This window comes from Cavia porcellus, unplaced genomic scaffold, assembly GCF_034190915.1.
Source record: "Cavia porcellus strain 051 isolate PalLab524CR breed Dunkin Hartley unplaced genomic scaffold, mCavPor4.1 scaffold_41, whole genome shotgun sequence".
In the NCBI taxonomy this organism is placed as follows: domain Eukaryota; kingdom Metazoa; phylum Chordata; class Mammalia; order Rodentia; family Caviidae; genus Cavia; species Cavia porcellus.
In genome coordinates this window covers 4,103,000-4,175,088 of record NW_026947524.1, presented here as the reverse complement: position 1 = coordinate 4,175,088, position 72,089 = coordinate 4,103,000, and positions in this window count along the sequence as shown.

Here is a 72,089-nt window from a genome sequence, read left to right as displayed (position 1 = left end):
ACCCTAACCCTAAACCTAAGCCTAATCCCTATCCCTGACACTAACACTAAACCTAACCCTAACCTTAATCCCTATCCCTAATGATAAGCCTAAACCTAACCCTACCTCTAACACCTAAACCTAACCCTAATCCTAAACCTGACACCGTCAGTAATCCAAAACCCTAACCCTAAACTGAAAACTAACCATAACCATAGCTCTAAACGTAACCCTAACCCTAACCATAAACCTAAACAAAACCCTAACAATATCCTTAACAGCTAACCCCTAACCCTAACCCTAACCCTAACCCTAACCCTAAACCTAACTGTAACCCTAATAATAACCCTAAAACTTATACTAAACCTTATTTTAACCCGAACCCTAACCATAATACGATGCCTAACCCTATCCCTATACATATCACCTAACCCCTAAACCTAACCCTAACCTAACCCTAACTTTAATTGTAACCCTAACCCTAACTCTTACCCTAACCTTACTTCTAACCCTAAACATAACCCTAACCCTAACCCTAACCCTAAACCTAAACCTAACCATAACACTATCCCTAACCCTAAAACTAAGGCAAACTCTAACACTAACACTAACACTAACCCTTAACCTAACAATAAACCTAACTCTAATTGCTAACACTAAACCTAACACTAACCCTAATACCTAACCCTAACAATAAGCCAAACCCTAAACCTAACCCTAAACTCAAACACTAACCCTCACCCTAATGCTAACCCTAAACCTAACCCTAATCACTACCCTATCCCTAACCCTAACACTAACCCAAACACTAATTGTAACCCTAAGTGCAACAGTAATCGTACCCCTACCCCTAACCATAACCCTAACAATAACCCTAACCCTAACACTAACAACTTAACCCCTAACACTAACACTAACACTAACACTAACACTAACCTTTAACCTAAAAGTAAACCTAACTCTAAATCGCTAACACTAACCCTAACTTTAACCCTAACCCTAACCCTAACCCTATCCCTAACCCTAACCCTATCCCTAACCCTTAACCCTAACGCTAACCCTATCCCTAAAACTAAACCTAATGCTAACCCTATCCCTAAACTAACACTAACAATAAACTTAACCCTAACTCTAAAACTATCCCTAAGTCTAATCCTAATACTGAGCCTAACACTAAACCTAAGCCTAAAACTAACCCTAATCCCTAAATCTAACCCTAAGTCTAAGCCTAACACTAACACTGATCCAAAGCCATAACATGAGACTTAACCCTTACGATAACCCTAACCCTAAACATAACACTAACCCCTAACCATAAACCTAACCCTAAACCTATCCCTAATCCCTAACTGTGAACATAACACTAACCCTAACCATAACACTAAACATAACCCTTACCCTACCATAACTCTAACCATATCCCTAACCATATCCTTAACACCTAAGACCTAACCCTAACACAAACGCTAACCCTAACCCTAAACTTTACCCTAAATCTACTAACCCTAACCCTAACCCCAAACCTATCCATAATCTGAAGCCTAACCCTGAGCCTAGCCCTAACACCTAAGCCCTAAACCTAACCCTAACTTACCCCTAACCCTAAGGATAACCCTAACCCTAAAACTAACCCAAACACGAACTTCTAACACTAACCCTAACACTAAACATAATACTAACACTAACACTAACACTAACACTAACCTTAAACTCAAAAACTAACCCTAGGCCTAACCCTAACACTGACCCTAATCCTAACCCTTAAATTAAGCAAAACACTAATCCTAACCCTAACCCTAACACTAACCCTAAACCTAAACTCTAAAACTAACCCTGACCCTAACCCTAACACTAACCCTTAAATTAAGCAAAATCCTAAACCTAACCCTAACTCTAAAACTAAGCCTAAAACTAACCCTGAGCTACCCCTAACCCTAACCATAACCATAACCCTAACACTAACTTATAACCCTAACCCTAACCCTAAACATAACCATAACCCTAATCCTAACCCTAAACCTAAACCTAACCCTAACCCTAACTCTAACCCTAACAATAACCCTATCCCTAACCCAAACCCTTAAATTAATCAAAACCTTATCCTAACCCTAACACTGAATCTAAGGCTAAACCTAAAACTAAATCTAACCCTAACCCTAACCATAAACCTAAGCCTAATCCCTAACTCTGACACTACCACTAAATCTAACCCTAACCCTAATCCCTATCCCTAATGATAAGCCTAAACCTAAACCTATCCCTAACAACTAAACCTAACTCTAATCCTAACCCTGACCCTATCCCTAATCCATAACCCTAACCCTAACCAGAAAACTAACCATAACCATAGCTCTAAACGTAACCCTAACCCTAACCATAAACCTAAACATAACCCTAACAATGTCCTTAACACCTAACCCCTAAGCCTAACACAAACACTAACCCTAAACCTAACTGTAACCCTAATCATAAACCTAACAATTTTCCTAAACCTTATTTTAACCCAAACCCTAACCGTAATACGACGCCTAACCCTAACACGATCCCTATCACCTAACCCCTAAACCTAACCATAACCTAACCCTAACTTTAATTGTAACCCTAACCCTAACTCTTACTCTAACCCTACTTCTAACCCTAAACATAACCCTAACCCTAATCATAACCCTAATCCTAAACCTAACCATAACACTATTCCTAACCCTAAAACTAAGCCAAACACTAACACTAACACTAACACTTAACCAAACAGTAAACCTAACTCTAATCACTAACACTAACCCTAGCCCTAATCCCTAACACTAACGATAAGCTAAACCCGAAACCTAACCTAAACTCTAACACTACCCCTCACCCTAACCCTAACCCTAAATCTAAACCTAATCACTACACTAACCATAAAACTAACACTAACCCGAACACAAATCATAACCCTAACCGCAACCATAATTGTACCCCTACCCCTAACCGTAACCCTAACAATAACACTAAACTTAACCCTAACATTTAACCCCTAACCCTAACCATAACGCTAACCCTGACACTAACCTCTAACACAAACCCTATCCCTAATCCTAAGCCTAATTGGAACCCTAACCCTAAACCTCTAAATCTAACCCTAACACTAACCCTAACCCTAAACTCTAAAACTAACCCTAACCCTAACCCTAAACCTAACCCTTAAATTAAGCAAAACTCTAATCCTAAACCTAACCCTAAAACTAAGCCTAAACCTAAGCCTAACCTACCCCTAACCCTAACCATAACCATAACGCTAAAACTAAACCTAACACTAACTTCTAATCCTAACACTAACCCTAACCCTATTCTAACCTAACCCTTACATTAAGCAAAACCTAATCCTAACCCTAACGCTGAATCTAAGCCTAAAACCTAGCCTAAACCTAACCCTAACCACAACCCCAAACTTAACCGTAAACCTAAGCCTAATCCCTAACCCTGACACTAACACTAAAACTTACCCTAACCCTAATCCCTATCCCTAATTGTAAGCCTAAACTTAACCCTATCCCTAAGACCTAAACCTAACCCTAATCCTAAACCTGACCTATCCCTAATCCATAAACCTAACCCTAACCTGAAAATTAACCTTAAACTTAACCCTAACCATAAACCTAAACATAACCCTAACAATATCCTTAACACCTAACCCCTAACCCTAAACCAAACACTAACCCTTAAACTAACTGTAACCCTAATCATAACCCTAACACTTATCCTAAACCTTATTTTAACACGAACCCTAACCGTAATACGACGCCTAACCCTATCCCTATCCATATCACCTAACCCCTAAACCTAACCCTAACCTAACCCTAACTTTAATTGTAACCCTAACCCTAACTCTTACCCTAACCTTACTTCTAACCCTAAACATTACCCTAACCCTAACCCTAACCATAAACCTAAAACTAAACCTAACCATAACACTATCCCTAACCCTAAACCTAAGGCAAACCCTAACACTAACACTAACACTATCCCTTAACCTAACAGTAAACCAAACTCTAATCGCTAACACTAACCCTAATCCCTAACCCTAATGATAAGCCAAACCCTAAACCTAACCATAAACTCAAACCCTAACCCTCACCCTAATGCTAACCCTAAACCTAACCCTAATCACTACCCTATCCCTAACCCTAACACTAACCCAAAAACTAATCATAACCCTAAGCACAACAGTAATCGTACCCCTACCCCTAACCATAACTATAACAATAACCCTAACCCTAACCCTAACACTTAACACCTAACCCTAACCATAACGCTAACCCTCACCCTAACCTCTAACACAAACCCTATCCCTAATCCCAAGCCTAATCAGAACGCTAACCATAAACCTCTAAATCTAAACCTTACCCTAACCCTAACACTAGCAATAACCCTAAAACTAACCCTAACCTCTTACTCTAATCCTAAACCTTACCCTAACCCTAAACCTACACCTAACCCTAAGCGTAAACCTACACCTAACACTAACCATAAAGCTAAACCCTAACCCTAATCCTAAACCTAACCCTAAACCTAACCCTAACCCTAATTCTAATACTGAGCCTAACACTAACCCTAACCCTAACCATAACTGTAATCCCTAACTCTAACCCTAATTCTCACCCTAACCTGAACACTAACCCTAATCTATAACCCTAACTTTAACCCTTACAATAAACCTAACCCTAAACGTAACACTAACCCCTAACCCTAACACTAATCCTAACCTTAACACTAACCCTATCCCTAATCCCTAACCCTAACACTGACCTAACACTAACCGTAACCCTAAACATAAGCCTAACCCTAACCATAACTCTAACCATAACCCTAACCATATCCTTAATACCAAACACCTAACCCTAACACAAACACTAACCCTAAACCTAACCCTAACCCTTATCCTAAACCTAACCCTATCCATAATCCGAGGCCTAACCCTGACACTATCCTTAACACCTAAACCCTAGGCCAAACCCTAACCTACCTTTAACCCTAACCATAATCCTAACCTTAATACTAACCGTAACACTAACTTGTAACACTAACACTAACCCTAAACATAACCCTAACATAACCCTAATATTAAACTCTAAACCTAACCCTAACCCTAACCCCAACCCTAACGCAACCATATCCCTTACATTAAGCCAAACCATATTCCTATCACTAACCCTAAAACTAAGCCTAAACCTAACCATGATCTTAACAATAACCCAAAAACTAACCCTATCCCTATGTCTAATCCCAAACCTGAAACTGTCCCTAACCCTAACACTAACCCTAATGCTAACCCTAACCATAACCCAAAAACTAACCCTATCCCGATGCCTAATCCCAAATCCTGACACTATCCTTAACCCTAAAGCTAACCGTAATCCCTGACCCTAACGATAAGCCTAAGCCTAACCCTAACCCTAAAGCTAAACCCTAACCCTAACCCTAACACTAACGCTAAACTCTAACCCTAATCCTAACCCTTACCCTAACGCTAAAATTAAACCTAACCCTTAGTGTAACCCTAAAACTAACCCTAAAGCTAAACTCTAACCCTAACCCTTAACACAACCATAACCCTAACCCTAAACCTAAAACTAACCCTAACGCTAAACCTAACCAATAAATGCTAAACCTAACCCTACACTTACCCTAACTCTAACCCTAACCTTAACCCTAACACCTAAGCCCTTACCTTAACCCTAAATCTAACCCTAAAACTAACCCTAATCCCTTACCTAAACCTAACCCTAACACTCACCTAACCCTATCCCTAATCCATAAAGCTAACCCTAACCCAAACCCTAACCCCGAAAACCTAACCTTAAATTTAACCCAAACCCTAACCCTAACCCTAACCCTAACTCTAGCGCTAACCTTCTAACCCTAAACCTAAACCTAATCCTAACCCTAACCCTAACCCTAAGCCTAAACCTAACCCTAACACTTAACCCTAATCCTAACGCTAAACCTAACCCTAACATCTAACACTGACCCTATCCCTAATCATAAGCCTAATCCTAACCCTAACCGTAAAGCTCTAAATCTAACCTATACCCTAACACTAATCCTAACCATAAGCCCTAACTCTACAAATAACCCTAAAACTAACCTTAACCTCTAAACCTAATCCTAACCCTTACCCTAACCCTAATCATAAACGTAAACCTAACCGTAACCCTAACCCTAACCCTAACCCTCACACTAACCCTAACCCTAAGCTGAAACCTAACCCTAATCATTACCCTAAACCTGACACTAATCCTAACATGAACACTAATCGTTACCCTAACCATAACCGGAACCCCAACAAAAACACCAACCCTAACCCTAACACTTAACACCTAACTCTAACCCTAACCATAACCATAACCCTAACCTCTAACTCTAAACCCTAACCCTAAGCCTAACCCTATCCCCAACCTTAAATCTGATCTTAAACCTAACTCTAACCCTATACCCAAAGCTAACACTAACTCTAAACCTAAACCTAACCCTAACCCAAATACTAAAACTAACCCAAAACCTAACCCTAACCCTAACCCTAAACGTAAGACTAACCCGAAACCATATCCACAAGCCTAAAACTCAACCTAACCCTAACCCTATCCCTAACCCTAACCATAAACCTAACCCTAAGCCTAATTCCTAACCCTAACACTAACCCTAAACCTAACGCTAACCCTAATCCCTAACCCTAATGATAAGCCTAACCCTATCCCTATTCCTAACACCTAAACCTAACCCTTACCCTAAACCTATCCCTAATCCATAACCTTAACACTAACACTAAACATAAACCTAAACATAACCCTAAACATAACCATAACCCTAAACATAACCCTAACCATATCCTTAACACCTGAACCATAACCTTAACCCAAAACCTAACCCTAACCTAATCGTAACTGTAACCATAACCCTAACCCTAAGCCTAACCTTATTCTAATACAAACCCAAACCGTAATCCAAAGCCTAAACCTATCCCTAACACCTAACCCCTAAACCTAACACTAACGTAACACTAACCATAACTCTAACCCTAACCCTAATATTAACCTTAACCCTAACTTCTAACCCGAACCATAAACCTAACAACTAACTGTAAATACAAAATCTAACCCTAAACCTAACCCTAAACCTAATCCTAAACCTAACCCTAACCCGAACCCTAAACCGAAATCTAACCCTAACCCTAACCCTAACACTAACCCTAACCCTAACAGGAACCCTAACCCTAATCCAACTCCTAAACTTAGCACTAAACCTAATCTAAGCCTAACCCTAACACTAACCGTATCCCTAACACTAACCCGAACCTTAAGCCTAACCCTATCCCTAACTCTAAAACTAAACCTAACCCTAACCCTAACACTAACCCTAAACCTAACCCTAACCCTAATCCTAATTCCTAAACCTAACCCTAACACTAACGCTAACACTAACACTAACCCTAATCCCTAACATTAACGTTACACCTAACCAAAAACCTAACACTAACCCCTAAGCCTCACCCTAACCCTATCCCGAAACCTAACCTTAATAGCTACCCTAACCTTAAGCCTAACCCTAACCCTAACCCGAACACTAATTGTAACCCTAACTGTAACCCTATCCCTAATCATAACCCTAACAGTAACACCAACCCTAAGCATAACACTTAACCCCTAACCCTAACACTAACGCTAACCGTAACCCTAATCACTAACACTAACCCTATCCCTAATCCTAAACTTAATCCTAACCCTAATCCTAAATCTCTAAATCTAACCCATACCCTAATACTTAGCCTAACCCTAAAGCTAAACTCTAACCCTAACCCTAACCTAACACTAACTCTAAACCTACCCCTAAACCTAACTCTAACCATAACCCAAATCCCTAACCCTAACACTAACACTAACACTAACACTAACACTCACCCTAACCTTATCCATAATCCCTAACCCTAATGCTTAACCATAACCCTAACCCTATCCCGAACCCAAAACCTAATGCTAACCCTATCCCTAAACCTAACACTAACAATAAACTTAACCCTAACCCTAAAACTATCCCTAAGCCTAATTGTAATATATAGCCTAACACTGACCCTACCCTAACACTAACACTTATCCCTAACTCTAACCCTAAGTCTAACCATATCCTGAACACTGAACCTAATCCGTAACCCTAACCATAACACTTACAATAACACTGACCCAAAACGTAACACTAACCCCTAACCCTAACCCTAGCCCTAAACCAAACTATATCCCTAATCTCTAATCCTAAACCTGACCCTAACACTGACACTGTCCATAAACCTAAACATAACCCTAAACCTAACCATAACTCTAACCATAACCCTAACCATATCCTTTACGTAACACGTAATGCTAACACAAACGCAAACCATAACCTTAATCCTAAAACTTACACTATACCTAGTAGTAACACTAACCCTATCTGTAATCCCAAGCCTAAACCTGGCACTATCCCTAACACTTAAACCCTAAACCTAACCCTAACCTACCCCTAACCCTAACACTAACTTCTAAACCTAACCATAATCCTAACCCTTACCCTAAACTTACCCCTAACTCTAACCTTAAACCTAACTCTAACCCTAACACTAACCCTAACCCTAACCCTAACCCTTACATTAAGCAAAACCCTAATCCTAACCCTAAACCTGTATCTAAGCCTAAACCTAAGCCTAAACCTAACCCTATCCCTAACCTTAACCCTAATCCTAAACCTAACCCTAAGGCTAAAACCTAACGTTAATACTAATACTAAACCTAAACATAACCCTAATCCCTATCCCTAATGATAAGCCTAGCCCTAAGCCTATCCCTAACACCTAAACCTAACCCTAATCCTAAACCTTACCCTAACCTGAAAACTAACCCTAACCATAAACCTAAACGTTACCCTAACCCTAACCATAAACCTAAACATAACAATATCAATATCCTTAACACATAACCCCTAACCCCAACCCAAAAACTAACCCTAAACCTAACTGTAACCGTAATCATAACACTAACCCTAATCCTAAACCTTATTTTAACCCGAACCCTAACCGTAATCTGATGCCTAATCCTATCCCTATCTCTAACACCTAACCACTAAACGTAACCCTAACCTAACCCTAACCTTAAATGTAAACCTAACAGTAACCCAAACCCTAACACGAACTTCTAACCCTAAACCTAACCCTAACCCTAAACCTAACCCTAACCATAACACTATACCTAATCCTAAAACTAAGCCGAACCCTAAGACTAACAGTAACCTTAACCTAACAGTAACCCTAACCCTAATGGCTAACCCTAACCATAACACTAACCCTAATGCAAAAACTAACACTAACCCTAATCCCTACCCTAACGATAAGCCTAACCCTAACCCTAATCCCCAACCCTAACCCTCACCGTAACATTAACCCTAAACCTAACCCTAATCACTACCCTAACCCTGACACTAACACTAACCTGAACACTAATCGTAACCCTAACCGTAATCTTAACCGTAACCCTAACCCTAACCGTAACCCTAACAATAACCGTAACCTTAACCCAAGACTTAACTTCTAACCCTAACCGTAATGCTAACACTAACCCTAACCTCTAACACTAACCCTACCACTAATCCTAAACCTAATCCGAACCCTAACCCTAAACCTCTAAATCTAACCTATACACTAACACTAACCGTAAAACTAACCCTAACAATAGCCATAACACTAAATCCAACACTTAACTCTAACCCTAACCCTAACCATAACCCTAACCCTAACACAACCCTAAACCTTACATTAAGCCAAAGCATAATCCTATCCCTAACCGTAAAACTAAGCCTAAACCTAACCCTAACCCTATCCCTAACCCTAAACATAAACCTAACCCTAACGCTAAGAATAATCCCGAAACCTGACACTAAGGCTAAACGTAACCCTAAACCTAACCCTAATCCCTGACCCTAAAGATAAGCCTAACAATAACCCTATCCCTAACAACTAACCTATCCCTAACCCTAACCCTATCCCTAATCCATAACGCTAACCCTAACGTTAACATTAAACCCAAACCATAAACCTAAATGTAACCCTAACCCTAACTATAAACCTAAACATAACAGTTACTATATGCTTAACACGTAACCCCTAACCCTAACCCAAACCCTAACCCTAAACCTAACCGTATCTGTAACCATAACCCTAACACTAAGCCTAAACCTTATTGTAACCAAACCCTAACCATAATCCGAACCCTAACCCTATCCCTAACACCTAACCTTTAAACTTATCCCTAACATAACCCTAACCTTAACTGTAACTGTAACCCTCACCTTAACCCTAAAAAAACGTAATTTCTAACACTAACCCTAACACTAATCCTAACCCTAACCCTAATGCTAACTTCTAACCCTAATCCTAACCCTTACCCTAACGATAAAACTAAACCTAACCCTTATCGTAACCCTAACACTAACCCTAAAGCTAAACTCTAACCCTAACCCTTACCCTAACCCTAACGATAACTCTAACGTTAACCTTCCAACCCTAACCCTAAACCTAATCTTAACCCTAACCATAACCCTAACTTAAACCTAACAACTAATCTTAACCCTAATGCTAAAACTAACCCTAACATCTAACATTAACCCTATCACTAATCCTAAACCTAATCCTAACAGGAACCATAAAGGTCTAAATCTAACCCATACCCTAACACTAAACCTACCCGAACCCTAACCCCAATAATAAACTTAACACTAACCTTAGCCTCTAAATCTAATCCTAAGCCTTACCCTAACCCTAATCCTAAACCTAAACTTAACTGTAACGCTAACCTTAACACTAACCCTAAAACTAAACTCTAAAACTAACCCTACCATTAACCCTAACCTTAACCATAACCCTAACGCTAACCCTAAATCTAACCCTAACACTACCCTAACCCTAACCCTAACCCTAACCCCTAACACCTAACCCTAACCCTAAACCTAACCCTAACCTTATCCCTAACACCTAAAACCTAACCCTAATCCCTAACCCCAACCTAACCCTAACCCTATCCCTAATCCTTAACCCCAATACTGACCCTAACACTAACCCTAACCGTAAGCCTCAACACAACCATAACTCCAATCATAACCCTAACCATATCCTTAACACCTAACACCTAACCCTAACCCAAACGATAACCCTAAAACTAACCCTAAACCTTACCCTAAACCTAATAGTAACCTTAACCCTATCTGTAATCCGAAGCCTAACACTGACCCTATCCCTAACACCTAAACCCTAAACCTAACACTAACCTACTCCTAACCCAAACCCTAACCCTAAACCTAACCCTAACACCTAACCTTAATCCTAACGCTAAACCTAACCACTAACACTCAACTTATCCCTAATCCTAAGACTAATCCTAACTGGAAACCTAAAGCTCTAAATCTAACCCATACCCTAACACTAATCCAAACCCTAACCCTTACCCTAATAATAACCCTAACATTAACCCTAACCTCTAACTCTATTCCTAAGCATTACCCTAAACCTAATCCTAAACCTAAACCAAACCGTAACCCTAACCCTAAAGCTAACTCTAACCCTAACCCTAAACATAACCCTAACCATAAACCTAACCCTAACCCTAAATCAAACCATAACCCTATCCCTAACCCTAACACCTAACTCTATCCCTAATCCTAACCCAAACCCTAACCCTAAATATAACAATAACCATGCCCTTAACACCTAACCACGAACCTAACACAAAACTAACCCTAAACCTAAAAATAACCCTAAACCTAATTGTAAACCGAACCATAACTGTAATCCGAAACCTAACCTTATCCCTATCCCTAACACCTAAACCCTAAAATTAACCCTAACCTAACCCTAACCTTAACAGTAACCCTAAACATAACCCTAAATTCTAACCCTAACCCTAAACCTATCCCTAACCCAAACACTAAGCCTAACCCTAAGCCTAACACTAACCCTAAATCTAACTGTAACCCTAACCCTGATCTCTAACCCTAACCCTAAAACTAACCCTAATGATAAACCTAACACTAACCCTAACCTGAATCCCTAACCCTAACAATAACCCGAACCCTAAACCTAAGTCAAACCCTAACCCGAAAACTAACCCTTACCCGTAACCCTAACCTTAACCCTTACAATAAACCTAACCCAAACCGTGACACTTTTCCCTAACCCTAACCCTAACCCTAAACCTAACTCTAACCTTTTCACTGATCCCTAACCCTAACACTGACCCTAACACCAACCCTAACCATAACCCTAAAAATAACCCTAACCCTAACTGTAACTCTAACCATAACCCTAACCATATCCTTAACAGCTAACACCTAACCATAAACCAAACCCAAACACTAACCCCATCCCTAAACCTAAAAGAAACCCTAACCCTATCGGTAATCCGAAGCCTAACACTGACCTTATCGCTAACACTTAACCCCTAAAAGTAACCCTATCCTACCGCAAACCCTAACCATAACCCTTTTCCTAAACCTAACCCTTACATTAAGCTAAACAATAACCTTATCCCTAACCCTAAAACTAAGCCTAACCCTAAAACTAAAGCTAACCCTAACACTAACACTAACACTAACATTTTCCTCTAGCCCTAACCCTAATCCTAAACGTAAACCTAAACCTAACACTAAACCTAACCCTAATCCTAAACCCTAAACCCAACCCTAACCCTAATACTAAAACAAACCCTAACGCTAACCCTAACCCAAGGTAAGCCTAACCCTAACCCTAACACTAACCCTAAACCTAACACAAACACTCAACTTGACCCTAACCTTTACCATAACCCTAAACCTAACCCTGACCCCAAGGTTAACCTTGTCTAACCCTAACCCTAAACCTAACCCAATCCCGAACACTTACCCTAAAACTAACACTAATTCCTAAACCTAACGCTAACACTAACCCAAAACCTAACACTAAACCTACACTAACCCTAACACTAACCCTAAACTTTAACCCTAACCCTAACCATAACCCTAACACTAAGCGTAACCCTAAACTCCAATCCTAAACCTAACCATAACACTAACCCTAACAACTAACTCTAAACCCTAACACTAACCCTAACCCTAACCCAACCTTAACTCGAACCCTAAACCTAACCCTAACCCAACGCTAAATCGAAATCTATCCCTAAACCTAATCCTAACCCTAACCCTAATCCTAATGCTAAAACTCACCCTAAACATAACCCTAACCCTAGCTGTAACCCTAAACTTAACACTAACGATATCATTAACACCTAACCCCTAACCCTAAACCTAACCCTAACAGTAAATCTAACCCTACTTCTAGCCCTAAACCTAACCATAAACCTAACCCTAACCCTAACCCTGTTCCTATCCCTAACACCTAACCCATAAACATAATCCTAACCTAACCCTAACAGTAACCATAACCTTAACCCTAACACTACCTCTAACCCTAACATCTAGCATTAACCTTAACCATAACCATAACTTTAACACTAAACCTAAACCTAAACTCTAACCCTAATCTAACCCTAACCCTAACACTAACCCTAACCCTAAACTTTAACTCTAACCCCTAACCCTAACAATAAACCTAACCCGAAACCTAAACCTAAACCTAGCCCAAACACTAAAACTAACGCTAAACGTAACCCTAACAATAACCCTAATCCTAACCCCAAACCTAATCCTAACCCTAACCCTAACCCTAACCCTAACACTTACCCTTATCAGAACCGTAATATTAGGCCTAAACCTAACACTATCCCTAAACCTAAAACTAAGCCTAACCCTAAACCTAACTGTAACCATAACCATAAACCTAACACTAATTCTAACACTAATCCCTAAACCTAACACTAACCCTAACACTAACACTAACCCTAACGATAAGCCTAACTTTAACCTGAACACTTAACAATAACCCTAAACCTCGCCCTAACTCTAACCCTAAACCTATCCCTAATCCATAACCCTAAGCCTAACACTAACCAGAACACTGACCGTAACCCTAACCATAACCTTAACCATAAGCTAACACTAACGGTAACCCTAACCCTAACCCTAAAACTTAGCCCCTAACCCTAACACTAACGCTAACACTAACTGTAACCTCTAACAGTAACCCTAACCCTAACCCTAACCCTAAGGCTAAGCCTAAGCCTAACCCTAACCCTAACCATCTAAAACTAACAAATACCCTAACACTAACCCTAACCCTATCTGTAACTCTAAAAATAATCCTAACCCTAATGTTAATTTTAACCATAACCCTAACCCTAACTCTAAACCTAACTCTAACCATAACCCTAACCCTAAACCTAAACATAACCCTAACCCTAAGCCTAACCCCTAACCCCTAACACTAACTCTAACCCTAACCCTAACCTTAACCCTATCCCTAACCCCAACTTTGTCCCTAACACCTAACCCCTAAACCTAACCCTAAATGTAACCCTAACACTAATCTCTAACCCTAACCCTAACCATAACATTAACACTCACCTAACCATATCCCTAATCCCTAACCATAAAGCAAACCCTAACACAAACCCTAAGCCCGAAACCCTAACACTAAACCTAAACCAAACACTAACCCTAACACTAACCCGAATCCTAACCCTAACTCTAACACTAACTTTCTAAACCTAACACCTAACCCTAACACTAACCCTATCTTTAATCCATAACCCTAACCCTAATACTAACCCTAACCGTAACGCTTAACATAACCCTAACCATAACCGTAACTCTAACCATAACACTATCCATATCCTTAACACCTACCCCTAACCCTAACCCAAACCCTAACCCTAACCCTAACCCTAAACCTAACCCTAACCCTAACCCGGAACCTAACAATAAACCTAATAGTGACCCTAACCCTATCCGTAATCCGAAGCCTTACCCTGAACCTATCACTAACACCTAACTCCTAACCCTAACACTAACCTAACCCTAACCCTAACACTAAACCTAACACTAATTTCTAACCATAAGCCAAACCATAACCATAACCAGAACACTAACCCTAACCCTAAACTCTAACCTTAACCCCTACTCTAACCATTACCCTAAACTCTAACTCTAACCCCTAACCCTAACTATAACCCAAACCTTAACCCTAACCCTAATCCTAACCCTAACCCTCACCCAAACACTAACCATAAAACGAAGATTAACCCTAAATCTGAACCTAACAGTAACACTAGCACTAACCCTAACCCTAACCCTAAACCTGACTGTAATACCTAACCCTAACCCTAAACCTAACCCTAAACTAAACCCTAAAATTAAGCCTAATCCTAACCCTTAAACCTAACCCTAACTCAAACCCTAACAATTAGCATAAACCTAAACCTATCCCTAACCCTAAAACTAAGCCTAAACCTAAACCTAACCTTAACGCTAACCCTAACCGTAACACTAACCCTAACCATGACCCTAACCCTTTCACTAACCCTAACTTTACACTAACCTGTAACTCTAACCCGTAAACCTAACCCTAACCCTAACCCTAACCTTAAGCCTCACCATAATCCTATCCCTATCGCTAAAACTAAGCCTAACCCTAAAACTAACGCTAACCTAACCTGTTTAACCTAACCTCTAACTCTAACACCTAACATTAACCCTAACCCTAACCATAAGCCTAATATTAAGCCTCACCATAATCCTAACTTTATCCCTAAAACTAAGCCTAACCCTAACCACAAACCGAACCCTAACCCTAACCCTAACCTTAACATGAACACTAACCCTAATCCATACACATAACCTTAAGCCTTACCAAAACCCTAATCCTAACCGAAAAACTAGCCCCTAAACCTAACCCTAATCCTAACACTAACCCTACCCCTAATTCTAACCCTAACCTTAACACTAACACTAACCCGAACTGTAAACCTTAATGTAACCCTAAACCTAACCGTAACCCTAGCCATAACCCTAAACATATCCTTAACACCTTAACCCTAGCCCGAAACCAAATGGTAATACTAACTCTAACCGTAATCCTAACCCTAACACTAACCCTACTCCTAAACCTAACCCTAATGTTAACCTTAAACGTAATTGTAACCTGAACCCTAACAGAAATCCGAAGCCTAACCATGACCCTATCCCTAACACCTAACCCCTAAATCTAACACTAACCTAACCCTAACCGAAACCATAATCCTAACCCTAACACTAAACCTAACACTAACACTAACCCTAACTCTAACCTCTAAATCTAACCCCTAACACTAACACTAACCCTAACGCTAACACTAACATTAAACCTAAACCTAACTCTAAACCTAATGCTAGCCCTAACCCTACCCATAAATCTAACCCTAACCGAAATGCTAAACCTAGCTGTCAACCAACACTAACCTTAACCATAACCCTAACCTTAACTTTAAGCCTAACACTAACACTATCCCTATCCCTATAACTAAGCCTAACCCTAATCCAAACACTGACCCTAAGCCTAAGCCTAACCATAACAGTAACCCTAAACCTAACACTAACCCTGACCCTAACACTAACCTCTATCTCTAACGCCTAAACCTATCCCAAACACTAAAACTAACCCTAACAATAAGCCTAACCATAACCCTTTCCCTATCCCTAAAAATAAGCCTAACCCTCACACTAAACCCAACCCTAAACCTAACCCTAAGCTTAATCTCTAACCCTAACACTAACCCTAAACCTAACCCTAAACCTAAAACTTATCCTAACCCTAATACCTAACCCAACCATAACCCTAATCCTAACCCTAACTCTAAACCTAACCGTGAACTAAACTTAAACCTAAACCTAACTCTAACCCTAACACTAACCCTAATCACTAACGTAACCATAACACTATACCTAAACCTAACCCTAACCCTAACCCAAACCCTAACCCTAACCCCTAACCCTAAACCCAAACTGAACCCAAACCCTAACCCAAACCCTAACCCCTAACCCTAAACCCAAACCTAACACAAACCCTAACCCTAACCCTCACCTGCACACTAACCCTAACATTCTAACGCTAAACCTAACCCTAAGCCTAACTCTAACACTAAACCTAACCCTGGCCCCTAGCTCTAAAACTAACAGTAAGCCTAACCCCTAACCCTAAACATAACCCTATCCCTAACCGTAAAACTAACCCTAACCCTAAACCTATCCCTAACCCTAAACCTAATACTGAGCCTAACACTAACCCGAACCCTAAACTGAACCCTAAACCTAACCCTTAACCTAACCCTAACCCTAAACCTAAACCTAATTCCTAACCCTAACCCTAACCTTAACACTAACACTAACGATAACCCTAAACGTAACCCTAACCCTAAAAGTAAATCCAAACTATAAACCTAACTATATCGTTAACACTAACACCTAAGCCAAACCTAAACCTAACCCTAACACTAACCGTAACTCTAACCCTAAATTTAACCCTAACACTAACCTTCACCCTAATCCTAAGCCTAACCCCTAACACTAACCATAACACTATCCCTAACCCTAAACCTAAACCTAACCCTATTCCTAAAGGTAACCCTAACAATAAACCTAACCCTAACCCTAAACCTATCCCTAACCCTAATCCTAATTCTGAGCCTAACACTAACACTAACCCTAAACCTAAACCTAAACCCAACTCTAAACCTAACACTAACCCTAAAACTAAATCAAATTCCTAACCCTGACCCTAACCCTAACACTAACCCTAACTGTAAACCTAAACGTAACCCTAACCCTAAAAGTAAACCATAACTATAATCCTAACCATATTGTTAACACTAACACCTAAACCTAACCCAAAACCTAACAGTAACCCTAACCGTAACCCTAACCATAACCCTAAATCTAACCTTAAGCCTAAACCTAACCCAATCCCTAATTCTAAAATTAAGCCTAACACTAACCGTAACCCTAACACTAAATCAACACTAACCCTAACCCTAACCCTAAACCTAATCATAACCGGAAACCTAAACATACTTTGAAGCCTAACCCTGAGCCTATCCCTAACACATAACCCCTAAATGTAACACAAAACTAACCCTAAAACTAAAAATAACACTAACACTAACACTAACCCTAAACCTAACCTCTAACTCTAACCCCTAAACACAATTCTAACCCTAACTCTAACACTAACACTAACACTAATCCTGACCCTAACCCTAACCCTAACAGTAAACCTAAAACAAACCGTAACCCTAAACGTAATTGTAACACTATCCCTAGACAAAACCCTAACATTAAACATAACGTTAACACTATCACTATCCCTAAAACTACGCCAAATACTAACCCTAAAAATAACCCTAACACTAACAAAAACCGTAACACACTAACCATAACCCTAACTCTAATCCTAAAAATAACCCTAACCCTAACCCTAAGCCTAACCCTAAACCTAAACCTAAACCTAAACCTAAACCTGACCCTAACCCTAAAACTAACACTGAAACTAACAACATCCCTAACACCTAACACTAAACCTAACACTAACCCTAACCATAAACCTGAACCTAACACTAAACCTAACCCAAACCCTAAACTTAATGATAACCCTAACCCTAACCATAACCAATAGCCTAAACTTATCCCTATCACTAACATCTAAGCCCTAACCATAACCCTAAACCTAACACTAACCATAAGCCTAATCCTAACCCTAACTCTAAATTCTAACCCGAACCCTGACTATACAACCCTAACCGTAACCCAAACCCTAACCCGAACTCTAACCCTAACCCTAACCCTAACCTAACACTAAACCTAACCCTAACCCTAATCCTAAACCTAAACCTAAACCTAAACCTAACCCTAAACATAACCCTAACCCTAACCCTAAACCCTATCACTAACCCTAACACTAACGAAAAACCTAAATCTAACCGTAACCCTAACCTTAACCCTAACCCTAACCCTAACGTATCACTAATACCTAGCCCCTTGCTCTAACCCTAAACCTAACAGTAACCTCAACACTAACCCTAAACCTAATGCTCACCCTAACCCTAAACCTATTCATCACCCAAACCATAACCGTAAGCTGAAGCGTGCATTAAATCTATCCCTAACACATACCCCTAACCCTAATCCTAAACCTAACAGTAACCCTAACCCTAAACCAAACCCTAACGCTAACCCTAACCCTGATCATAAACATAACGCTAACTCTAACCCTAATCATAACCCTAAGAATAACCTAACCTAACCTTAGTCTTAATAACAACAGTAACTCTAACCCTAACTCTAACCACTAACACCAAACCATAAATCTTACACTAACCCTAACCCTAACCCTAATCCTAACCCTAACCATAACCCTAACACTAACCCTACCACTAATACTAACCCTAACCACAACCCTAACCTTGTCTAACCCTAAACCTAACCCTTACCTGATCTCGAAACCTTAGTGTAACCCAACCCTAATTCATAGTCCTAACATTATACTAACCCAAACCATAAGCTTATCCGTAAACCTAAATATAACCTTAACCCTAAACTTAAACCTAACCCTAACCGTATCGCTAACACCAAACACCTAACACTAACTCTAAACCTAACCCTAATACCCAACTCTAACCCTAGCACTAACCCTAACACTATCCCGAACCCTATACCTACCATTCATCATAACACTAACTCTAAACCTAACCATAACCCTAACCATAACCCTAACCCTAACCCTAACCCTAACCCTAACCCTAACCCTAACCCTAACATTGACCCTAACCCTAAACACTAAGCCCTAACCCTGAGCCTTAATCTAACCCAAACCCTAACCCTAACCCTAACCTTAACCCTCAATCTAACACTAACCTTCTAAACCACACACTAATCCTAAACCTAAACCTAACACTAACACTAACACTAACCCTAAACTCTAAACATAACACTAACCCTAAACCTAATGCTAACCCTAACCCTAACCCTAAAACTAACCCTAACATTAATCCTAACCCTATCCCTAATCCCTAACCCTAACCCTAACCCTAAACCCTAAACCCTAACCCTAACCCTTAATCTAACCCAAACCCTAACCCTAACACTAACCTTAACCCTCAATCTAACCCTAACCTTCTAAACCTCACACTAATCCTAATCCTAACCCTAAACCTAACACTAACAATAAACCTAACCCTAACCCCTAAACATAACCCTAACCCTAATCGTAAACCTATCCCTAAACCTAAACCTAACCCTAACCCTATCACTAACACTAACAATAAACCTAACCCTAACCGTAAACCTATGGCTAAACCTCATCCTAATACTGAGCCTAACCCTCACCCTAACCCGAAACCTAACCCTAACCCTAACCCTAACTCCTAGACCCTAACCCTAACCCTAAACTAACACTAACCCTAAGCCTAACCCTAACCCTAATCCTAACCCTAACCTAACCCTAAACTTAAATGAAACCCTAACCCTAACACTAATGCTAAACCTAAATTCTAACCCTAAATCTAACCCTAACATTAACCCTAACACTAACCCTAACAATAACCCAAACCCAAAGCCTAACCCTAACGTAACACTAACCCCTAATACTAACCCTAACCCTTAACCCTAACCTTAACCATAATGCTAACCCTAACCCTAAGCACGAACACTAACCCTAATGCTCAACTCTAACCCTAACCCTAACCCTAACCTTAACCCTAACCTTAACCCTAACCCTAACCCTAATGCTAAACTCTAACCATCACACTAACCCTAACGCTAACCCTAAACATAAGCCTAAACTGTAACCATAACACTAGCCCTACACCTAAACCTAACCCTAACCCTAACCCTAACCCTAACATCTAAACCTAACCCTGATCCTAATCCTAATCCTAAACTGAACCATAATCCTAACACTAAACCTGAACCCTAATCATAATACTAAACCTGAAACTAACCCTAACATTAACCTTAACACTAAAACTAACCCTAAAACTATCCCTAACACCTAACCACTAGCCCTAACCCTAAAGCTAACAATAAACCTAACACTAAGCCTAAACTTAATGCTAAACGTAACACTAAACTTAAACCTAATCATAACCCAAATCCTAACCTTAACTTGAAGCCTAACTCTAACCCATAACCATAAACTAACCCTAATCCTAACCCTATCCCTAACCAGAAACCTAACCCTAAACCTATTCCTGACACTAACCCTAACAATAAAACTAACCCTAACCATAAACCAATGCCTAAACCTCATCCTAATACTGAGCCTAACACTAAACCTAACCCTAACGCTAACACTAGCCCTAATACCTAACTCAAAACCTAATAATAAAACTAACCCAAACACTAACCCTAACCCATCACCCAAAACCGAATCCTTTATCCCTAATCCTAACCGTAACACTAACACCTAAACTGAACCCTAACCTAACCCTAACCTTCAACGGAACCCTAACCCTAACACTAAAGCTAACACTAAATAATAACCCTAACCCTAACACTAAGCCTAACCCTAAACTCTAACCCTAATCCTAACTCTAACCCTAACAATAACCTAAACCCAAATCCTAACACGAACCCTAACCCTAACGTAACACTAACCCCTAACACTAACCCTAACACTTAGCCCTAAAGTTAACCATAACACTAACCCTATCCCTAAGCCCAAACACTAACCTTAATGTTAACCCTAACACTAACCTCTAACCCTAACCCTAAATCAACACTAACCCCAATGCTAACCCTAACTCTAACCATAAAAATAACCCTAAACCTGACATCTAACCCTAATCCATAACCCTAACCCTAAAACTAACCCTAAACTTAACCCTAACCCTAATCCTACACCTTAACTTAACCCTAAACATAACACTATCCCTAACCATATTCCTAGCCCTAACCCTAAACCTAAACTTAACCATAACCCTAACAGTAACACAAACCCGAATCCAAACCCTTAACCTAACCCTAACCATAACCCTAACCCTAACACCTAAACCTAACCCTAACACTAACCCCTAATCCTAACCCTAAACGTACCCTTAACCCTAAATTTAACCCTAAATCTATCCGTAAACTTAACACTTTACATAAACCTAACCATAACCCTAAACCTATCCCTAACCCTAATCCTAATACTGAGCCTAACACACTATAAGTAACCATAACCCAAATCACTAACCATAAATGTAACCCTAACATAACACAAACACTAACCCTAATCTTTACCCCTAACCTTAAGCCTTACAGTAACCCAAACACTAACCAAAAAATTAGTCCCAAAGCCTAACCCTAACCCTAACATGAACCATATCCGTAATCCCTAATCCTAACCCTAACACTAACCCTAACCCTAACTGTAACTCTTAATGTAACCCTAACACTAAACATAACCCTAACCATAACCCTAAACATATCCTTAACAACTAACCACTAACCCTAACTCAAATGCTAACACTAACCCTACCCGTATTCCTAACCCTAACCCTTTCACTAGCCCTAACACTAACCCTAACCCGAACCCTAAACCAAATCTTAAACTAACCCTAAACCTAACATTAACCCTAACCCTAAAAATAACCTTAAGCCTAAACCTATTTCTATCCCTAATTCTAAAACTAAGTCTAACCCTAACCGTAACTCTAACCCTATCGTTAACCTGAAAAACAACATCTAAATCTAACCAGTAACCCTAACCCTAAAACTAACCATACCACTAACACTAACCCTAATCCGTAACCCTAACAATAAGCCTAAACCAAACCCTCACCCTACGCCTATACATAACCCTCAACCTAAACCTAACTGTAACAATAACACTATACCTAAACGTATTCCTAGCCCTAACACTAACCCTAAACATAAACCTAACCATAAACCTAGAGTTAAACCCTAACCCTAATCCAAACCCTTAACCTAACCCTAACCATAATCATAACACTATCACCTAAACCTAACCCTAACCCTAACCCTAACCCTACATCTAACCCTAACACAAATCCTAAATTTGACCCTAAACATATCCCTAACCTAACCCTAACCCTAAACCTAAACTTAAGCCTAAACCTAACACTATTCCTATCCTTAAAACTAAGCCTAACCCTAAACCTTTCCCTAACCCTAACACAAACCAAACGGCAACTATAACCCTAACACTAACCCTAACCCTAACCCTAATCCTAACCTCTAACTCTAACCCCTAAACCTAAGCCTAGCCCTAACACTAACCCTAACCCTAAACTTAAGCCTAACCATAACCCTATCCTGATCCCTAAAACTAAGCATAACCCTAACCCTAAACCTAAACCTAACTCTAAGTGTCATCCCTAACCCTAACACTAACCATAAACCTAACCCTAAACCTAAACTTAATCCTAACCGATCCCTAACCATAACAATAAGCCTAACACTAAACCTATCCCTAACCCCTAACCCTCACCCTAACCTAACCCTAGCCCTACCCCTAACCCTAATCCCTATCCTAACCCTAACCTTAACCCTAACACTAACCCTAATGCTAACCCTAACACTAAGCCTAAACCTAAATAACCCTTGCCCTATACCTAACCCTAACACTAAACCTAAAGCTAACCTCTAACACTAATCCTAACACTAAGTCTAACCCTACACCTAAACATAACCCTAAACCTAAACCTAACCCTAAACCTAAACCTAAACAAAATCCCTAATCCTAACCCTAACCTTTAACCTAACCCTAAGCCTAACACTAAACATAACCCTATCCCTAATCCCTAACCTTAACCCAAACCCTACCCCTAAACCTAACACTAAACTAACCCAAACCATAACCCTAACACTATCCCTAACCCTAACTCTAACCCTAACTTTCTAAAACATAACCCTAACACTAATCCTAAACTTAACACTAACCCTAACCCTAACCCTAACCCCTAACGCTAAAAGTAACACTATTCCTAACTCTAACCCTAACCCTAACCCTAACCCTATCCGTAATGCATACCCTAACAATAAACCTAACCCTAACCCTAAACCTATCCCTAAATCCAATCCTAATACTGAGCCTAACACTAAACCTAACCCTAACCCTAACCCTAATCCCTAATCCCAAACCCTAATCCTAACCCTAATCCTAACTCTAACCCTAATCCAAACACTAACCCTAATCCGTAACTTTACACTTAACCCTTACACTAACACTAACACAAACCGTAAAACTAGCCCCTAACTGTAATCCTAACCCTAACACTAACCTTATACCTAATTGCGAACCCTAAACCTAATCCTAAAACTAACCCTAACTGTAGCCCTAAACATAACTCTATCCCAAACCGTAACCATAACCAAAACACTAACCATATACTTAACGTGTACCACCTAACCCTCACCCAAACACTAACCCTAACCCTAACACTAACCGTGACCTTAAACCTAACCCTAACACTAACCCTAATCCTAACTGGAAACCTAACCTTAATCCAAAGCCTAAACCTGAGCCTATCCCTAACACCTAACCCCTTAATCTAAAACTAACCTAACCATAAGACTTACCGTAACCCAAACCCTAACACTAACCCTAACCCTAATTTCAAACCCTAACCCTAACCATAACACTAACAATAACAGTAACCCTAAACTCTAACCCTAACCCTAGCATCAATTTCTAACCTCTAACCCTAACTCTATCCCTAAACTTACACCAACCAAAACCCTAACCCTAACCATAAGGTAACCCTAACCCAACACTAACCCTAACCCTAATCCGAATCCTAAATGTAACCCTAAATCTAAACCTAATTCTAAACCTAAACCTAATATTAAACACAATCTAACCCAATACCTAATCCTAAAACTAAGCCTAACAATAACCCTAACCCTAACCATAAACCATAACCATAAGCCTAACCCTAAACCAAACCTAACCCTAACCCTGACCCTAACCCTATTCCTAACACTAACCCAAACCCTAAACCATAACCTAACCCAAACCCCAACCCTAAATCTAACCCAAACCCAATCCGTAACCCTCAAACTAACCTTCTAACCCTAACCTGAATCCTAAACCTAACACTAAACCTAACCCTAACCCTAACCATAACACTTAACCCTAACCCTAAACCTATCCCAAACCCTAAACCTAACCTTAACCCTAACCCTATCCATAATGCTAACTCTAACAATAAACCTAAAGCTAACCCTAAATCTATCCTTAACTCTAATCCTAATACTGAACCTAACACTAAACCTAAGTGTAATTCTAACCCTAATCCCTAACCCTAACCCTAATTCTAACCCTAACCCAAACATTAACCCTAATCCATAACCTTATATTTAACCCTTAAAATAACCCTAACACTAACGGTGAAACTAGCCCCTAAACCTTATCCTAACCCTAACACTAACATTATCCCTAATTCCTAACCCTAATCGTAACCCTAACACTAACCCTAACCGTAACACTAAAGGTAACCCTAACTCTAAGCTTGACTCTAACAAAAACCCTAACCATATACTTAACACATAACACCTAACCCTCACCCAAACCCTACCAATAACCCTAACCATAACCCTAACCCTAACCCTAATTGTAACTGGATCCCTAACCTTAATCCGAGGCTAACACTGAGCCTATACCTTACACCAAACCCCTAAACCTAACCATAACCTAAACATAAGCCTAAATGTAACCCAAACACTAACACTAACACTAACCCTAACATCTAACCCTAACTCTCACCGTAATCCTAACAATAACCTTAACCCTAAACTCTAATCCTAACCCTAACACTAACCTTGACATATATACCTAACATCTAACCTTAACTCTAACCCTAACCCTAACCCTAAACCTAAACCTAGCCCTAACCCTAATTCTAACCCAAACCCTAACACTAAACCTAACCCTAACCCTAACCCTGTCCTTAACCCTAAACCTAACCCAAACCCTATCAATAACCTTAACCCTAACAATAAACATAAGCCTAAACCTAAACCTATTCCTAACCCTTAACCTAATACTGAGCCTAACACTAACGCTATCCATAAACCTAACCCAAATCCCTAACACTAAACATACACCTAGACCTAACCCGAACACTAACCCTAATCCGTACCCCTAACCTTAAGCCTTACCATAACCCTAACACTAAGCCTATCCCTAATTCCTAAACCTAACCCTAACACTAACACTAACCCTAACTGTAACCCTTAATTTAACCCTAAACATAACCATAACCCTAACCGTAACCCTAAACATATCCTTAACACCGAACACCTAAACTTAATCCACATGCCAACACTAACCATAACAGTAATCCTAACTCTCAGCCTAAACATAACCCTAACCCTAAACCTAATCATAAACCGAACCCTAAACGTAATCCGAAGCATAACCCTGATGCTATCCCTAACACCTAACCCCTAAATCTGACCCTAACCTAACACTAACTGTGACCGTAAACCTAACCCTAACACTAACCCTAACACAGACACTAACCTCTAACTCTAACACATAACCCTAAGCCTCACCTGAACCCGAACCCGAACCCTAACCTTAAGCCTAACCATAAACCTATCCCTATCCCTAAAACTAAGCCTAACCCTAAACCTAACATTAAACATAAACCTAACCCTAACTCTAAGCCTAATCCCTGAACCTAACCCTAACAATAACCTTAACCCTCGAAAACTAACCCATAAGCTAACAACCCAAACGCTAACCCTAACACTAATGCTTGCCATATTCCTAAAACTAACTCTAAACGTAACCCTAACCCCAACACTAAACCTATAGCTAAACCCAAACCCTAACCCTAACCCTAACACAAAACCTAATGCTAACCCTAACTCTAAACCTAAACCTAACCCTAACACTCTCCCTAACCGTAATCTTAACCTTAAGCCTAACCCTAACACTATCCCTATCCCTAAAACTAAGCTTAACACTAACCCTAAACCTAACCCTAACCATAACCATAACACTAAAAGCTAACCCTAACACTAAGCTTAATCCCTATCCCTAACCCTAACCCATACACCTAACCTTAAGCCTTACCATAACCCTAACCCTAACCATAAAACTAGCCCCTAACACTAAACCTAACAGTAACACTAACCCTATCCCTAATTGCTAACCCTAACCCTAACACTAACACTAAGCATAACTGTAACACTTAATGTAATCCTAAACGTTACCGTAACACTAACCATAACCCTAAACATATCCTTAACACCTAACCCCAAACCCTAACCCAAATGCAAACACTAAACCTAACCTTAAACCTAACACAACCCTAACCCTAACCCTAAACCTAATTGTAACAAGAAACCTAACCGAACTTCGAAGCCTAACCCTGACCCTATCCTTAACACCTAACCCCTAAATGTAACACAAACCTAACCCTAACCCTAATCATAAAACTAATGTTAACACTAACCCTAAACATAACCTCTAACTCTAACACCATACCACAAATCTAACCTTAACCCTAACTCTAACCCTAACACTAACACAAACCCTAACCCTAACTTTAACCCTAAAGCTAACACTAAACCTAAAACTAACCATAACCCTAAACCTAATAATAACACTATCCCTAAACCTAACCCTAACCTTAAGCCTATCGCTAACACTATCACTGTCCCTAAAACTACGCCTAACTCTAACCCTAAAAAAACCATAACATTAACCCTAACACTAACCCTAACCCTAAACAAAACCCTAACCCTAACCCTATACCTCAACTTAACCGTGACCCTAACCCTAAAACTAACACGGACACTAACCACATCCCTAACACCTAACCCTAAATCTAACACTAACCCTAACCATAAACCTGAACCTAGCACTAAACCTAACCCTAACCCTAAACTTAATCATTACCCTAACTCTAACCAAAACCCGTAGGCTAACCTTAACCCTATCCCTAACATCTAGGCCTTAAACATAATGCTAAACCTAACTCTAATGCTAAGCATAATCCTAACCCTAACTCTAAATTCTAACCCGAACCCTAACCATACAACCCTAACCATAACTTAAACCATAACCCTAACTCTAACCCTAACCCTAACCCTAACCCTAACCTAACACTAAACCTAACCCTACACCTAACTCAAATCCTAAACCTAAACATAAACCTAAACCTAACCCTAAACCTAACCCTAACCCTAACCCTAACCCTAAACCTAAACCTAAACCTAAACCTAACACTAAACATAACACTAACCCTAACCCTAACCCCTAAGCCTAACCCTAACACTAACCATAACCCTAATTCTAACCATAACCATACCCTAAACCTAACCCTAACACTAACACTAACGTATCCCTAATACCTAGGCCCGAGCCCTAACCCTAAACATAACACTAACCCCAACACTAACCCTAAACCTAACACTAACCCTAACCCTAACCCTAAACCTATTCATCACCCTAACCATAACCATAAGTTGAAGCTTACATTAAACCTATCCCTAACACCTACCCCTAACCCTAACCCTAAACCTAACAGTAATCATAACCCTAACCCAAACCCTAACACAAACCATAACCCTGATCATAAACCTAACGCTAACCCTAACCCTAATCCTAACACTAAGAATAACATAACCATTACGTTAATCCTAATAACAACACTAACCCTAAACCTAACTCTAACCCGGAACACCAAACCCTAAAATTAACCCTAACCGTAACCCTAACCCTAACCATAACTGCAACCCTAACCTTGTCTAACCCTAAATCTAACCCTTACCTAATCTCGAACCCTTAGTCTAAACCAACCCTAATCTATAACCCTAAGCTTAAAACTAACCCTAACCCTAACCCTATCCATAAACCTAAATATAACACTAACCCTAAACTTACCCCTAATCCTAACCATATCCCAAACACCTAACCCCTAACACTAACCCTAACCCTAACCCTAATACCCAACTCTAACCCTAACACTATCCAGAACCCTATACCTAGAATTCACACTAACACTAACCCTAACCCTAACTCTAAACCCTAACCACTAAACCTAACACTTAATCAAACCCTAACCCTAACCCTAACTCTAACCTTAACCCTAACTCTAACCCTAACCTTCTAAACCTCATGCTAACCCTAATCCTAAACCTAAACCTAACACTAACCCTAACCCTAAACCCTAAACAATACCCTAACCCTAATCCTAACGTTATCCCTAAACTTAAACCTAACCCTAAACTTAAACTTAACACTAATCCAAAAAATAAACCTAACCCTATCCATAAAGTTATGCCTAAACCTCATCCTAATACTGAGCCTAAAACTAAACCTAACCCTAACACTAACACTAGCCCTAATCACTAACACTAACTTTAATCCTAACCCTTACCCAAACCCTAATCTGTCACCCTAACCATAACTTTATCACTAACCCTAACCGTAACACTAACACATAAACTGAACCCTAACCTAACCTGAACCTTAAACGGAACCCTAACTCTAACACTAATGCTAACCCTAAATTCTAACCCTAACCCAAACCGTAACCATAACACTAAGACTAACCCTAACCCTAAACTCTAACCCTAATCCTAACTCATACACTAACACTAACCCTAACAATAACTCAAACCCTAATCCTAACCCTAACCCTAACCGTAACGTAACACTAACCCCTAACAGTAAACTAAAACTTAGCCCTAACCTTAACCTTAACACTAACCCTAACTCAAAGCCTGAACACTAACCCTAACACTAACCCTAACGCTAAACTCTAACCCTAACCCTAATCCTAACCTTAACCCTCACTGTAACCCTAATGCTAAACTCTAACCACAACCCTAACCTTAACCCTAAACATAAGCCTAAACTGTAACCATAACACAAACCCTACATCTAAACCTAAACCTAACCCTAACCCTAACCCTAACATGTAACCCTAACCTTGATCCTAATCTTAATCCTAAACCTAAACTTAATCCTAACCTAACCCTAAACCCGAACCTTAACCATAACCCTAACCCTGAAACTAACCCGAACACTAACCTTAGCACTAAACCTAAGCCTAAAACTATCCCTAACACCTAACCCCTAGCCCTAACCCTAACCCTAACCCTAAACCTAACACTAACCTTAACACTAAGCCTAAACTTAACGCTAATCCTAAACTTAAACGTAATCATAACCCAAATCCTAACCCTAACCTGAAGCCAAACCCTAACCCTATCCCTAACACCTAACCCGTAACCCTAATGCTAAGCCTAACACTAACCCTAAGCCTACCCCTAACAGTAACACTAAAACTAACCCTAACACTAACCATATCCCTAACACTTAACACCTAACCTTAACCCTAAACCTAATACCAACCCTAAACATAAACCTGAACCTAACACTAACCCTAACCCTAACCCTCAATCCAATCATAAACCTAAACCTAACCGTAACCCAAAGCCTAACATTAACCCTAATATCTAAGCCTAAACAATAACGCAAATCCTAACTCTGACCCTAAGCCGAATCCTATTCCTAAGTCTAAACATCAAACCTAACCGAACCATTAAACCCTAACCCTAAACCTAACCCTAACCCTGATCTTAATAGTAACCCCAAACCTAAGCGTAATCCAAAGCCTAACATTGACCCTATCCCTAACAACTAACCCCTAAACCTAACCCTAACCTAGACTTAACACTAAACATAACCCTAACCCTAACCATAACCATAACCCTAACTCTAACACTAACGCTAATCTCTAACCATAACCCTAACCCTAAACCTAAACATAAGCATAACCCTAAACTGTAACCATAACTCTAAACCTATACCTAAACCTAACCCTAACCCAAATCCTAAACCAAACCCTAAACTTAACCTTAACCCTAACGTATCCCTAATACCTAGACCCTAGCCCTAACCCTAAACCTAACACTAACACCAACTCTAACCCTAAACTTAACGCTGACCCTAACCCTAACACTAAACCTATTCATCACCCTAACCATAACTGTAAGCTGAAGCCTGCATTAAACCTATCCCTAACACCTACGCCTAACCCTAATCCTAAACCTAACAGTAACTGTGAACCTAACACAAACCCTAACGCTAACCCTAAACCTGATCATAAACCTAACTATAACCCTAACCCTAATCCTAACCCTAAGAATAACCTAACCCTAACCTTAATACTAATAACAACCCTAACACTAACGCTGACACTAAACCAAAACCTAATGCTAACGCTAACTCTAACCCCTAATACCAAATGCTAAATCTAACCCTAACTGTAACCCCAAACCTAAACCTAGCCGTAACCCTAACACTAACCGCAATCCTAACCGTGTCTAACCCTAAACCTAACCCTTAACTGATCTTGAACCCTTAGTCTACAACAACCCTAATCCATAACCCTAACCCTAACCCTAACCCTCACTCTAACCCTAAATATATCCCTAACCCTAAACTTAACCCTAACCCTAACCATATCCCAAACACCTAACCCCTAACACTAACCCTAACCCTAACCCTAATACCCAACTCTAACCCTAACACTATGCAGAACCCTATAATTAGCGTTCACCCAAAGACTAACCCTGAAACTAACCCTAACACTAACCCTAACAATAATCACTAACCCTAAAACTAACCCTAAACCTAACATCAATCCTAACCCTATCCCTAATCCCTAACCATAACACAAACACTAAACCCTAACCCCTGACCCTTAATCTAACCCAAATCCTAGCCTTAACACTAACCCTAACCCTAACTCTAACCTTAACCTGCTAAAACTCATGCTAAGCCTAATCCTAAACCTAAACCTAACACTAACCTTAATCCTAACCCTAACCCCTAGCCTTAACCCTAACCCAAATCCTAAACCTATTTCTAACCAGAAACCTAACCTGAACACTATCCCTAACACTAACCCTAAAAATAAATCTAACCCTAATCATAAACCTATGCCTAAACCTCATCCTAATACTGAGCCTAACACTAAACCTAACCCTAACCCTAACACTAGCCCTAATCACTAACCCTGACCCAAACACTAACCCTAATTTGTCACCTTAACCGTAACCTTTATCACTAAACCTAACCGTAACACTAACCCCTAAACTGAACCCTAACTTAACCCTAACCTTAAACAGAACCCTAATCCTAACACTAATGTTAACCCTAAACTCTAACCCTAAGCCTAACCCTAATCATAACCCTAACACTAACCCTAACCCTAAATAAACTCTAACCCTAATCCTAACTCTAACCCTAACACTAAAACTAACAATAAACCAAACCCAAATCCTAACCCTGACCCTAACATAACACTAACCCCTAACACTAACCGTAACCCTTAGCCCTAACCTTAACCACAATGCTAACCCTAACCCTAAGCCCGAACACTAACCCTAATGCTAAACTCTAACCAAAACTCTAATCCTAAACTTAGCCCTAATTCTAACACTAACGCTAAACTTCAACCATTACCCTAACCATAACTCTAACACTAACCCTAACACTAAACCTAACCCTATACCTAGCATTCACCCTAACACTAACCCTAAACCTAACCATAACCCTAACCCTAACCCTAACCATAATCCTTAACCCTAACACTAACCCTAACCCTAATATTAATCCTAACTCTATCCCTAATTCCTAACCCTAACTCTAACCCTAAATCCTAACCTCTAACCCTAACACTTAATCTAACCCAAACCCTAACCCTAACACTAACCCTAACCCTAACTCTAACCTTAACCTTCTAAACCTCACGCCAACCCTAATCCTAAACCTATACCTAACACTAACCCTAAGCCTAAACTAACCCCTAAACATAACCCTAACCCTAATCTTAACCCTATCCGTAACCCTAAACCTAACCTTAAACATATCCCTAACACTAACCATAACAATAAAGCTAAAATTAACCGTAAACCTATGCCTAAGCCTCATTCTAATACTGAGCCTAACACCAAACCTAACACTAAACCTAACACTAGCCCTAATCCAAACACTAACCCTAATCCTAACCATAACCCAAACACTAACCCTATTCCATCACCCTAACCGTAACCATAACTCTAAACATAACCCTAACCCTAACCATAATCCTTAACCCTAACACTATCCCTAACCATAATATTAATCATAACCCTATCCCTAAATCCTAATCCTAACCCTAACCCTAAATCCTAACCTCAAACCCTAACCCATAATCTAACACAAACCCTAACCCGAACACTAAACCTAACTCTAAACCTAACTTTCTAAACCTCACGCTAAACCTAATCCTAAACCTAAACCTAACACTAACCATAAGCCTAAAGCTAACCCCTAACCATAACCCTAACCATAATCCTAACCCTATGTGTAACCCTAAACCTAATCCTAAAACTCTCCCTAACACTAACTCTAACAATAAAGCTAAAATTAACTGTAAATCTATGCATAAAAATCACACTAATACTGAGCCTATCACTAACACTAGCCCTAACCCTAACACTAATCCTAATCCCTAGCACTAACCCTAACCCTAACCCAACCCTAACCAAAACACTAACCCTAATCCGTCACCCTAACTGTAACCTTTATCATAACGCTAACCCTAACCGTAACACTAACCCATAAACCAAACACTAACCTTACCCTAACCTTAAATGGAACCCTAAACCTAACATTAATGCCAACACTAAATTCTAACCCCAACCCTAATCATTACCTAGAGCCTAACACTAACCCTAACCCAAACTCTAACCCTTATCCTAATACTAACCCTAACACTAATCCTAACCCAAATCCTAACACTACCCTAACCCTAACACTAACCCTAACATAACACTAACCCCTAACACTAACCCTAACCCTTAGCCCTAACCTTAACCTTAACGCTAATCCTAAACCTAAGCCCGAAAACTAACCCTAACACTAACCCTATCGCTAACATCTAACCCTAACCCTAACCTTAACCCTAACACTAACCCTAACGCTAAACTCTAACAATAACCCTAACCCTAACCATAAACATAACCATAAACATAAGCCTAAACTGTAACCATAACAAAAACCCTATCCCTAAACCTAAACCTAACCCTAACCCTAACATCTAACCATAACCCTGAACCTAATCCTAATCCTAAACCTAACCATAATCCTAACCCTAACCCTAAACCCGAAACCTAACCATAACCCTAACCCTGAAACTAACACTAACACTAACCTTAAACCTAAACCTAGCCCTAACACTGTCCCTAACACCTAACACCTAGCCCTAACCCTAATCCTAAACCTAAACCTAACACTAACCTTAACACTAAGCCTAAACTTAACGCTAACCAAAACCCTAAACTTAAACCTAATCATAACTAAAATCCTAACTGTAACCCGAAGCCTAACCCTAACCCTATCCCTAACACCTAACCCCTAACACTAACGCTAAGCCTAACACTAACCCTAAGCCTAACCCTAACCCTAACACTAAAACTAACCCTAACACTAACCATATCCCTAACACCAAACCTCTAACCCTAACCCTAAACCTAATATCAACCCTAAACATAAACGTGAACCTAACACTAACCCTAACCCTAACGCTGAATCCAATCATAACCCTAACCCTAAACCTAACCCGAACCCTAACCTTAACCTTATCCCTAACATCAAAGCCCTAACAATAACACAAATCCTAACTGTAACCCTAAGCCTAATCCTATCCCTAAGTCTAAACACTAACCCTAACCATTAAACCTTAACTCTAAACCTAACCCTAACCCTAAACCTAATAGTAACCCTAAACCTAAGCATAATCTGAAGCCCAAACCTGACCCTATCCCTAACACCTAACCCCTAAACCTAACCCTAACCTAGACTTAACAGTAAACATAACCCTAACCCTAACTCTAAACCTAACCCTAACCCTAACACTAACTCTAAACTCTAACCATAACCCTAACCCCAACCCTAACCCTAACAATAACCCTAAACTGTAACCATAACACTAAACCTATCCCTAAACCTAACCCTAACCCTAACACTAACCCTAACCCAAATTATGAACCAAACCCTAAACCTAACCCTAAACCTAATGTATACCTAATACCTAGCCTCTAGGCTTAACCCTAAACCTAATATTAACCCCAACACTAACCCTAAAACTAATGCTCACCCTAAACCTAACACTAAACATATTCATGACCCTAACTGTAACCGTAAGCTGAACTGTGCATTAAACCTATCACTAACACCTACCCCTAACCCTAATCCTAAACCTAACAGTAACCCTAACGCTAAACCTAACCCAGATCATAAACCTAAAGCTAACCCTAACCCTAATCCTAACCCTAACCTTAATCCTAATAACAACCCTAAACCTAACCCTAACACTAAACCAAAACCTAACCCCAACACTATCTCTAACATCTAAGACCAAACCCTAAATCTAACACTAACCGTAACCCTAACCCTAACCATAAACCTAACACTAACCCTAACCCTAACCGCAACTCTAACCTTGTCTAACCCTAAACCTAACACTTTCCGGATCTCCAAACCTTAGTCTAACCCAACCCTAATCCATAACCATAACCCTAACACTAACCCAAACCCTAACCCTATCCGTAAACCTAAATATAACCCTAACCCTAACCTTAACCCTAACCCTAACCGTATCCCAAACACCTAACCCCTAACACTAACCATAACACTAACCATAATACCCAACTCTAACCCTAACACTATCCCGAAACCTATACCTAGCATTCACCCTAACACTAACCCTAACCCTAACTCTAAACCCTAAACACTAAACCTAACACTTAATCAAACCCTAACCCTAAACTAACTCTAACCCTAAACTTCTAAACCTCACACTAACCCTAATCATAATCCTAAACCTAAACCTAACAGTAACCCTAATCCTAACCCTAACCCCTAGCCAAAACCCTAACCCTAAACCTAAACCTATCCATAACCAGAAACCTAACCCTAAACCTATCCCTAACATTAACCCTAACAATAAACCTAACCCTAACCGTAAACCTATGCCTAAACCTCATCCTAATACTGAGCCTAACACTAAACCTAAGACTAACCCTAACACGAGCCCTAATCCTTAACACTAACCCTATTCCTAACCCTAACCCAAACACTAACCCTATTCTGTCACCCTAACCGTAACCTTTATCACTAAACCTAACCGTAACACTAACCCCTAAACTGAACCCTAACATAAACCTAACCTTAAACGGAATGCTAACCCTGACACTAATGCTAACTCTAAATTCTAACCCTAACCCTAACCCTAACCCTAACCCTAACCCTAAATACTAATCCTAATCCTAAATCGTACCCTAACACTAACCCTAACAAAAACCCAAACCCAAATCCTAACCCAAACCCTAACCCTAACCCTAACGTAACACTAACCCCTAACACTAACCCTAAACCTTAGCCCTAACTTTAACCATAACGCTAACCTAATCCTAAGCCCGAACACTAACCCTAACACTAACCCTAACACTAACCTCTAATGCTAACCCTAACCTTAACCCTAACTCTAACACTAACGCTAAACTCTAACCATAACCCTAAACATAAGCCTAAACTCTAACCATAACACTAACCCTATCCCTAAACCTAACCCTAACATCTGACCCTATCCCTGATTCTAAACCTAAACCTAAACCTAACTGTAATCCTAAACCTAACCCTAAACAAGAACCCTAACAATAACCCTAACCCTGAAACTAACGGTACCACTAATCTTAGCACTAAACCTAACCCTAACCCTATCGCTAACACCTAACTCCTAGCCCTAACCCTAACCCTAAACCTAAACCTGACACTAACCCTAACACTAAGCCTAAAATTAACGCTAAACCTAAACCTAAACTTAAACCTAATCATAACCCAAATCCTAACTGTAACCCGAAGCCTAACCCTAACCCTATCCCTAACACCTAACCCCTAACACTAACGCTAAGCCTAACACTAACCCTAAGCCTACCCGTAACACTAACACTAAAACTAACCCAACACTAAGCATATCCCTAACACATAACCCCTAACTATAACCCTAAACCTAATACAAACCCTAAACATAAACCTGAACCTAACACTAACCCTAAACCTAACCCTGAATCCAATCATAACCCTACTACTAACCGTAACCCCAAGCCTAACCTTAACCATATCTCTAACATCTAAGCCCTAACAATAATGCAATTCCTAACTCTAACCCTAAGCCTAATCCTATCCGTATGTATAAACACTAACCCTAACCATAACCATTAAACCCTAACCCTAAATCTAACCCTAATTCAAAACCTAATAGTAACCCTAAACCTAAGCGTAATCTGAAGCCTAACCCTGACCCTATCCCTAACACCTAACCCCTAAACCTAACCCTAACCTAGACTTAACATGAAACATAATCCTAACCCTAACCCCAACCCTAACTCTAACCCTAAAGCTAACCTCTAACCTTAACCCTAAACCTAACCCTAACCATAACCATAACCATAACCATAACCCAAAACTGTAAACATAACATTAACCCTATCCATAAACCTAACCCTAACCCAAATCCTAAACCTAACCCTAAACCTAACCCTAATCCTAAACGTATCCCTAATACCTAGACCCTAGCCCTAACCATAAACCTAACACAAACCCCAAACCTAACCCTAAACCCAACACTGACCCTAACCCTAACCCTAAACCTATTCATAATCCTAACCATAACCATAAGCTGAAGCCTACACTAAACCTATCACTAACACATAACCCCTAACCCAAATCCTAAACCTAACAAACCCTAACCCTAACCCAAACCCTAAACCTTAATCCTAATAACAACCCTAATCCTAACCCTGACCCAAAACCAAACCCTAACCCTAATGCTAACCATAACCCTTAATCCTAATAACAACCCTAATTCTAATCCTAACCCTAAACCAAACCCTTACCCTAAGTCTAACTCTAAACCCTAAAACCAAACCCCAAATCTTACCATAACCGCAATCCTAACCTAACCCTAATCCCAACCCTAACCTTGTCTAACCCTATCCCTAAACCTTAACCGACCACGAACCCTAAGCCTAACCCAACCCTAATCCATAACCCTAAACCTAACAGTAACCCTAACCCTATCCGTAAACCTAAATGTAACCCTAAACCTAACCTTAACCCTAACCAAAACTGTATCCCAAACACCTAACCCCTAACACTAACACTAACCCTAACCCTAACCCTAAACCTATCCCTAACATTAACTCTAACAATAAACCTAACCCTAACCATAAACCTATGCATAAACCTCATCCTAATACTGAGCCTAACACGAACCCTAGCCCTAACCCTAACACTAACCCTAATGCCTAGCAATAACCCTAACCCTTACCCTAACCCTAACCCAAACACTAACCCTAATCCGTCACCCTAACCGTAACCTTTATCATAACGCTAACCCTAACCATAACACTAACCCCTAAACCAAACCCTAACCTAACCTTAACCTTAAACGGAACACTAACACTAACACTAATGCTAAACCGAAATTCTACACCAACCCTAATCATTACCATAACCCTAACACTAATGCTAACCCAAACTCTAACTCTAATCCTATCCCTAACCCTAACACTAACCCTAACCCAAATCCTAACCCTAACCCTAACCCAAACCCTAATGTAACACTAAACCCTAAAACTAACGCTAACCCTTAACGTAACCCTAACCATATATCTATCCCTAACCCTATGCCCAACATTAACCCTAACAATAACGCAAACACTAACCACTAATCCTAACCCTAACCCTAACCCTAACCTTAAACCTAACTCTAACCCTAACGCTAACATCTAACAATAACCCTAACCTTAACCCTAACCCTAACCCTAAACCTAAACATAACCCTAAACTGTAACCGTTACACTAACCCTGTCACTAAACCTAACCCTAACCCTAACCCTAACTTTTAACCCTAAGCCAAATCCTAATCCTAAACCTAAAGCTAACTTTAATCCTAACCCTAAAAGTTAACCCTAACCCTAACCATAACCCTAACCCGAAACTAACCCTAACACTAACCTTAACCCTAAACCTATGCCTAAAACCTAACCTCTAACTCTAACCCTAACCCTAAACTTATCACTAACCCTAACAGTAAGCCTAAAATTAATGTTAACCCTAAACCTAAAATTAAACAAATCATAACCAAAATCCTAACCGCAACCCGAAGCCTAATCCTAATAATATCCCTAACACCTAACACCTAACCCTAATGCTAAGCCTAACACTAACCCTAAGCATAACCCTAACACTAACACTAAAGCTAACCCTAACATTAACCGTATCCCTAAAACCTAACCCCTAACCCTAAACCTAATACTAACCCTAACTCTAAACCTGAACCTAACACTAACCCTTACCCTAACCCTGATTCTAATCATAACCCTAACCCTAAACATAAGCCTAAGAATAACCTCAAACCTATCCCTAACATCTAAGCCCTAACAATAACACAAAACCTAATTTTAACCCTAAGCCTAATCCTATCCCTAAGTCTAAACACCAACCATAACCATAACCATTAAACCCTAACCCTAAACCTAACCCTAACTCTAACCTTATACCTAACCCTAACCCTGAACCTAAGAGTAAACCTAAACCTAAGCCTAATCCGAAGCCTAACCCTGACCCTATCCCTAACACCAAACCCATAAACCTGACCCTAACCTAGACTTAACACTAACCGTAACCCTAACGCTAACCCTAACCCTACCAAAACCCTAACTCGAACTCTAACGCTAAGCTCTAAACATAACCCTAACACTAACCCTAACCATAACCATAACCCTAAACTGTAACCATAACACTAACCCTATCGCTAAACCTAACCCTAACCCTAACCTTAACCCTAATACCTAACTCTAACCCAAATCCTAAACCTAACCCTAAAACTAAAACTAAGCCTAAGGCTAAACCTAACCCTAACCCTAACACTATTCCTAACCTCGAACTCTAACCATAACACTAAACATTACCCTAACACTAACACTAAACCAAACCCTAAAGCCTAAAACTAACCCTAACCCTAATCCTAACCCTAAACTTAATCATAACCCTAAACCTAACCATAACGCGAAGCCTAACCTGAACCCTATCCCTAACAACTAAGCTCTAACCATAACCCTAAAACTAACTCTATCCCTAAGCCTTTTCCTAACCCTAACTCTAAACTCTAACCCGAATCCTAAACCTAACCCTAACCCTAACCCTATGCTTAAACCTAACCCTAAACCTAAAGATAAGCCTAACACGAAACCTAATCCTAACCCCTAACCCAAACACTCAACCTAACCCTAACCCTAAACCTAACCCTAATCCGTGCACTACCCCTAATCCTAACACTAACTTTAAACCTAACCGTAAATTTAACCGTATCCCTAACGCTAACCGTAACCCTAACACTAACCATAACCCTAACTTCTAACCCTAATCCTAACCCTTCTGCTATCCTTAACTCTAAACCTAAATGTAATCCTAACACCAAACCTAACCCTAAAGCTAAGCTCTAACCTAACCCTAACCCTAATCCTAACCCTAACACTATCTCTAACTATATTCCTAGCCCTAACCATAACCCTAATCTGAAACCTAACCATATCCCTAACCCTAACACTAAAAATAATCCTAACCCTAAAACTAACCCTAACAGTAACCCTAACTTCAACCCCTAACCCTAACCCTAACCGTAAACCTAACCCCCTCACCCTAACCCTAAGCCTATCCTCAACCCTAAACCTAACCCTAACCCTATCAGTAACACTAACCCTAACAATAAACCTAACCCTAACCCTAAACCTATCCCTAACCCTAATCCTAATACTGAGCCTAACACTAACGCTATCCATAAACCTAACCCAAATACCTAACACCAAACATAACCCTAACCCTAACCTGAACACAAACCCTAATCCATATCCCTAACCTTAAGCCTTACCATACCCCTAATCCTAACCATAAAACTAGCCCCTAACCCTAACACTAACTCTAACACTAAACTTATCCCTAAGGCCTAACCCTAACCCTAACACTGACACTAACCATAACTGTAACCCTTAATGTAACCCTAACCCTAACCGTAACCCAAACCCTAACCCAAAACATTTCCTTAACACCTAACCACTAACCGTAATCCAAATGCAAACACTAACTCTAACTGTAATCATAACTCTAAGAGGAACCCTAATGCTAACACTAAACCGAATTGTAACCCGAACCCTAATCGTAATCCGAAGCCTAACCCTGATGCTATCCCAGCACCTATCCCCTAAATAAAACCCTAACCTAATCCTACCCCTAACATTAACACTGACACTAACACTAATGCTAACTCTCACCCTAACATCTAACACTAACCCCTAACCCTAACCATAACCATAACCCTAAACTTCACCTTTACCCTAACCCTAACCTTAACCCTAACCCTAACCATAACCCTAACACTAACCCTAACACTAATCCTAACCCTGACCCTAACCTCTAACACTAACACCTAACCCTAAACCTAACCATAACCCTAACCCTAACTCTAACCCTAACCTTAACCCTAACCGTAACCCTAAAATTAAGACGCATCCTAACACTAACCCTAACCCTAATCCTAAAGGTAACACTAACCCTAAACCTAAACCTAACACTAAACCTAATGCTAGCCCTAACCCCAATCCTAAATCTAACCCTAACCCAAATCCTAAACATAAGCCTAAACCTAAACCTAACCCTAACCATAACCATAACCCTAACCCCTAAACTTAACCCTCACCCTCACCCTAACACTAACCCTAAACATAATGCCTAACCTAACCATAACCCTAACCTAACCCTAACCCTAGCACTAACCATAAACCTAACCATAGCCATAACCATAACACCAATCTTAACCCTAACCCTAACCCTAACCCTTGACATATCCCTAAACCTAACCATAACTGTAACGCTAACCCTAGCACTAAACCTTAAGCTAACCTCTAAACCTAATCCTAACACTAAGCCTAACCCTAAACCTAAACCTGAGCCTACCCATAACCCTAACTATAACGCTAACAATAACCCCTAACCCCTAACCCTAATTCTAACACTAACCTAACACTAACACTAACCATAAACTTATCACTAACATCCAACCGCTAACCTAACCCTAACACTAACCATAAACTTACCACTAACACCTAACCCCTAAACCTAAACATAACCCTAGCACTAACCCTAACGCTAATCCCTAAATCAGCCCTAACCCTAAAACTAACACTATCCCTAATCATATACCTAGCCCTAACCGTAACCCTAACCCTAATCCTAACCCTAAACCTAACCTTAACCATAACCCTAACCCTAATCACTAACACTAAAACTAACTCTAACCCTAACCCTAACCCTATCCTTAACCCTAAACCTAACTGTAACCCTATCTGTAACCCTAATCCTAACAATAAACCTAACCCTAACCCTAAACCTATCCCTAACCCTAATCCTAATACTGAGCCTAACACTAACGCTATCCATAACTCTAAACCAAATCCCTAACCCTCACCAGAACACTAACCCTAATCCGTATCCCTAACATTAAGCCTCACCATAACCCTAACCATAACCATAAAACTAGCCCCTAAACCTAACCCTAACCCTAAACCTAAACCTATCCCTAACACTAACACTAACTGTAACACTTAATGTAACCCTCACCTTAAACGTAACCCTAACCATAAACCTAAACATATCCTTAACACATAACCCCTACGCCTAACCCAAATGCTAACACTAATCCTAACCGTAATCCTAACCATAACCATAACCATAACACTAACCATATCCAGAATTCCTAACACTAAAACTAACCCTTACACTAACCCTAACCGTAACCCTAAACATAACCCTAAACCTAACCGTAACCCTCAACATAACTCTAACCATATCCTTAACACTTAACACCTAACCCTAACCCAAACCCTAACCCTAACCCTAACCCTAACTCCAAAAATAATCGTAACTGGAAATCTAACAGTAATCTGAAGCCTCAACCTGAGCCTAGCCCTAACACCTAAACCCTAAGCCTAACCCTAACCTAACCATAACACTAACCGTAATCCAAACCCTAAAACTACCACTAACCCAAACCTCTAAACCTAACCCTAACCATAACCCTAACAATAACCTTACCCCTAAACTCTACCCCTACCCCTAACCCTAACCCTAACTCTAACCCCTAACCCTAATCATAACCCTAACCCGAAAGCTAAGCGTAAACGTAATCCTAATGCTAATCTTAACCCTAACCCTAACACTAAACCAACCCTAAGCCTAACACTAACCGTAAACTAACCCTAAAACTAACACTAACCCTAATCCCTAACCCTTATGATAAGCGTAACCGGAACCCTAACCCTAATAGCTAACCCTAACCCTAACCCTAAAACTAACACTAATCCCTACCCTAAACCTAACCCTAACCCTAAACCTAACACTAACCGTAACCTTAACCGTAACATTAACCCTAACTGTAACCCTAACCCTATTCGTCACCCTAACCTCTAACCATTATCCTAAACCTTCCCCTATCCCTAAACCTACCCTAAAAGTAACCCTACCTCCAACTCTAATACTAAAGCTAACTTCTAACACTAACCCTAACACTAACACTAACCCTAACCCTAACACTATCCCTAACTGTAATCCTAGCCCTAACCATAACCCTAACCCTAAAACTAACCATAAGCCTAACCCTAATCCTAACCCTAAATGTAACCCTAAACATAACCTTAACTCTAACCCCTAATCCAAACCTTAACCTTAACACTTACCCATAACCCTAAACCTAACACTATCCTTAACCGTAAACCTAAACCTAACCCTATCCGTAAGCCTAACAATAAAAATAAACCAACCCTAACACTAAACCTATCCCTAACCCTAATCCTAATGCTGAGCCTAACACTAACACTATCCGTAAACCTAACCCAAATCCCTCACACTAAACCTAACCCTAACCATAACCAAAACACTAACCCTAATCCAAAACTTAAGCCTTACCATAACCGTAACCCTAACGGTAAACCCAGCCTCTAACACTAACCCTAACACTAACACTAACCCTATCCCTAATCCCTAACCCTAACCCTAACACTAACACTAAGCCTAACTGTAAGCCTTAATGTAACCATAACCCTAACCGTAACACTAAACATAAACCTAAACATATCCTTAACACCTAACCCTTAACCCTAACCCAAATGCTAACACTAACACTAACCTTAATCCTAACCTTAACCCTAACCCAAACTCTAAACCTAATCGTAAGCCGAACCCTTATCATAATATGAAGCCTAACAATGAACCTATCCCTAACCCCTACACCTAAATTTAACCCTAAACCTAACGGTAACACTAACCCTAACCCTAACCCGAACCTCTAAAAGTTAACCCTAACCCTAAACCTAACCCTATCCCTAAACCTAACCATAAACTTAAGCCTAACTCTAACACTATCACTATCCCTAAAACTAAGTCTAACCCTAACCCTAAACCTAACCAAAACTGTAACACTAGCCGTAAATCTAACCCTAACCCTAAACATAAGCCAAACCCTAACCCTCACCCTAAGCCTAAACCTAACACTAACCCTAACCATAAACCTGAACCGAATACTAAACCTAAATCTAACCCTTAACTAAATCATAACCATAACTCTAACCATAACCCGTAGCCTAACCTTAACCCTATCCCTATTATATAAGCCCTAAACAGAACAATAAACCTAACTCTAACCCTAAGCCTAGTCCTAAACCTAACTCTAAATTTAACCCTAACCCTAACCATAAAAGCCTAACCCTAACCCAAACCCTACCCTAACCCTAGCCCTAACCCTAACAGTAACCTAACCCTAACCCTAATTCTAACCCTAACACTAAATAAACCATAACGCTAAGCCTAAACTTAAACCTAACCATAACGCTAAACCTAACCCAAACCCCTAACCCCTAACCCTAAAACTAACCCTAAACTTATCCCTAACACCTAACCCATAACCCTAAACCTAAACCTAACCCAAACCCTAACCCTAATCACTAACCCTAACCCTATCACTCACTCTAACACTATCCCTAATCCCTAACCCTAAACCTAACCCTAACCCGAACCTAAATCCTGAAACCCTAAGCCTAAACCTAAACCAAACCCTAACCCAAAGACTTACCCTACCTCTAAACCTAACCCTAACCATAAAACTAACCGTAACTCTAACACTATCCTTCTAACACTAACCCTAACACTAATTCTCACCCTAACCATAATCCTAAACCTAACATTAACCCTAACCCTAACCTTAACTGTAACCCTAATCCTAACCCCTACACTAACACTAACCCTATCCCTAACCCCTAAACCTAACCCTAACCCTAACCCTAACACTAAACCTAATTGTAACCCAAACCCTAATCATCATCCGAAGCTTAACCCAGTCCATATCCCTAACACCTAACCCATAATCCAAACCTTAACCTACCCCTACCCCTATCCCTAACCATAACCCCAAACCTAACAACAACCCTAACACTAAGATCTAACCCTAACCCTAAGCCTAACATTAAAACTAACCCTAACCCTTTAACCCAAAACCTAACACTAACCCTAACAGTTATCCCTAAACTGAAACCTAACCTTAAGCCTAACCATAAACCTAACAATAAACACTAACCCTAACCCCTACACTAATAACTAATCCTAACCCTAAACCTAAACATAAACTTAACTCTAACCCTAAACTTAACCTATAAAGCTAACCGTAAACCTAACCTTAAATATAAACCTAAACCTTACCATAACCCTAACACAAAACATAACCCTAAACACTAACCATAACACTAAACCTAAACCCAACACTAAACTTAACCCTAGCCATAACCCTAACCCTATGAGTAACGCCAAACCCCTAACCCTAACCCTATAACTATCACTAACCCTAATCCTAACCCTAACCCTAACTCTAACCCTAACCCTAAACGTAATCCTAACCCTATTCCTAACCTTAAACGTAATGCTAAACCTAAACGTGACCCTAATCCTAACACTAAAACTAGCCCTAACACTATTCCTAAACCCATCCCTAGCCCTAAAACTAACCCTAAACCTAACCCTAACCCTAACCCTAAAACTAACCATAATCCCTAACCCTAACCATAAACCTAAACCTAACACTAACAGCAACACTATCCCTAATTCCTAACCCTAACACTAACACTAACACTAAACCATAAACACCAAGCCTAACCCAAACCCTAATTCTAACCCTAGACCTAAACCTTAGCCAAATTTACCATAAACATAAAATTCCTTAATCCCTAAACCTAAACCTAACCCTAACACTGACCTTAAGCGTAATCCTAAACATAACCCTAACCCTAACAATAACCCTAACAAAAACTTCTAACCCTAACACTAACCCTAACCCTAACTCTAACACTAAAACTAAAGTTAACCCTAACCCTAACCCTATCCCAATCCCTAACACCAAACCTCTAACCCTAAACCTATACCTAACACTAAACTTAATCCTAACCGTAGACCTAACCGTAACCCCAAATGTAACCCTAACACTAAACCTAACCCTAACCCTATCAATAACCCTAAACATAACCCTAGACCTAATCATAACATTAACCTAACCATAACCCTAACCCTAACACTATCCCTAAGCTAATCCCTAGCCCTAAACCTAACACTAACCCTGAAACTAACACTAACCTAACCCTAACCCTAATCATTAACCTAAACCTAACACTAACCCTATCCCTAATCCCTAACACTAAATCTAACCCTAACACTAAACATAACCCCTAACCCTAACCCAAAGCCTAAACCAAACCATAAACCTAACCCTAACTGTAACCCTAACCCTCTATCACTAACCCTAACCCTAACCCAAACCCTAATCCTAACCCTAACCCTAAACATAACCCTAAGCCTAACCATTACAAGTACCCTAACCCTATCCCGAATTCCTAACCCTAAACATAACCCTAAGACTGACCCTAACCGTAATCCTAAATGTAACCCTAACCTTAACCGTAACACTAACACTAACACTAACCCTATAATTAACACCAAATCTCTAACCCTAACCCTAACCCTAACCCTAACCCTAAACGTAACCCTAAATGTAATAGTAACCCTAAACCTATCCACAATCTGAAGCCTAACCCTGGAACAATCCCTAACATGTAACCCCTAAACCTAACCCTAACCTACCCCTAACCCTAACAGTAACCCTAACCCTAACACTAACACTAACTTCTAACCCTAACCCTAACCCTAACCCTAATCCTAACCCTAACCCTAACCCTAACCCTAACAGTATCGTTAACACCTAACCTCTAAACCTAACCCTAACCTAAACATAACCTAACTCTAACACTGTCTGTAACCCTAACCCTAATCCTAACATTAACACTAACACTAACATCTAACCCTAACCATAAAAATAAACATAAATTTAACACTAACCCTAACCCTAAACTCTAAACCTAACCTTAACCCTAAAACTAATCTCTAACTCTAACTTTTAACCCTATCCCAAACACTCACCCTTACACTAACTGTAACCCTATCCTCTAAACCTAATATTAAAATAAACCCTAATATTAACCCTAAACTCTAACCCTAACTCTAACCCTAACCCATAACCCTAACACTAAAAATAACACTAAACCTAACCCTAACCCCTAACCCTAATGATAACCCTAACCGTAACCCTAACATTAAACCTAACATTCACCCTAACCCTAACACCTACCCTCTAAACCTAAAACTAACCCTAAACCTAACTCTAAACCTAACCTTATCCTTAACACCTAAAACCTAAACCTAAACTAACACTAACCCTAACCCTAAGCCTAAACCTAAACCTAAAGCTATTCTACATCTAACCCTAACCTTCTAGCCTAAACCTAACCATAATCCGAACCTTAACACCAACTCTAAAGTTAACCCTAACCCTAAAACCTAACGCTAACGATAAACCTAACCCTGAAATCTAACCCTAACCCTAAACCAATCCCTAAACCTAAACCTAACACTAATCCTATCCCTAACCCTAACCCTAACAATGAACCTAACCCAAACCCTAAATCTATCCCTAACCCTAATCCTAATACTGAGCCTAACATTAACCCTATCACTAACCCTAAACCTAACCCCTAACCTTAACCCTAACCCTAACTCTAACCCTAAACCTAACCCTAACCCTAATGCTAACACAAACCCTAACCCTAAACCTAACCCTAACCCAATGCTTAAACCTAACCCTAAACCTAACCCTAAACCAAACCCTATACTAGTGCCTAAACCTAACCCTAAAACAAACCCTATCACTAACCCTAAACTTAAGCCTAAACGTAACCCTATAACTAACCGTAGAACTCAGCCTAACCATAACCGTAACCCTAACCTTAAAGAGAAGCCTAACCCTAAGCCTAAAACCTAACCCTAATATTAACCCTAACCCTAACACTGATCATAGTGGCAAGGATAACCCTAACCCTAACCCTGTCCCTAACACCAAAACCTAACACAAAACCTAACCCTAACCCTAACCCATTCCTTAATCCATAATATTAAAACTAACCCTAACACTAACCCTAATTGTAAACTGAAGTCTAACCCTAACCCTATCCTTAACGTAACCCAAAACCTAACCCTAAAACTAAAAATAACCTCTAACCCTAACCCTAACACTTAACCTAAGCCTAAACCTAATCCTAACCCTAAACACTGATAATAACCATAAAACATAACCCTAACCAAAACCCTAACACTAAACCTAACCCTCACCACTAATGACAACATCTAACCCTAACCCTAACCCTAACCCTAACGAAAAAACTAAACCTAACCTTAACCCCAACCAAAACACTAATGCTATCCCTAACACCTAACACTTAACCCTAAACCTAACTCTAACCCTAACCGGAAACCGAAGTATAACCCTAACCCTATACCTAAACCTAACCCTAACACTAACCCTAAAATGAACCTCTAATCCTAACCCTAACCCCTACCCTAAGCCTAAAACTAACCCTAACCCTAAACACTGAATCTAACCATAAAAGCCTAACCCTAAACAAAACCCTAAACCTAACCCTAACCCCTAACCCCAACGTCTAACCATAACCCTAAACCTAATGATAACAATAACACTAACCCTAACCCAAACCCTAACCTTGTCTTACCCTAACCCTAAACCTAACACGATCCTGAACCCTAAACCTAACTCTAACTCTAACTCTAATCCCTAAACCTAACTCTAACTCTAACCCTAACCCTAATCGTTATTCGTAACTCTAAACATAACGCTTACCCTAACGCTAAACCTAAGCCTAAACTAACACCAAAATTAACCCTAACCCAAAACTAACTAAAACTAACCCTAAATTTAACCCTAACTCTAACCCTAACCTCTAACCCTGACCTAACATTAACCCTAACCCTAAATTTAACCCTAATACTCACCTCTAACCCTAACCATAACCCTAACACTAAAACTAACACTAACCCTATAATCCTAAGCCTAAGACTGTCTAAACCTAACCGTAACCTCTAACCCTAAACCTAACCCTAACCCTAAACAGAACCATAACCTCTAACCCTAAACCTATACCTAACCCTAACCATAACCCTAACACTAACACTTACACTAACCTCTAACTCTAACCTAAACCTAACCTCACGATAAACCTAATACAAACCTATACTTAACTCTAAACCTAACCCTAACACTAACCCAAACACTAACCTCTAACCCTAACCCTAAACATAACCTTAACCATAAACTTAAATTTTAACACTAACCCTAACAAATAACCATAACAGTAAACCTAACATTAACCTAAACATAACACTAACTCTAACCCTAACCATAACCCCAACACTAACCTTAACACTAACCCTAACCCTAACACTAAACTCTAAAGGTAAACCTAACCCTAACAATAACCCTAGCCCTAACACTAAACTTACCCTGTAACACTAATCCTAAATTTTAACATATACCTAACTCTATCACTAACCCTAACAATAAACCTAACCCTAACACTAAACCTATGCTCTAACCCTAATCCTAACTCTTACCCTATCCCTAACCCTAACGCTAAACCTAAACATAAACATAAACCTAACCCTAACCCTAACACTAATCATAAACACTAACCCTAACCTTAACCCTAACACTAACCCTAACTCTAAACTTAACCCTAACACTAAAACTCTAACACTAACACTAACCTCAACCCTAATCCTAAACCTAAACCTAACTCTAATCCTAACACTAAGACTAAAAGTAACCCTAACACTAACACTAAACTGTAACCCCAACGCTAACCCTAAACCTAAACTTAAACCTAAACATAACCCTAACCTGAACTTCTAACACCAACCATAACACTAAACCTGAGCATTAACCTTAACCCTAACAGTAACCCTAACCTCTAAGCCTAACCCTAACCCTAACCCTAAACCTAACCTAAACACTAAACCTAACCTAACACTAGCATCTAACCAGAAGTCTAACCCTAACCCTACCCTAACACTAACACTAAACATAAACTCAAATGTAACTCTAATACGAACACTAACCTAACCCTAAACCTAACCCTAACACTAACACTAACCCCTAAGCATTACCCTAACCCTAACCATAGCCCTAAACCTTACCTCTAATCCTAACCTTAACGCTAAGCCCTCAACCCAACCATAACCCTAACCCTAAGCATTAATCCTAACACTAAAACGAACACTAACCCTAAAGTCTAACCCTAACCCTAACCCTAAGCCTAACCCTAATCCTATAAACCTAAGCCTAAGTCTAATCCTAACCCTAACCATAACCCTAACCCTAACCCTAAGCCCTAACCCTAACCCTAACACTAAAACTAACCCTAACCCTAAACTCTAACCCTAACCCTAACCCTAAGCCTAACCCTAATCCTATAAACCTAAGCCTAAGCCTAACCCTAACCCTAAACGTAACCCTAACCATATCCATAACCTCTAATCCAAACCCTAACATTAACCCTAACCCTAACACTAAACTCGAACTCAAACACTAAACCTAATCCTAAGCCTAAACCAAACCCAAACCTAAACCAAACCCTACACCTAACCCTAACCCTAGTGGTAACCCTATAATCTTAAGCATAAATCTAAACATAAACCTAAAACTAACCCTAACCCTAAACCTAACGCTAACTCTTACCTTAGCCATAAGTCTAACATCTAACCCTAACACTAATCCAAACCCGAACACTAACCATACCGCTAACCCTAAACCTAAACCTAACCTCTTACCTTAAACCTATCCCTAACCAAAAAAGTAACACTAACACTAACACTAAACCCTAACCATTACCCTAACCATAACCCTCACCATAACCCTAACTCTAATCCTAAACTCTAACCCTCACCGAACACTAACCCTAACTGTAAACAAAACATTAACCTCTAACCCTAACTCTAACCCTAACAGTAAACCTAAGCCTAACCCTATATTCCTAAGCCTAAGACCAAGCCTAAGCCTAACACTAAACCTAACCCTAACCCAAACCCTAACCCTAACCATAACCATAACCACTAACCCTAAACCTAACCCTAACCTAACCCTAATCCTAACCCTTACACTAACCTCCAACTCTAATCCTATACCTAACCCTAACTCTAAACCTAACCCAAACCTAAGCCTAACTCAAAACCTAACCCTAACCCTAAACCTAACACTAAACCTAACCCAAAATTTAACTCTGTATCCTAACCCTAACCTTAAATCTAACTCTAACCCTATTCGTAATCCATAACCTTAGCCCTAACCATAAGCCTAACCTTTAACCCTAAGACTAATCCGAACCCAAACACTAAACATCACCATAACCATAACCCTAACCCTATCTTCTAACGCAAAAACTAACCCTAACCCTAACACTGTAACCCTAACACTAACCCTTACAATAACCCTAAACCCTAACGCCAAAACCTAATCTTAACCCTAACATTAACCCTAAAACTAACCCTAACCCAAATCCTAACACTAATCCTAACCCTAACCCTAACTCTAACCCTAACCCTAAAACTATCCCTAACCCTAAAACTATCCCTAACCCTAACCTAACCCTAAACTCACCCTAACACTAACCCTAAAACAAGCCAAACTTCTAACCCTCAGCGTAACCCTAACCCTAAACCTCAAACTAAACCTAACCCTTAACATAACCCTAAAGCTAACTTCTAAACTTAACCCTAACCCTAAACCTAAGCTTCAACCCTAAACCTAACATTAACACTAACACTAAACACTAACCCTATCCCTAACACTCTCCCTAATGCTAACCCTAACCTTACCAGTAGCCATAACACTAAACCTAACCCTAAACCTAAAAATAAACCTAACTCTAACCGTAACACTAACCCCAACACTAATCTTAACACTAAGCCTAACCCTAAACTCTAACCCTAACCGTAACTCTAACATTAAACTCTTACCGTAACCCTAACCCTAACCCTAAACCTAACCCTAACCCACAATTCTAATCCTAACCTTAACCCTAAACCTGAGCATTAACCTTAGCCCTAACCCTAACTCTAACCTCTAAGCCTAACCCTAACCCTAACCCTAATGCTAAGCTTAACCCTAAGCCTAACTCTAACATTGAACCATAACCCTAACTATAAAACTACCCTAACACTAACACTAACCCTAAACACAAATTTAACTTTAACGTTAACCCTAACCCTAACCATAAGACTAACACTAACCCCAACCATTACCCTAACCCTAAATGTAACCCTAACCTTAACCCCTAAACCTAACCCTAACGCTAAGCCCTAAACCAAACCCCAACCCTAAAATAACCCTAAACCTAAGCCTAACCCTAATACTATAATCCTAAGCCTAAGCCTAATCTAACCCTAACCATAACCCTAAACGTAACCCTAAACATAAGCTCTAACCCTAACACTAACCTTAACCGTAACCCTAACTTTATAACATAACCCTAACCTTAATGCTGTAATCCTATCCTCACCCTAACCCTAAGCCTAAACATAACCCAAACCCTGAACTAGAACCGTAACCCTAACCCAAACCCTAACACTAACAAGAATTTCAAACCCTAACACTAGACCTAACCTTAAACCTAAACTTAACTTTTAACAACAACACTAACTTTAAACCTAACCCTAACCAGTAAGTATAACACTAACCCTAACCATAAACCTAACAATAACCCTAACTCTAGCCCTAACCTAACCACAACACTAAAGTTAACTCTAACCCTAACCCTAACACTAAACTCTAACCCTAACAATAAACCTAACCCTAACACTAAACATACCCTGTAACCCTAATCCCAAATCTTACCCTATCCCTAACTCTAACCCTAACCCTACAAATAACCCTAACCCTAACCCTAAACCTAAATCTACCCTATCCCTAACCCTAACCCAAACCCTAACCCTAAAGCCTAACCCTAACCCTAAAGCCTAACCCTAACCCAAACACTAACCCTAACCCTAAGCCTAATCCATAACCCTAACCCTAACCATAAGCCTAACAACTAATCCTAACACTAATCAGAACCCGAACACTAACCATAACGCGAACCCTAAACCTAATCCTAACCTCTTACCCTAAACCTATCCCTAACACTAAACCTAATACTAGCACTAACCTGTAACCATTACCTTAAACCTAACCCTAAACATAACCTTAACACTAACCCTACCCTCTAACCCTAACACTAACTGTAACCCAAAATTAACCTCTAACCCAAACCCTAACCTTAACCCTAAACTTAACACTAACCCTATAATCCTAAACCTAAGCGTAACCCTAACACTAACCGAACCCTAACCCTAACACTAACCATAACCCAAACTTAACCTCTCACCCAAACCCTAACATTAACCCTAAACTTAACCCTAACCCTATAATCCTAAGCCTAAACCTAAGCTTAAGCCTAAACCTAACCTTAACCTAACCCTAACGCTAACCATAACCTGTAACCCCAAACCTAACCCTAACCCAAACCCCAATCCAAAACTTACACTAACCTCTAACACTAACCCTATACCTAACCCTAACCCTAAACCTAACCCAAACCTAAGCCTAACTTAAAACCTAATACTAATGCTAAACCTAACCCTAAACCTACCACTAACACAAAACCTAACCCTATATCCTAACCCTAAAACTAACCCTAACCCTAATCTATAATCGTAACCCTAACCATAAGCCTAACCTCTAACCCTAACACTAATCCGAACCCAAACACTAACCATAATGATAACGCTAACCCTAACCCTAACCTCTAACCCTAAACTTAATCCTAACACTCTAATCCTAAGCCTAAACCTAACCCTAATAATAACCCTAACCCTAACTCCTAATGCCAAACCCTAATATTAACCTTAACAGTAGTCCTAAAACTAAACCAAACCCTAAGCCAAACCTAAACCTAATCCTAAAACTAACCCTAACTCTAAACCTAACCCTAACACTAACAACTAACCCTAAACTTAATTAGAACCCTAACCCTAAACCTAACCTTAACCCTATTCTTAAGCATAACCCTGATCCTAACCCTAACACTAACCTATAACCCTAACCCTAACACTAACAATACCACTAAACTTAACTTCTAACCGTATCCCTAAACCTAACCCTAAACCTCAATCTAACCCTAACCCTAACCCTAACGACAAACCCTAATCATAACTCTAACCCTAACCCTAAGCCCTAACCCTAACAGTAACACTACCCCTAAGCCTAACCTCTAAGCCTAACCCTAAATCTAACCCTAAATCTAAGCCTAACACTAATCCTATAAACCTAAACCTAACCCTAATCCTAACCCTCACCATAACCCTAACCCTAACGAAAATGCTAATCCCAACCTCTAAACCTTACCCTAACCCTACGCTTAATCCTAAACCTAAACCTAACCCTAAACCTAACCCTAACCATAGCCCTAGGCCTAACCATAAACCCTAAACCTAACCATAACTCTAAACCTAACACTAACCCTACACCTAACCCTAACACATACCTCTAACCGTAAACCTAAGGCTAACCCTAACGCTAACACTAACCCTAACCTTTACTGTAACACTAACACTAACACTAACCCTAAACTCTAACCCTAACCCTAACCATAATCCTAACCCTAACCATAAGCCTAAACTCTAAACCTAACCCTAATCCGAACCCGAAGAATAACCATAAACCTAACCCTAAACCTAACCATAAACTCTAACACTAACACTAACCCTATCCCTATCACTAACACTCTAACCCTAATCATAGCCTTAACACTTACCCTATTCTGAACATCTAATGCCAAACCCTAATCCTAATCTTAACCCTAAACCTAACACTAACCCTAACCCTAACCCCGATACGAACCCTAACCCGAAACCTAACGCTAACTCTAACCCTAACCCTAACCCTAAAACTAATCTTGACACTAACCTCTAACCCTAACCTTAATCCTAAACTTAACCCTAAACCTAAACCTAACCCAACTCTAACACTAACCCTAACACTAACACTAACATCTAACCGAAACCCTAACCCTAACTCTAAACCTAACGTAACCCTAACACCAACCATAACCCTAACACTCACACTACCATCTAACCCTAACCCTCACCCTTCCCCTAATCCTCACCTTAACACTAAACCTTACTTGTAACCCTAAACCCGACCCTTACCTTAAACCTTAACCTAACCCTAACACTAACCCTAATGCCAAAACCTAATCCTAAACCTAACCGTAAGCGTATCCCTAACACTAACTCTAACCCTAACCCTCACTTCAAACCCTAACGCTAACCCTAACCCTAAACCTTAACTTTACCTTATAGCTAACTTCTAACCCTAAACCTAACCCTAAACCTAAGCTTCAACCCAAAGGCTAACCCTAATGTAAGCCTCTAAGCCTAACCCTATCTCTAACCCTAACCATAACCCTAACTCCAAATCTAACGCTAACTTCTAACCATAATCCTAACCCTAAACCTAAAGCTAACACTAACCCTAACGCTAACCCACACTATACATCGAACAGTAAACCTAACCCTAACCCAAATCTAAACCAAACCCTAACCTCAAACCCTAATGTTAACACTAACCTTAACCCTAACACTTAAACCTAAGTCTAATCCAAACACTCTCCCTAACCCTAACCCTATCCCTAAACCTAACCCTAACCCTAATACCTAACTCTAATCATAAGCCTAAACCTATCCCTAACCAGAACACTAACCCTAACCCTTACCCTAACCCTAAACATTAAACCTACCCCGAAACATAAACATAACCATAAGCCTAACCTCCAACCCTAAACTTAATCCGAACCCAAACCTAACCAAAACCCTAACCCTAAACCTAAACATAACCTCTAAACCTAACCCTAACCCTTACCCTAACCCTCTAACCCTAACCCTAACCCTAATCCTAAACCCTATGGCCAAACCATAATCCTAAACCTAACCCTAATCCATACCACTAAACCTAACCCTAAACCTAAAACTAACCCTCTACCTAACCCCAATCCTAACCCTAAACCAAATCCTAAACCTGTCTAACCATAACCCTTAAACCTAAACCTAACCTTAACCATAAAACATCCCTATAAAAATAAGCTTTATCCTAAACCTAACCCTAACCCTATCCATAACCATAACACTAACCCTAACTATAAACCCTACAACTAAACCTAACACTAAACAAAAAACTAACCCTACCCCTAACCCTAATCCATACCACTAACCCTAACCCTAAAACTGAAACTAACTCTAACACTAACACCTATCCTAACCCTAACACTAAATATAACCCTAACACCTAAACCTTACCCCAACCCCAACCCTAACACTAACACTAATCCCAACCCTCACCCTCATTCTAAACCCATCTTCTAACCCTAATCCTAACCCTTATCCGATCCCTAAACCTAAAACTAAATCTAAAACTAACCCTAAACCTAACTCTAAACCTAAACCTAAAACTAACAATAACGGTAAACCTAAACCCTAACACTAACCGTAACACTATCCATAACACTAACCTTAACTCTAAACCTAACACTAACACGAATCCTAACACTAAACTCGAACCGTAATCCTAATCCTAACCCAAAACTTAAACCTATCCCAAACCCGAACTTCTAACCCTAATACTAACCTAAACCCTAACCCTAACCATAACCCTAAGCCTAACCTGTAACCGTAACATTAATCCAAACGCGAACCATAACCATAACCCTAACCCTAACCCTAACCCTAACCCTAACCCTAACCTCTAACCCTAACCCAAAACCTAATCCTAACACTCTGATCCTAAACCTAAGCCTAAGCCTAAGCTTAACCCTAACCCAAACCCTAACACTAACCCCAGTCATAAACCTAACCCTAACCTTAACCCTGTCAAACCCTAACGCTAAACCTAACACTAACCCTAAGCCTAACACTAACCTCTAACCCTAAAATTAATTATAACCGTAACCTAACACTAACCCTAACCCTGAACCTAAACCTAACGCCAAACCTAACTTCTAACACTAACCATAAACCTAAACCTAAAACTAACCCTAACCCTAACACTAACACTAACCTCTAATCCTAACCTTAATTATAACCCTAAACCTAACCCTAACCCTGACCCTAAACCAAAGCCTAACCCTAACCCTCACACTAACTAACCCCTATTCGAACCCTAACCCTGTCTAACACTAACCGTAATCCTACCGCTTACACTAACATCTAACCCTAAACTTAATTATAACGCCAAACCTAAAGCAAACCCTAATCCTATCCCTAACACTAACACTAACATCTAAACATAATCCTAACGCAAACCCTAACCCTAACATTAAATTTAACTTCTAACCCTAACCCTAAGTCTAACCCTAAACCTCAACCTAACCCTAACACTAACCCTAATGACAAACTGTAATCCTAACCCTAACCCTAACCCTAGCACTAACCCTAACATAACCTAACTCTAACCGTAACCCTCACACTAACCATATCCCTATATCCTAACACTGAACACTAATCCTAACACTAACCCTAACCGTAACATAATCGTAACCCTAACCCTAACCGTAATCTGAATACTAACCATAACCCTATCTCTAACATCTAACCTCTAAACATAGCCTAACCCTAACTCTAACCCTGACCCTAATCATAACACTAAAACTAAACCTAACCCAAAACTAACCCTAACCCTAACCCAAACCCTAATCCTAACACTCTAACCCTAAACCTTACCCTCAGCCTAAGCCTAAACCTAACCCTAACAGTAAACCTAAGCCTAACCCCAATCGTAAACCTAACCCTAACCTTAACCCTGTCAAACCCTAACACTAACCCTAACACTAACCCTAAGCCTAACACTAAACTCTAACCCTAAACTTAATTAGGGCCGTAAACCTAACACTAACACTAACCCTAACCCTAAACCTAAACCTAACACCAAACCTAACTTCTAACACTAACCATAAACCTAAACCTAAACCTAACCCTAACCCTAACACTAACACTAACACTAACCTCTAACCCTAACCTTGATTATAACCTTAAACTTAACCGAAACACTGACACTAAACCAAAGCCTAACCCTTACCCTCACACTAACTAACCCCTATTCTAACTCTAACCCTGTCTAACCCTAACCCTAATCCTACCGCTTACACTAACATCTAAACCTAACCTTAATAATAACCCCAAACCTAAAGCAAACCCTAACCCTAACACTAACATCTAAACCTAATCCTAACCCAAAGCCTAATCCTAAAATTAAATTTAACTTCTAACCCTAACCCTAAGCCTAACCATAAACCTCAACCTAACCCTAAACCTAACCCTAACAAGAAAACCTAATCCTAACCCTAACCCTACCCCTAACCTAACCTAACACTAATCGTAACCCTCACTAACCATATCCCTATAACCTAACAACGAACCCTAATCCTAACACTAATCCTAACCCTAACCTAATCGTAACCCTAACCATAATCCAGAGCCTAACTATAACCCTAACCCTAACCCCAATCCTAACATAACACTAATCCTAACCTTAACACCTAAACTTTACCCTAACACTAACCCTACCCTAACCCTAACACTAACCCTAAATCTAAGCCTAACCCGAACCCAAAACCTAACCCTAACCCTTACCCTAAAACTAACCCTAAACCAAACCTGAAGAATAACAGTAACCCTCACCCTAAACCTATCTTCTAACCCTAATCCTAACACTTATCCTATCCCTAAACCTTAGCTTAACCCTAAAACTAATCCTAAACCTAACCCTACACCTAAACCTAAACTTAACCATAACCATAACACTAAACTCTAAACCTAACCCTAACACTATCCGTAACCCTAAAGTTAACCATAAACCTAACTCTAACACTAAACGTAATACTAACCCTAACACTAAACTCAGATCGTAACCCTAATCCTAATCCTAACCCGAACTTCTAACCATAAACCTAAACCTAACCATAACCATAACCAAAAGCCTAACCTGTAACCCTAATATTAATCTGAACACAAAGCCAAACCCTAACCATAACACTAACCCTAACCCTAACTTCTAACCCTAACCCAAACCATAACCCTAACACTCAAAGCCTAAACCTAACCCTAACCCTAAATCTAACCCTAACCCTAATGCTAACACTAACCTCTAACCTTAACCTTAATTATAACCCTAAACCTAAACCTAACACTAATCCTAAGCTTACCCCTAACCCTAACCCCAAACTTAACTTTGAACCCTAACACTAACGCTAAACCTAACAATAACACTAACACTAACCCCTAACCATTACCCCAACCCAGTCCATAACCCTAACCATAACCCCTAACACTAACCCGAATGCTAAGCCCTAAAATTAACCATAAACCTAATGCTAACCCTAAGCCCTACCCTAACACTAACCCTAATCCTACCCTAAACTCTATGTTAACCCTAGCCCTAACCCTAAGTCTAAGCCTAACCTTAATCCTATAATCCAAAGCCTAACCCTAACCCTAAACCTAACCACAACCCTAACCCTAACCCTAAAACTTACCACAACCCTAACCCTAATCCAGCCATAACCTCTAAACATAAACCTACCACTAACACTAACCATGACCCTAACCTCTAACCCTAACTGTAACCTTAACTCTAACCCTAAACCTAACTGTAACCCTAACCTCTAACCCTAAACCTAACCCTAAACCTAACCCTAACCCTAACCCAAAGCCTAACCCTATCCCTAGCCCTAACTCTCTAACCCTAATTCAAACCCTAACCCTAACACTAACCATAACCATAACCATAAGCCTAACCCCTAACACTAACACTAAGGCCTAAAACTAACACTAACCCTAACCCTAAGCCCTAACACTAACACTAACACTAACACTAACACTAACCTCTAACCCCATCCCTAAACCTAACACTAACCCTAACCCTAACCCTAAGCCCTAACACTAACACTAACACTAACACTAACACTAACCTCTAACCCCATCCCTAAACCTAACACTAACCCTAACCCTAATCCTAACCTAATCATAACGTTGACCCGAACCATAATCCGAAGCCTAAATGTAACTCTATCTCTAACACCTAACCTTTAAACCTAAACCTAAACCTAACCCTAAGACTAACCCTAACCCTAACCCTAAGCTTGACACTAACGCTAAACCTAAACCTAAACATAATTCTAACCCTAACCCTAACTTTACCACTAACCTTAATTCTATCCCCTACCCTATACATACCCCTACCCATAACCGTAATGCTAAACATAACCCTAAAGCTAAACATAACCCTAAACCCTAACCCTAATACTAACACTATCCCTAACCCTAACCCTAACCCTAACCCTAACCCTAACACTAACCCTAACCCTAAAGCTAACACTAACCCTAACACAAACATAACTTCTAACCCTCACACTAAATCTAACCCTAAATCTCAACTTAACCCTAAACCTAACCATAACCCTATAGCTAATTTCTAAAACTAACCTTAACCCTAAACCTAAGCTTTAACCCAAACGCTAAAACTAATGCTAAACTCTATGCCTAACCCTAACCCTAACAATAACCATAACCCTAACTCTAAATCTAACGCTAACTTCTAAAAATAACCATAACCCTAACACTAACACTAATTCTAACGGTAACTCTGACTCTAAAATCAAACCGAAACCCTAACCCAAACCCTAACCCTAACCTAACCCTAATTTCTAACCCTAATGCTAACCCTAGCCCTAACCCTAACACTTAACCCTAACTCAAAACCTAAAATTATCTCTAACCCTAACCCTATCCCTAATTGCAACCATAACCCTAAACTTAACCCTAATCCTAATCCTAATACCTAACCTTAATCCTAACACTAACCTTAAACCTAACCCTAACACATAGCTCTATTACTAAACCTAACCCTAACCCTAAACCTAAACCTAACAATAATCCTATAATCATAAGCTTAACCACAACACTAACCATAACCATAACCCTAAACCTAACCATAACCATAACCTGTAAAACTAAACATAAACCTAACCCTAACCGTAAACTCTAAGCCTAACTCAAACACTAACCCTAAAGCTAACCCAACCCTAACACTAAATCTAACGCTAACCTCTAACCATCACCCTATCGTTAGCCCTAACCCTAAGCCTAACAGTAACCCTAACCCTAAACCTAACCATAACCCTAACACTAACCCTAACACTAACCCCTAACCGTAACACTAACCTAACTCTAACCCTAAACCTAAATAAAACCCTAAGCCCTAAACCTAACCCTAACCCTAACACTAATCCTAACCCTAACCCTAACTCTAACCATAACATCTAACCATAAACTTAAACCTACCACTAACCCTAACACTAACCCTCTAAGCCTAACCCTAACTCTAGCCCTAAACCTAACCCTAACCTAACCTTAATCCTAAAACCTAACACCAAACCCTAAGCCTGAACTTAAGCCTAAACCTAACATTAACTCTAACCCTAACACCAATCCTAACCTTAACCCTAATCCAAAACTTGTCTAACCCGAACCCTAACCTTAACCCTAACCCTAAAACTAACCTCTAAGCATACACTTAATCCAAAACTTAACCCTAAACCTAACCCTCACCCTAACACCAACCCTAACCTGACCCTAACCATAACACTAAACCTAACCTTAACCCTAAAAGTAACTCTAACCCTAACCCTAACCCTAACACAAACCTTAATCCTAACCCTTACCATATACCTAACCCTAACCCTAAACCTAACCCTAAACCTAACCGTAAACATAAAACCTAACCCTAAATCTAACACTATCCCTAATCCTAAACCTAACCCTAACACAAACATAACTTCTAATCCTCACACTAAATTTAACCCTAAATCTCAACTTAACGCTAAACCTAACCATAACCCTATAGCTAACTTCTAACAATAATGCTAACACTAATCCTAAGTTTCAACCCAAACGCTAACCCTAATGCTAACTTCTAATCCTAACCCTAAACATAAGCCTAACTCTAAAACAAACGATAACTTCTAACAATAATCCTAACCCTAACCCTAAGCCTAACACTAACACTAACGCTAATCCTAACCCTAACCCACCGTAAACTCAATCTCTAACCCAAACCTAACACTAACCTCTAACCATAACCTTAACCCTAACCCTAAACCTAACAATAAACTCTAATGGTAACAATAACCATAACCCTAAACCTAACCCTAAAATCTAAGCCTAACCCTAACTCTAACCCTAACCTTAACCCTAACATGAAACCAACTTCTAACCCTAACACTAAACCTAACACTAAATCTAAATCAAACAGTAACCCTAAACCTAACCATAAAACTAACCCTACACCCTAACCCTAACCCTAAACCCTAACCATAAACCTAACCCTAAACCTAACCGTAAACCTAACCCTAAACCTAACTGTAAAGCTAAACCTAACCCTATCCCTAACACCTAACACCTAACACTAACACTAATCCTAACCCTAAAATTAACACTCAACCTAAACCTAACACTACCCTAACCCTAAGCCTAGCACTAAAGCTAATCATAACCCTAACCATAACTGTAATCCGAAGCCTAACCTTAAAACTCTCCCTAACACCTAACCCCTAAACCTAACCCTAACACTAAACCTAACCCTAACCCTAACCGTAACCAGAACCCTAACCCTACCACTAACCCTGACTTCTAATCCTAACCGTAACCCTAACCATAACAATAACCCTCACCCTAAACCTCACATTAATCCCTTACCCTAACCCTAACCCTACACCTTAAATTAAACCTAAGCCTGACTGTAATACCTAACCCTAACACTGACACTACCCCTAACACTGTCGCAAACACCTAAATCCTAACTCTAACCCTAACTCTTAAACTAAAGCTAATCCTAAACCTAACCCTAAACCTAACCGTAACTCTAAGCCTAAACCTAACTGTAACCGTAAACCTAACCTTAACCAGAAGCCTAACCCTAACCCTCTCCCTAACACATAACCCCTAAGGCTAACCCTAAACCCATCCCTAACCCTAACCCTAACCCTAACACTAACACTAAATTCTAATCATAAAACTAACCCTAAATCTAACTGTAAACCTAAACCTAACCCTAACCTTAAACATTAACCCAAATCCTAACCCTAACCCTAACCTTAACACTATCCCTTAACCCTAACCCTAACCCTAAACTTAACACTATCCCTAACCATAAACAAAACCCTAAACGTAACCCTAACACTAACCCTAACCCTAACACTAACCCTAACCCTAATGCTAACCCTATCTCTGACAACAAACACCTAAACTTAACCCTAACCCTAACCCTAAAACAAACACTAACCAGAACCCTAAACCTAATCGTAACCCTAAATGTAACCGTAAACCGAACCCTAACCATAACCCACTTTCTAACACATAACACCTAACCCTAAACCTAAACCTAACCCTAAACCTAACCCTAACCGTAACCATAACCCTACCCTAAACCTCAACCTAACCCTAAATTCTAATCCTTACCCTAACCCCACCCCTAACACTAAACATAACACTAACCATAAACTTTAACACTAAACCTAACCCTAACACTAACATTAACCCTAAACCTAATTCTAACGCTAAACTCTAACCCTAACCCTAAAACTAACCCTAACCCTAACCGTAACTCTAACTCTTAAATTAATATTAATGCCTAAACTTAACCTTAACCCTAACCCTTAAACTAACTCTAAAACTGACCATAATACCTAACCCAAATGCTAACGGGAAAGCTACCATAACCCTATCACTAATGCTAACCCTACACCTAAACCTAACCCTAACCCTTACCTCTAACCATAAGCATAACACTAACCCTAACCTTAAACCTATCCCTAACACTAACCCTAAACCTAACACTAAACCTATCTTCTAACTCTAAAACTAACCCAAACCCTAACCCTAACCCTAACCCTAAAGCTCATCCTAACCCTAACACTAATCATAACCCTAACCCTAACCCTAACACTAAACCGGACCCTAAACGCTAACCCTAACATCTAACCCTAAACCTAACCCTGACACTAACCCTAACACTAAACCTAACCGTAAACATAACACTAACCCTAAACATTGCCCTAACCCTAGCACTAACCCAAACCCTAACACTAACCCTAACCCCAACCCTACCACTAACTCTAACTTCTAATCCTAATCCGAACCCTAACACAAACACTAACCCTAACCTCTAAGCCTAACCAAAAATCTAAACCTAACGCTAAACTCAAAACATAACCCTAAGACTAATCCTAACCCTAACCCTACCCCTAACCCTTACATCTAATCCTAACACTAACCCTAACACTAACCCTAACCTCTAAACTTAACCATAACAAGAAACCTAACACTTAACACTAAACATAAACCTAAGCCTAACCCTAACCCTAAACCTAACCCTAACCCTAATCCTAACCCTGAACCTAAACATATCACTAACCCCTAAACCTAACCCTAAACCTAACACTAAAACTAACACTAAACCTAACCGTAACACCAAACATAACACTAACCCTAACCATAAACCTAACACTAAACCAAAACCCTAACCCTAACCATAACACTAACCCTAACCTTATTCCTTATCCTAACCCTAAACCTAATCATAACACCAATACTAACTGTATCCCGAGGCCTAACCCTAACCCTCTCCGTAACACCTAACCCCTAACTCAAAAGCTAAAAGTTACCCTAACACTAACCTTAACCGTAACCATAACCCTAACGCTTAACCTAACCCTAATGCTAATTTCTACTCCTAACCCTAACCCTACCACTAACAGTAAACTTAACACTAACCCTAAACTTTGACCCTAAACTTAACCCTAACACCAACACTAACCCTAACCTAACTCTAACCCTAAACTCTAACCCTAACCCTAAAATTAACACAGACCCTAACTCTAACCAGAACCCTAATGCTTAAACTAACATTAATCTCTAAGTCTAACCCTAACCCTACATCTTAAAATAACCCTAACACTGACCGTAATACGTAACCCTAACCCTAAACCTAAACCTAACACTTACCTCTAACCATAATCCTAACACTAACCCTAACCCTAAACCTATCCCTAACAATAACCCTAAACCTAACACTAAACCTAAATTCTAACATTAACCCTAACTCTAACACTAACCCTAACAAAACCCTAAACCTAACCAGAAACTTCAACCTAACCCTAACCCTAACCATAACGCTAACCCTAACTTTAACCCTAACCATAAATTCTAATCCTAAACCTAACTTTAAACCTAACCCTAACCCTAAACTTAACCCTAACCCTAAATTCTAACACTAACCCTAACACTAACCATAACTCTAACCATAACCATAAACCTAAGCCTAAATGTAACATTAACACCTAACCCTAACCCTAATGCTACCCGTTAAACTAACCCTAACACTAACTGTAATACAAAACCCAAACCCTAACCCTAAACCTACCATAGCATTAAACCTAACACTAAGCCTACCCCTAAACCTAATCTTAACCCATACCACTAAACCTAACCCTAGACCTAATGCTAACCCTAAATCTAAATCTAACCTTATCCCTAACACTAACCATAACACAAACCTAACACTAACCCTAACCCATACCTCTAACCCTAACCCTAAACATAACACTAACACTAAACCAAACTTCTAAACCTAAACCTAACGCTAAACCTAAACCTGAACCTAACACTAAAGCTTAACCTAAACCTAACCCTAACAGTAACCTTAACCCTAACTCTAACACTAAACCTAAGCCTAAACCTCAACCTAATCCTAAAACTAATCAATAACCTAACCCTAATCTAACACTAACCCTGAACCTAACCCTATAACTAACACCTAACCCCTAATCCTAACGCTAAAGCTAACCCTAAAACTAACACTAAACCTAACCGTAACACTAACCCTAACACTAACCCAAACCCTAAACACTAACCATAACCATAACACTATCCCTAACACTAACCCTAAACCTAATTGTAACACCAACACTAACTGTATCCCGAAGCTTAACCCTAACCCTCTCCCTAACACCTAAACCCTAACCCAAAACCTAAAACTTACCCTAACCCTAACCTTAACCGTAACCATAACCCTAAACCTTAAACTAACCCTAACGCTAAATTCTACTCCTAACTCTAACCCTTCCACTAACAGTAAACTTAACACTAACCCTAAAATGACCCTAACCCTAACCCTAACCCTAACCCTAACCCTAACCCTAACCCAACCTAACTCTCACCATAACCCTAAAATTAACACTGACCCTAACTCTAACCGGAAACCTAAAGCTTAAACTAACATTAATCTCTAACCCTAACCCTAACCCTACCCCTTAAAATAACACTAATACTGACCATAATACCTAACCCTAACCCCAAACCTAAACATACCATAACCCTATCCCTAACCCTAACCCTATCCCTAAACCTAACCCTAACCCTTATCTGTAACCATAACCCTAACACTAACACTAACCCTAACCCTAAACCTATCCCTAACACTAACTCTAAACCTAACACTAAACCTAAATTCTAACATTAACCCTAACTCTAACACTAACCCTAACAAAACCCTAAACCTAACCAGAAACTTCAACCTAACCCTAATCCTAACCATAACGCTAACCCTAACTTTAACCCTAACCATAAATTCTAATCCTAAACCTAACTTTAAACCTAACCCTAACCCTAAACTTAACCCTAACCCTAAATTCTAACACTAACCCTAACACTAACCATAACTCTAACCATAACCATAAACCTAAGCCTAAATGTAACATTAACACCTAACCCTAACCCTAATGCTATCCGTTAAACTAACCCTAACACTAACTGTAATACAAAACCCAAACCCTAACCCTAAACCTACCATAGCATTAAACCTAACACTAAGCCTACCCCTAAACCTAATCTTAACCCATACCACTAAACCTAACCCTAGACCTAATGCTAACCCTAAATCTAAATCTAACCTTATCCCTAACACTAACCATAACACAAACCTAACACTAACCCTAACCCATACCTCTAACCCTAACCCTAAACATAACACTAACACTAAACCAAACTTCTAAACCTAAACCTAACGCTAAACCTAAACCTGAACCTAACACTAAAGCTTAACCTAAACCTAACCCTAACAGTAACCTTAACCCTAACTCTAACACTAAACCTAAGCCTAAACCTCAACCTAATCCTAAAACTAATCAATAATCTAACCCTAATCTAACACTAACCCTGAACCTAACCCTATAACTAACACCTAACCCCTAATCCTAACGCTAAAGCTAACCCTAAAACTAACACTAAACCTAACCGTAACACTAACCCTAACACTAACCCAAACCCTAAACCCTAACCCTAACCATAACACTATCCCTAACACTAACCCTAAACCTAATTGTAACACCAACACTAACTGTATCCCGAAGCTTAACCCTAACCCTCTCCCTAACACCTAAACCCTAACCCAAAACCTAAAACTTACCCTAACCCTAACCTTAACCGTAACCATAACCCTAAACCTTAAACTAACCCTAACGCTAAATTCTACTCCTAACTCTAACCCTTCCACTAACAGTAAACTTAACACTAACCCTAAACTTTGACCCTAACCCTAACCCTAACCCTAACCCTAACCCTAACCCAACCTAACTCTCACCATAACCCTAAAATTAACACTGACCCTAACTCTAACCGGAACCCTAAAGCTTAAACTAACATTAATCTCTAACCCTAACCCTAACCCTACCCCTTAAAATAACACTAATACTGACCATAATACCTAACCCTAACCCCAAACCTAAACATACCATAACCCTATCCCTAACCCTAACCCTATCCCTAAACCTAACCCTAACCCTTATCTGTAACCATAACCCTAACACTAACACTAACCCTAACCCTAAACCTATCCCTAACACTAACTCTATACCTAACACTAAACCTAACTTCTAACATTAACCCTAACTCTAACATTAACCCTAACCAAATCCTAAACCTAAAACAAAACTTCAACCTAACCGTAACCTTAATCATAACCCTAACCCTAACCCTAACACAAACCTGGAGACTAAACCCTAACCCTAACCCTAACCCTAAAAATAACAGTAAACTTAACACTAAACCTAAAACTTACACTAAACTCTATCCCTAAACCTGACACTAACCCTGTCAACCTAAACCTAACACTAACCGTATCCGTAACCCTAAGACTAAACCTAATCGAAAACCTAAACCTAACCATAACACGAAGCATAACACTAACCTCTTCCTAACACCTAACCCCTAACGCTAACTCTAAACCTAGCCCTAACACTAACCCTAACCATAACCCTACCCTTAACTTTAACCCTAACCGTAAATTCTAATCCTATACTTAATCTTAAACCTAACCCTAAACTTAACCCTAACCCTAAATTCTAACACTAACACGAACACTAACCATAACTCTAACCCTAACCATAAACCTCAGCCTAAATGTAACATTAATCCCTAACCCTAACCCTAATGCTACCCGTTAAACTAACCCAAACACTAACCATAATACAAAAACCTAACCATAACCCTAAAACTACCATAACACTAAACCTAACACTAAGCCTACCCCTAAAACTATCCCTAACCCATACCACTAAACCTAACCCTAGCCCTAAGGCTAACCCTAAACCTAAATCTAACCTTATCCCTAACCCTAAACATAACACAAACCTAACACTAAACCTAAACCATACCTCTAACCCTAATCCTAACCATAACACTAACCCTAAACCAAACTTCTAAACCTAAAACTAACCCTAAACCTAAACCTGAACCTAACCCTAAAGCTTAACCTAAACCTAAACCTAACGGTAACCTTAACCCTAACACTAACCCTAAACCTAAGCCTAAACCTCAACATAACCCTAAAACTAATCATAACACTAACACTAACCCTGAACCTAACCCTATAACTAACACCTAAGCCCTAATCCTAACAATCAAGCTAAACCTAAAACTAACACTAAACCTAACTGTAACACTAACCCTAACCCTAACACTAACACAAACCCTAAACCCTAACCCTAACCCTAATCCTAACCCTAACACTAACACTAACCCTAACCTTATCCCTAACCCTAACCCTAAACCTAATCGTAACCCTAACACTAACTGTAACCTGAAGCCTAACCTTAACCATCTCCCTAACACATAACACCAAACCCTAACCCTAACACTAACCCTAACCCTAACCGTAACCATAATCCTAAACCTAAACCTAACCCTAAACCTAACACTAAACCTAACCCTAAAACTACCCCTAACCCTAACTTCTAATCCTAAACCTAACCCTAAACCTAACACTAACCCTAACCCTAACCCTAACCCTAACACTACCATAAGCCTAAACCTAACTGTAACCCTAACCCTAACCCTAACCCTAACCCTAACACTAACCCTAACCCTAAACCTAACCCTAACCCTATCCATAACCCTAAACCTAACCATAACCATAACCTCTAAGCCTAACCCTGACGCTAAACGTAACCCCAACTCTAACACTAAACCTAACTCTAACCTCTATCCATAACCCTAACCCAAACCCTAACCCTAACCCTAAAACTAACACTCATACTAACCCTAACCTAAACCCTAACACTAACAATAGCACTATCCCTAAACCTAAACCTAATCCTAACCACAAACACTAACACTAAACCTAACAGTAACCTCTAACCATAACCCTAAACCTAACCCTAGCCATAACCATAACCCTAACGCTAAACTCCAACCGTAACCAAAACCTAACACTAACACTAAACCTAATTCTAAACTCTAACCCTATGCCTAACCCTAACCCTAACCCTAATCGTAACCTTAAAGCAAACTGTAACCTGAAGGCTAACCATAACACTCACCCTAACACCTAACCACTAACCCTAACCTTAACACTAACCCTAACCCTAACCCTTAACTCTAACAGTAACACTAACCCTAACCCTAACATCTAAACCTAACCATAACTCTAACCCAAAATAACACTAACACTAAACCAACTTGTAACCCTAGCAATACCCCTAACCCTAAACCTAAAAGATACCCTAAGCCTAACCAACACCCTAAACCCTAACGCTAACCCTAACACTATCCCTAACCCTAACCCTAATGGTAAACCTAACCATAACCCTAACCCTATCTTTAACACCTAACTCCTAACCCTAATCCTCAACTTAATCCTAAAATTAACACTAAACCTAACCCTAAATCTAAGCCTAACCCTAAACCTAATCGTAATGCTAACACTAACTGTAATGCGAAGCCTAACTGTAACACTCTCCCTAACACCTAAAACCTAAACATAAACCTAAAACTAACCCTAACCCTAACCGTAACCAAAACCCAAAACCTACACCCTAACCCAGCTTCTAATCCTAACCCTACCCCTAACCCTAACCTTAAGCCCTACCCATAAACCTAACACTAAATCTAACATTAATCGCTAACCCTAAACCTAACTCTAAACCTAACTCGACTAGGGTTACTTTAAAAGTAACCCTAACAATGACTGTAATACCTAACACTAACTCTAACCTTAACACTAGCATAACCCTAACACTAACCCTAACCCTAATTCTAACCCTAAGCCTAACCCTAAACCTAACACTAACCCTAACATCTAACATTAACCCTAACCCTAAACCTATACCTAACCCTAAAAATAACACTAAACCTAACTTCTAACCCTAACCCTAAACTTCAACCTAACATTAACCCTAACCATAACACTAACCCTAACAAAACTCTAACCCTAAACACTAACACTAAACATAACCCTAAGCCTAAACCCAACCCTAACCCTAAAGTATAACCCTATCACTAACACCTAACCCTAACCTAATCGTAACATTAACCCTAACCGTAACCTGAAGCCTAAGCGTAACCCTATCCCTAAACCTAACCCTAAACCTTACCCTAAGTCTAAGCCTAACTCTAAATCTAACCCTAACCCTAGCACTAAACTTAACACTAACCCTAACACTAACTTCTAAATCTAGCCATAAGCCTAACCCTAAGAGTAATCCAAACCCTAAACCTAATGACTAACCATAATCCTAACAATTACGTATCCCTAACCCTAACACTAGCCCTAAAGCTAAACCTAAGCTTTAAGTCTAACCCTAAGCCTAAACATAGCCATAACCTCTAAACCTAACAATAACCCTAACCCTAACCCCAAATTCTAACACTAAACCTGAAGCTAACCTCTAACCATAACCCTAAAATTAACACTAACCCTAAACCTAAACCTAACCCTAACACTAAACCTAACCCTAAACCTACCCTAAACCCTAACCCTAACCCTAACCCTAACACCATCCCTAACCCTAACTCTAACGGTAAACCTAATCATAACAATAACCCTAACACTAACACTATCCCTAGCACCTAACCACTAACCCTAAACCAGAAACCTAACCCTAAAACG